Below are 72,089 nucleotides of genomic sequence, written 5' to 3'. Positions count from 1 at the left end.
CTCCCAGTGTCCCTAAATGTCCCAGTGTCCACATGTCTATATCCACAACTGTCCCCATGTCTCCCAGTGTCCCCAAGTGTCTGTCTCCCAGCCAGTGTCCCCTAGTCTCCCATTGTCTGTGTTCCCATGTCTGTGTCCCTAGTGTCTTAGTGTCCCCAAATTTTCAGTGTCCCCATGTCTCAGTGTCTGTGTCCCTAGTGTCTCAGTGTCCCCATTTCTCCCAGTTTCCCTAAATGTCTCAGTGTCCCCATGTCTCCCAGTGTCCCCATGTCTGTGTGTTCCCGGGTTTCTCAGTGTCCCCATGTCTCTCAGTGTCCCCGGGTCTCACTGTGTCCCCAGTATCCTAGTGACATGGGGACACACTGAGACATTGGAACACTGGGAGAAATGGGGACACTGAGACACTGGGAGACTAGGGGACTGGGCGACATGGGGACACTGACACTGTGATACATAGGGACACTGAGACACTGGGTGACTTGCGAGACTGAGACACTGGGAGACAGGGAGACATTGGGAGCAATCCATCTATACAGCAGAATCAAACTGTGAGTAGTTTGTTGGTGATTTTACAGAATTTTCTCTGATGTCACTCCTTGTGATTATACAAATGATTAAGGCTGGTATTTTTTCCCAAGAAAGGTGGCAACCCTAACTACTCTTCACATACTCTTGCTTAAAGGAGCACTACAGGGTCAGGAAAACAATCATGTATTTCTGACCCTATTATGTTAAAACCACCACCCTGGCCCCTTCTTGCATCCCTAAGTATAGTAAAATATAACTTGTATTCAAGTCTGCAGCTGCTGGCTCTGCCTCTGAACTGACTGTCTGCTGACATCATCAGAAGTGGTGGTCTGAGCAAATTACAATACTTGCCCATAGGATTGGCTGAGACTGTTAACTAGGCAGATCAGGGGCAGAGCCAGCACAAGTCCAACATAGCCCTGGCCAATCAGCATCTCCTCATAAAGATAAATTTAATCAATGCATCTCTATGAGGAAAGTTCAGTGTCTGCATGCAGAGGGTGGAGACACTGAATGGCAGTGCTGCACACTAGGCAGTACTGCCCCAGGAAGCACCTCTATCAGCCATCTAAGGAGTGGCCAGTGGAGTTATTTTCTCTGAAAAGACAGTGTTTACTGCAAAAGGCCTGAATGGAACGATTCTACTTACCAGAACAAATACAATAAGCTGTAGTTGTTCTGGTGACTATAGTGTCCCTTTACGTTTGGAAGCTTAAGAGGGATGTATGGGAACAAAACCTGTGTGGACTGGCTGACAATAAAATTAGTTTAGGTAATGCTGTTGGTCTCTCTAACACTGTGGTATGTCCCCTCCTTTCTTCTACACTCACTACATACACCTTTTCTCTGTCTCAGACTGTATACCAGGAACTTCTGCCTGCTAGTAAGAAGATAAGGAGACAAGTGGACCAGCGAGTGCTAGGGGACAGTCCTTAGAAAGCATGGAGTGAGCGCATCATTAGACGCATTTATGTCAAGCTCTGAATGCTGCCTGCATAGTATGCCCTTAGTTGGCCAGCCTGCAGGATTGGCGGGCAGCCTGACATGCATTCATGCCAGGCTGTCCTTCAAATTCTTTGGACATACATGCCCCCTTTTTGGGCATGTTCTCCCTTTTTGGCAGGTCTGGTGACGTGATTCGCACCAGTGGCCCACCCTTTTACCCCGCCCATTGACTTCCTGCTTCACTGGACACTGCTGTTAGGGGGTATGGATTTACTTGAAAGATGAAAGCATAAATTAGAGAGAGATTAGCATAGAGTATGTGTTTTCTTATAGTTGCATCCTATGAGTTTCCCTCCAACACCATCTCCATCAGATACATGACGCTTGGGAGGTATGACCGTTTTAGTGTTTTTGGTCGATAAGATTCTGTAAATAGGCCCATCATAATTGTCAGCACCAGGCCCACTGGGCTCTTAATCCGGCCCTGCTTGTAATTTAAACATTTCTCTTGGCATTCTTTATGGTTAGAATAATTCTTGTGTGTTACACTTGCAAATTCTCTGCAATGCACTTAGGAGAAGTGTGAGGTGCACTGGGATGTCTATTTGCAGAGTATGACACAAAAGAGGCAGCACTCTCATACCTCCCAAGTCTCTCTATTTAGGAGGCACAGTCCCTATTTGGGGCCCAACAACTTCTTTCCTTATTTTCTATCCTATTGTCTCTCTTTTCTAGGAGCTCCATATTGTTGGTGTTTGAGAGATCCACAGTGATAATACTCACAATAATGTGCCTTTAAACTACAATAAATGTGTTTAGAAATCGGTCTGGGTAAATAATATGCATTGTTCTTGTTCTAAATTATATTTTAGTTGCATACATTGCTTTTAAGTCACCTAAAATTTCTGAGAACAGCCCCAACCCTGCCCACCCCACAAACACATGCCTAAAATAAAAGTGTTTCTCTTTGTCCATTTGAAATGTTGGAAGGTATGCTACCAGGCGTGAATTTTGCAGAAGATTTGCTACTCCAGCACTGTGTGGTTTTGTGCTTTAGATGGTGGCCCACACCATCCCATGAACAGATCTGTGTGAATCCTTCCTCATACTACGCAGGTCATGATGATGGAGGTTGCTTGGATAGATTAGCTTAAATTGGATGAAACTTTATTTATCACTGTCCAGTGATAACTTTATTATCACTGTCCAGTGTACATACAAAGACAAAGAAACATAGTTGGACTCTAGTAGCAATTGATAAAATATAGAATAAAATAGAAGTTCTAACACATCTAATACCAAATAAATATAATAATTCAGTCATTAGCAGACCAAGACTCATAAAATAAAAAAATGTAACTTTAAAACTCTCCTCCCGGTCATTTCCTTTTGCCTGGCCGAGCCCCAGTACCTCGGCTGCCCGGCGCAGGAGGAGAGGACCAGTTAGGAAGCTCCGATCCAGATCCGCATTTCCTGTATAGCTCCCTCGCACGACATGTAGAGATCCTGGGAGTCGGAATGTGACGTCATATTCCGACTCCCAGGCACCACTGCAGGGCGCGCAAGGGAGTGGTACAGGAAATGCAGATCTGGATCGGAGCTTCCTCAGAGGAGCATTGCGGCAGCCCACTGGACACCAGGCTGTGGATCCACTCCAGTTCTCCAGAAGGTAGGGAGACTAGGTGGATGGGGCATCTGTCTGTGTCTCTAAGCCACACTCCTCCACAACACTGCCTCTACTCCCCTCACACCATAGCCCCAGTCCCTCATACTGCTGCCCTGCGCCCTCAATACAGTTGCTATCCCCCACCATAACCCTAGTCCCCCACAATACTGCCTCTACCCCCTACCATAGCCCCAGTTCCTCACACTGCTTCCCTGCTCCCTCAATACAGTTGCTATCCCCCCACCATAACCCCAGTCCCCCACAATACTGCCCCTACCCCCACAATACTGTTCCTATGCCCCCATTCACCATAGCCCCTGTCCCCAACAATACTGTCCCTGTGGCGAAACCAACCTCGCCACTGGGCCCTGGAGAAGCCTGTTTGCCCGCCTCTTGCCTTTGGACTATGGACCAGACTTTATGTGAATGTGTTAACCCAGATAGCTATGCCATGGAGCCCATTCGTGTAGTTAAAGACTTCGGCCCCATGGCAAGTGAACTGTGTGAGTAGGATCTGCGCGCTATTCGGTAGTTTTGTGCGCTCAGATCCCAGCTATCTGGGGATAGGTGAAATGTCTGTGTGTTATGTGTAAAAGGTGAATTTATGTATTTTAAAGTGTTTTACTGTCTTTCTGTCCCCATGTGCTCAATGGAGTCTGTCTCTGGGCTGGGAGGTAATTGGATTACTTCTCCAGCACAGAGAAGGCCCTGTAAAACCGGTCTGAGCTGGAAAGCTAGGGGTTTTAAAAGATACTTTACTAACTTTTGAACCCCTGGTCTAATCCATGGCATTTTTTTATATGTTGTCCCCCTGAATGGATTGATTGTGGATATGTAATTTTATGTGAATGTTATGTATGGTTTTGAAGTTATAAATATTGTGTAAAAAGTATATTTTAAACTGTATGAATAATGGGATTATGTGTCACACTAAGGGGAGGGGATGTGTGGGAGGTAACATCTATGTCATTGGTTATGTTATGCCTCCCCCTGGGTGTGGCCTGTATGTGTACTCTTGTAATAAAAGCCAGGCTGGATGTGCCAGTCCAGAGTTCCTGTTTTACCCTCAAAGTGAAGTGTCGTCTCATTATTGGGGGAAGGATTTATTGCATGCTGTTCCAGTTGACTGCTAAGAGTGTAAGCCTATTCGTATGGTTCCTATTCAACGGTCTACAACATTCCTATGCTTGAGAAGATTCATATGCTGCATCGGTTCGGTGATTGTGGTGTCTGCCAGAGTGCTTGGAGTCCTCAGGAAGCGCTAGGAGCATCCATTAACGGAGGTACCCAGTCGGGGTGCCAGGCGATCCGTTACAGTCCCTATCCCACCTCCCATCATAACCCCAGTCCCCCATAATACTGCCCCTACCCCTTACAATACTGTCCCTATCCCCCCTCCCACCATACCCCCTGTTCCCACAATACTGTTCCCTTCCCCCCATAACAGCCCCAGTGGTCCACAATGCTGCCCTGTCCCTCAAAACTGTTCCTGTCCCCCCACCATAGACCCAAACCTTCACAATACTGTTCCTATCCCCTGACTAATGGCCCAGTCCTACACAATACTGCCCCTATCCACACAATACTGCCCTTAAGCCCACCACACTAAAGCCCCATTCCCCACAATACTGTGCCAAACCCAACCACTAACACTCCAATGCCCAATAATACTGCCCCTATCCCCCCCACGCTAAATAATAAATCCCCCACAATATGGCCCCTGTCCCTGTACGCGCAGAATCAATCCGCCACAATACGGACCCTGCCCCCATCACAATAAAGCCCCAATCCCCCACAATAATACTCCTATTCCCCCCTCGCTAAAGTCCCTGTCCCTCCCACAATACTGCCTCTATTCCCCAATACTACCCCTATATCCCCTTGACTAAAGCCCCTGTCCCACACACACACAGTACTGCCACTAACCGGCTACTAAAGCCCTATTGTACAGCGCTACAGAATTTGGTTGCACTATATAAATAATAATTATGATAAAAAGTCTCTATCTCACACACTTCTGCCCCTATCCCCCTCACTAAAGCACAGTGACACAGAAAGAGGAGGGTGGGCAAGTAAGAGACACTAAAAGGGGTGTAACACATTCAAGAGGGGATATGTAACACTAAAGGGGGTAAGAAATTCAAAAGAGGGGTTACGAGGCACACAAGGCCTGTGTAGCCAATAATCCTTGCACCGGCCCTGTATAAACTAGCCATGATTCATGTGCAAATAAAGCGCATCAACTGCAAATACAGTAAGCAAAATCAAGTACAAATAAAGTACATAATTATCAGCAATAAACCTTTATCATGTGTGAATAAACCACATATATAATATATGACACCTTGCAACTTCAGCAGCCTCTGTAGTCAAACCCATATATTACAGAGACTACTGAGCTAGAACAATCCACATAGAGATCTTTTAATTGCTTGCTTCCCAGGCTCAAATTTGCCATAATTATCTGCTCTGTCATTTCTTCTTAAAGTGGCAGTGTCACCACCACCCCTACTCTCCCCACCCCACCCAGCAAAATGAGTATTTAATAAAGAAAAAATCTTTATGAAATACTCATTTTGACTGTGTTGGAATCTCACTGAAATTACAACAAAGTCAAAAGACATACTGAGACAAGTTAGGGACCAGTGGCGACTGCAGGGAATTGGCTTTGTCTACCGCGGGATCTTCCATAGAACTGAATGCTGTCCTCTTGTGCATGCGCGAGAGTACCGCAGTTACGTCGGTATGCCAAGGAACTGAACAGGACCCAGACGGCGTCTGCAAGGAACATACTGAGGTAAGTAAATCTCACCTTTATCTGCCCCCTGACCGCCAGCAGCGATGTCACCATGTGGCAAATATAGCAAAGTCCCCAGACGGTGACAGTGCCTCTTTAAGCTACTTGCTCTTGCTCTGTGCTATGTCTGCTTCTGCCCTTGTGTTCTGTCTCTCTTTCTTCACTATCTAAACTGCATGTCCTTGGCATTCCTCTCTCTCCTGTCTCAATCATCAATGACAACTCTCCTATCCAAAAATGGCGCTCAAGGAATCATATTGGGTCATATATTCTTTCACCGAGAAAAAGAAGGGAAGGGAATCCCATTAGCGTTATATATGTATAGTAATTATATCAGTGTTCATATAATAATATTTGTAAGCTGATAAAATTACAATTAGAAAGTATCAGTGTCATTTACTTTGATGTTTATACACCAAATGTTTCATCAGTTTTATAGTAGTAATATTGAGATACATTTATAAACACTGCAAAACCAAATTCTATTTTACCATACCTTAGTAAATTGATATGTATATTTAAATAAAGGTGCACTGCGTGCCTATATTGTTTTATAAATTGTTATTGTACTGTAGATATATATAGAAGTGCTAAAAACAAAATGAAACTGCAATGACTATGCCCCCTCCGAGTTAGTATTTAAAACTCTTAGTTTGCTTAGGATATAAACCATTAACTTTAAATTGCTAAGACTAGCAATAGTTCTTCATTGATCTCAGTTCTGCATGCTTTGTTACAAAATGTTCCCTGCAGCCTACTGAAATAGCTAAATATAGTATGACTTTGAATTAGGTACATCGTTTTATGCCATGACAGTCTTGGTAAATCATCTATCATGAAGGGGTTAAGTGGATTAAATTTCATTCTGTACACGTTACATAATTAAATTGAGTTACCGTGAATGCATATGTTATGTCTGAATTAATTTAAGATCCCATTGTATTTAAAGGGACTCCAGGCACCCAGACCACTTCTGCCCATTGGAGTGGTCTGGGTGCCAACTCCCACTACTCTTAACCCTGCAAGTGTAATTATTGCAGTTTTTTATAAACTGCAATAATTACCTTGCAGGGTTAACTCCACCTCTAGTGGCTGTCTACTAGACAGCCACTAGAGGGCACTTCCTGGTTCCTAGCACAGGAAACCTATGCTAGAGCGTCGCTGGACGTCCTCAAGCTTTCCTATGGGGAGCGCTAATGAGCATTAGGTCTCCCCGGCTGGTGGGCGGGATCAGTCTTGCCCACCGGAGGACGCAGTCAGAAGGAAGAGTGACGCGGAGGGAGAAGCAGCGACGTGGGTCATCGTCGCTGCCTCAGGTAAGTTACTGAAGGGGTGTTCACCCCTTAAGCAACCAGGGATTTTGGTGTGGGAGGGAGAGGGAACCTGCAGTGCCAGGAAAATGGATTGTTTTCCTGGTACTGGAGTTTCCCTTTAAAGTTGTACAATGACAATACATTTGCCTTACTCCTTAACCCCTTAAGGACCAAACTTCTGGAATAAAATGGAATCATGACATGTCACACATGTCATGTGTCCTTAAGGGGTTAAAGGGATACTATAGTGCTGTCAGGATCGGGACAGGGATCCAACACGCAGAGTACAAACAGTAGCCAGATACGTATACCGGACCTTAGAATGGCCGGACTAACGTAAGTAGTACAGTATAGAATGGTCAAAGACAAGCCGAGGTCGAGGGTAACAGAAGACAGGTAAGCGAGAGACAAGCCGAATCAAGGGTAACAGAGATAAGCAGAGTAAGGTAAACAAGCCGGGTCAAAACCAAAAGGAATAATAGAATACACAAGCGCTGAGTGACTAGAACAAGCTAGAACCACGACAGGGCAATGAGCTAATGAAAGAAGCTCTGTTAAATACCCTGTTCAGAGCAGTAACCACGCCTCCGAGGCTTCCTGATTGGTCCTGCAGCAATTGAGTGACAGGTCGTTCCGGAGGAGTGTCCTGATGACAACTTCCTGCCTAGATGCTGTAAAAGGCAGTCACTCCCTCGCGGCCGGCCTTGCATGACCGGATAGACCGTGGGGAAGGGAGCCATCAGGCCGTCTGGATGGAGGAACAGCTAAGTCTCTACCTCTTTCGGAGGTAGAGACCACAGGTACCCTGACAGTACCCCCCCTCTCAGATACGCCCACCGGGCGGAATACACCAGGGCGAGAAGGGAATCGAGAGTGAAACGCCCTGCGGAGACGGGGAGCATGCACCTCCTCCTGAGGTACCCAACTTCTCTCCTCAGGACCATAACCCTTCCAATCGACCAGATATTGCAGTTTCCCCCGGGAGATTCGAGAATCAACGATGGAATTGACCTCATACTCCTCCTGACCCTCCACCTGAACTGAGCGGGGAGGGGCGATCGTGGAGGAGAACCTGTTACATATTAATGGTTTTAGCAAGGAAACATGAAATGAATTAGGAATGCGTAAGGCATTAGGCAACGCTAAACGATACGCAACTGGGTTAATTTGAGACAGTACCCTGTAAGGTCCAATATATCGAGGAGCAAACTTCATGGACGGCACTTTTAACCGAATGTTTCTAGTACTTAACCATACTCTATCGCCTGGAACAAACACCGGTGCTGCCCTTCTACGTTTGACAGCGTGTTTTTTAACCAGCGTAGAATTGTGCAGAAGGATTTGTCGAGTTTGATCCCACAACTCTCTTAAATTGGCAACATGAACATCCACCGACGGTATCCCTTGAGAAGAAGCCTCCGAAGGAAGGATGGAAGGATGAAAGCCATAATTCAAGAAAAAAGGGCTAGAATGCGTAGAATCACAAATGAGATTGTTATGTGCAAACTCCGCCCAAGGAATCAAACCGACCCAATCGTCCTGGTGTTCTGAAACGAAACAACGTAAATATTGTTCAACTTTTTGGTTAGTGCATTCAGCAGCTCCATTGGACTGAGGATGATAGGCAGAGGAGAAATTCAATTTGATGCCTAGTTGGGAGCAGAATGATCTCCAAAAACGGGAAACAAATTGGGAGCCTCTGTCAGAGACAATCTGGGAAGGTATCCCATGCAAACGGAAAATCTCCCTGGCGAATATCTCCGCTAGTTCGGGCGAAGATGGGAGTTTAGGTAAGGGAATGAAGTGAGCCATTTTAGTAAATCTGTCTACCACAGTGAGGATGACAGTCTGCTTTTTAGAGATAGGCAAATCAACAATGAAGTCCATTGCCAGGCAGGACCAAGGCTTTTCAGGAACTTCTAAAGGGTGTAGAAATCCGCATGGAAGCGAATGGGGTAGCTTGGTCTTGGTACAAACTTCACATGCCCCAATGAATTCTTTAATATCCTTGCGTAAGTCAGGCCACCAAAAATCTTTAGAGACCAGCGCATAAGTCTTGCGGATGCCAGGATGCCCAGCCACCTTACTGTTATGGAGACAGCGTAGCACCTCCAGTTGGAGAGCGTCAGGAACGAAGTGTCGATCCCCAGGGGTCTGTTTGGGTGCCAAATGCTGAAACTTCATGATCTCAGAAAGCAATGGAGAGTGAATCCTGAGATTCGTGTTCGCGATGATATTCCCCTTAGGAACTATGGAGGACAGAATTGGTTCAGTTATAGTGGATGGTTCATATTGACGAGACAATGCATCGGCTTTAGAGTTCTTAGAACCAGGTCTATACGTAAGTACATAATTAAAGTGAGTGAGGAACAAGGCCCAGCGAGCCTGCCTGGCGGACAAGCGCTTCGCCTCCCCAATATAAGACAAGTTCTTATGATCCGTTAGAATAGTAACAGGGTGTAGTGTCCCTTCCAGTAAATGTCTCCACTCCTTTAAAGCCTTAATGACCGCTAACAATTCCCTCTCCCCGATGTCATATCTGCTCTCAGGCCCAGAAATTTTTTTAGAGAAGAAACCACAAGGGTGTAACGGTTTATCCACCCCTAACCTTTGAGACAGAACAGCCCCAACTCCTGTCTCAGAAGCATCGACCTCGAGCAAGAAAGGCAGAGTCGTATCAGGATGAACTAGAATGGGAGCTGAGGCAAAAAGTTCCTTGAGAGTCTTAAAAGCACCAAGAGCTTCCTCAGACCAGAACTTAGTATCAGCCCCTTGTTTGGTCATATTGGTAATAGGCGCAATGATGCCGATATGCTGATATCGCCCATATCTACTCATAACATACAGGGAAGCTATTACTTATAATATATATTGAGCCAGCATATCGCATACCAGATCCTCTGACTCAATCTGTACTATGCGACCATCACCCTTTTATTTCACATTTTAAGCTGTGCTGCAACTGCCTTTTAACTTTCACACTTCCCTCTGGACTCGGCACACTCGCCAGACCCAAGAAAAGAAAAGTTGTTAACATGTTATTTGCTATGCCATATTAACCCTGTTTTACCTACTTAATGCATGATATTTTTTGTACCACACGAGACAGCCAATGCCAGCGAACTACCACACACGCACACAACTCCCATCCCACCACTCGCTTACTCCATAGTTGAGCTGTGCATCATATATACACATAATGAGAGCAACGACACTCACCTACGTTGTCTTTAATGTATATAGATTCCCCTTGCATGTACAGCAGGCTACGTGTTCCAAGCACCTTGCGTTAGTTACGGTTCTTAAGACAACCGGTTCCCAGTGGTTTTATATTATTTTAGTTTTTTATTGTGTTAGCTATATTTTGTCAGTGCAATTATATATAGGTATCTATATATACTCACTCATGTATGGGAGCGATTGGAAGCTGGCTGCAATTAATCATGATTCTAACCACCTAACATAGCAAACCCAGCAACGTTAAGCAATACCTGATCACAATTATTTCATGTATTTTCACTATGATGTTTAAGCTCTCTCACAATAGAGAATGTGCTCTTTACATGCCTTTATTTGTACGCACCCCATGACACTTTGGGATAGCCCAAGGGTTTGCTTGACTGATATCATGGTATTAGCCACCTTGAAAACGACCCGTATAATATATTCTTTATATACCTGCACTATGCTATAATGATTCAACTGTGTCATGCATTTGCCCATACTGCCGAACAGCCATGCAGAAAACCATTTAAAAGCTTGTAACCAGCCTAGTTAACATAAGTTACTAACGTGTAATATTATCTTGTATCATACATATACTAAGGAATCTCATTAGTTACCATAAGCCTGTTCATAACGCTATTGAAAAGCTATCTTATAATCTACAATATGCCTAAATAGCATGATGTAAGCCTGTTTATAATTATAAAAATAGTGCATTGTACTACAATACCCTAATGCTTTCCATGTTACACACCCTCTGTTTTGAATATGCACGCGGATTGCCTTTGGGGTACCACGTGCCTGACTGTTATCACCATATGCACTGCAAAAATAAAGAATTCAAAAAAAAAAAAAAAAAAATAACCAATCATATACATGGTACCACCCCCACATCTCCTCCCCTCAGATAAACATATAACATAATTATAGCATACAGTAAAAATACAGTTTTCATACATACACTGTAACTTTAAAACTATACATTCAATCTCTATACAAATTACTAATTATTTGAACTCAGCACACTTCAAACATAAACACTTCCAAAAATCAGCCATATCCCTCCAGCGGATCAAAAGTTAGCTGGAGGTCCCTTTATGACCGACCGCAAGCACAATTTCCTGCCCAAAACAGTTCCATAGATTTGGGCTGTGCAGTCGGTCAATTTCATGCAGAAACACGACTAAGTCCCATCTCGAACGGGACTTAGTCTCTGGAGCTGAAAAACGAAGTGTAGGAGAAGGTAAGGGTCAGCGGTGTTCGGTAAAATGTGTAGCCGATTTCAGTTCCACAGAATCTTTGGCATACACCGCTGACCGCGTTCGACTGAACAAAGATGGCCGCCGCCACGTGTTCGTTTGCACGAACTGTGGCCACCCAGTGGTCAGCAATTACCCTGCAGTAACCTCACAGCCTGGGAGGTAAATTGCCTGCACACTTTAACTTCTGGGTGGTCCGCCTGTGTGGTACTTGGTTCAGTAAGCCCTATTTACTGAACCAAGTGGGAGAAAGCCAGGGTTATTTTACAGTTATTTTACAGGTCTGGGGACATAGTCTTAAAGGGACATCGTTCACCAAAGTCACAACACGTCCCCAGACGGTTCTTAAAGGGCCATACACACCCAATAAAAGTTCATCAGTTTTCAGGGGCACAATCTTCCAGGGGCCATAGTCATGAGGAAGGACGCTGGCAAATAGGCTTCTCCACAATCCAGGGAAGCAGGGCAATTTTCCATTTAAAGGGCCAGTTACAAATAGCGATTTGTAACAATCCACTTTACAATCCTGTCACATGGACATTTTCTTTGGTTCCCCACGTTGACTACTGAATTGTGATGGGGATGAAGAAAACAGAATATCTCCAACACAAATGTAAAGTGCTTATTGTATCAAATGTCATTAATGGTGGTGCACAATGTTATGTATCTTATTTTCATAAATCTAATAAAATTATCTTAAAGAAAAAAGGTATGATATGGACTGTATCTCCCATCACTCAAAGGATTATGAACTATGATCACTGACCAGGCACATACTCCTGGGAACAGAGCACCTAATTTAAGCCTTCATTAGCCAGCAAACAGCAAAGAGTGGTAAGGGGATTGATTCATTTCACCATTATCAGATTTACATGACTGCTGACCCATAACTCATATAATCACCGTTTCCCCCTAATAATACACCGGACACCTTCTTTAGTGGATAAGAGCAACGGCCACAGCTTTATTAACATATCAATCTTTAACATTATCCAAAACCCCGTCAGCTGTTGAGCGGATGCCCAACCGACAGTTCTTTGACCTTTTTCCAAGAGCCTTGCCATCAGCTCCCGTGCAGGCTGTCATCTCCCCAAAGCCACTTTTCGTCTTATCCTTTGTACCTCTGCGCTGTCCAGGACACTGTCAAGCTGTGACAAAACAGAAACACAAGACACTAAACCACAAACGACCCAAACCAGGGTGGGAAAGTCAGTCTGCTCCTGTTCCTTGACGCTTGAATTTGAATTAGTATTTTTGGACAAATGCAACAAATTACAAATAAAATGTTTCTTTTTTTTTGTTTCCTTACAGTACATTTACACAGAAGCACACCATAGAAATAAAAATAAAATATTCTTTCTTTGCAGCTTCTTCATACTCGTCTATGTCACACAATACTGTCAGTTGTATTGCTTTGAAGCTCTGGGTTTTTCCCATTTACTTTGTTTGAGATTTTTGTTGTGGGCTACAACTATGGGATAAGCCTTGACCTTCTTGTTATTAAAACTCAAAGTAATATGTGGTGTATATTATGCCTAGTTTCCACTGAGCGGAACGGTTCGGGTTTGTACAGTTTGGAATGGTTAGAATGGTCCAGCCTATTCAGGTGAGCGTTTCCACTGCAAGTCGGACCGCCAGCGGCCATGCGGGGTTTAGACCAAATGCCTAGCGTGTCATTTGTAGTGAGCATTGACGTTTTCCTGTCCGCCAATCAATGGATTGTATAGTGTGACGCTAGTAGCTCCGCCCTAACCGTACTGTACCATTTCTTTTGGACCTTCATCTGAAGGGGGACCAGGAATGGTGCGGTTCAGTTGTATGGGCCACTTTCATAAAGGAAACACTCAAAATAGCGTACCCTACTGAACCAACCCAAACCGTTCCGCTCAGTGGAAACGAGGCATAAGTGTATCATAGAGCTCCACAAAACTCACAGTAACAAGTGGTGTTTATCATTTAATCACAGAACTCCACAATTATTAAACTTGCAGTAATTAGCAATAAGTGTATCAAAAAGCTCGTCCACAGTAAAACTCTCAGTAATGTGCCTAATATGGTATCACAGAGCTCCTCACCTATATAACACATAGTGATATGAATTTTGGTGGCCTGATGGGGGGAGGGAGGGGTTAATGAATCCTTTGTGCTCTAGTGGTGAAGTGTATTTTTTTTTTGAACCCCCCTTTTTTCCACTTAACTGCCATTTTCACACATTTGTGTCTCTAGCTCCACTTTTATATTTCCTACTCCCCACTTGCATGTTTCACTCCGCCCATCTGCATGTCTTATTCCCACCGTCTGCATATCTTATTCCTTATCTTTTGGGTCTCTTACTCAACCCCCTCCCACTGCAGAGGACTCACAAGTTTATTAATGGTTTAACCCCTTGAGGTAGGTCACAGGTCGAGACCTCCTCACACCATAAAACTTAATTCATTGAAATTAAGTGGTCTGGGTGCCTATAGTGCTCCCTTAACACAAGTTACAGGTGAATTTCAGTGATTTTGATCAGTGATGTAATTTTTAGAGAAGTGATGGTTTCGCCCTAAGAACCCTGGTGCAGAGGAGATGTAAGAAAAATGTTTATATATTCCTTTTCCTCCAAATTATGATTTTGAAAGCTTTATCTACGGAAAGATATATTCCCCATCCCATACATTTGCTAAATATTTCATGTTATCAGTTGTCCTAGGCAATGTTTATTTATGTTCAATGATGTGACGAAGGAGAATAAACAGCGTGAAGTAATTCCCTTCCCAAAAATGACAAGTAACTTTGTAGTTCAGTTCTGCTTTAGTACATTTTTCATCTAAAATCAGCTCCTGCTGCATATTTGATAGCCTATTCGTGAACTAGTTCAGCATTAAAATATATCAGAATGTAATGTTTTTAGCTGTTAAAGCCAGCACAAATGAAATAACTTGAGTTTAGGACTTGTCTAATAATTAAAGGGTAACTCCAACGGAAACCAACTGTTTCTTAATTCACTCATGTGGAGTGCATGTGGAGTCATTCAAGGTTCATTTATCATTCCCTTATACACTCCATATTATTTAATGGCATTCCATTGAGTGTATTGCTTCAAGTGTACACATGGATGCAGATGACACTATTGTTTATTAATTATGCAGGATGGTATTCTCAGAGATCGGTGTTAAAGGACCACTATAGGCACCCAGACCACATCAGCTTAATGAAGTGGTCTGGGTGCCTGGTCCAGCTAGGGTTAACCCTTTTTTCGATAAACATAGCAGAGAAACTGCTATGTTTATAAATGGGTTAATCCAGCCTCTAGTGGCTGTCTCATTGACAGCCGCTAGAGGGCTTGTGTGCTTCTCACTGTGAAAATCACAGTGAGAAAACGCCAGCAACCATAGGAAAGCATTATGAATGCTTTCCTATGAGACTGGCTGAATGCGCGCGCGGCTCTTGCCATGCATGCGCATTCAGCCAAAGAGGAGGAGAGGAGGAGGAGAGCTCCCTGCCCGGCGCTGGAGAAAGAGGTAAGTTTAACCCCTCCCTCTCCATCCAGCCCGGCGGGAGGGGGTCCCTGGGGGTGGGGTGTCACACATGTCATGTGTCCTTAAGGGGTTAAAGGATGAGCAATGAAAGCAATGCTTTTTTAAAGGACCAAACACCACAACTACTACAGAGGATACCCCAGCACACAATGCAAACCTCTCGGCTTCAAAATGTTGTACTTACAAGGGAAGGCATGGTTTACCCTTTGAGTGTCACAGGTTTTGTAAAAAAAAAATGCAAAAGTTACTTAATAAAGATTATTAAACTCCTGCCTAAGCTGACAAGAGCCACAGTGGTTTCATGAATGGAGCTTCAGATGCAACTGTAGTGCACATCGCTGTGAGACCTGCTCTTGGTCTTTTAGATTACCGTGGCTGAACATCCCTCGGATAAAGAAAGTCCCTACTTGCCTCCTGCTGAAAGTGATCAGTATTGTGCTTACTGCCCAGTGCTGATCCTTGTGTAATCTGCACGGAAAGGATCAGAGAGCACTGCAATCACAAAGCATAAAGCTTACTCTATTGTATAACCAGGGGAAATACTTGTCAGCAGTGACATCAGCTCAAGGAACGCCTCGGTTTTAGGGTGAGAATTGTTGTAGGGTTAGTGACATAGAAAGTGTCACATCACCAAATAGCATCGCTTGGAAGCAAAGAGGAAATACTGTTATTTGACCAATCCGGTATGTCTGTTATTGACCCTATAGGTTCCCCAAAAAGCTGGCAAACATAAACATGTGGTTTATTGCTGTACTCGGAGATGCAGAAAGATACAAATCACGTGTCTTTTATGTTTACCGAAACACAAGACTTCACCATTAAAATTAAACATATATGTGAAAAATAAAATTGAAAATGCCACTAAATTCAGCAAAAATTGGTGATCAAAGGACTGTAGAGTGGTACCTCTGCCGTACTCTATCCGAGATCCCACAAGGAAATCGTGAATTATAGCTCCCATATACCCAAATACCCAAACATTAGTCGAGATTTGATGATGGGTACAACAACTGGTTTTATTAGGCAAATGCACATATATTTATACCCAGACCCCCATCATGGGGTCTCCATTCCGAACATTCTAAGCCCACCCTAGCGTCAGGGAGTTTGTTCCCAGTAAACTAATTATCCCCCGGATACAGAGAGCGCAATACAAAAATACCCCCAAAACACACATTAAACAGTAACTTACCCCCACATATCATACATTTCCCGAAAAATCTGATCCGAGCGCCCATTCTATGAAAATAGTGCATGGATTCATCTGGTATTGTCCGAACGCCATTACCTCAACGTTTTAACCGACCACAGTGAAAAGGTTGGCCTAGAAATTTCCATGCGGTCAGAGCTTTTCTACGGTAAATTACCTTGGGCTATATGCTATCGGGAAAGGGGAGCTCCCTGGTGGATACAGGGAGCAATTGTTAGGCTTAAGGGGTAGTTGCTGCTCTCCAAAATGCACCGTCCCCGGTAGTTGGGAAGGTGGTAAAAGTTGAGCTGAAAAAGGACCAGGACAATGGGCTGAGTGCGGCCGAGCTGGAGTTCCAGGGTGAACATAGGTCACCCCCGCTGATAGAGACACTCCGTCTCTCTGAAAACATCAAGGGGCAGTAGTTGAGAAAAGTACACAGGGGGTAGAGGCGACTAGGGGGGTACTTGGTAGATCATAGTCTTTAGGTGAGTTTTTATAACGACCAAGTGAAAAAAACTAAAAAATATCCCATATTAAATAGCTTAAGTTCTTCTGTTGCAAAAATAGCCCAAGTTGTCTTCTTTTTGCAAATGGTATGCCAAAATGGTGGTAAAGTGTAGTTGGGGCTGTCATTCTGTCAAGAGCCTAGCAAATCAACTCATGAAAATTGGAAACTTATGGGAGGGTTTGCTGTATATTCCACCCAAAAATGAAATGTGTTTAAAAAAAAATAATAGTTGTTATAATTATAGCTAGCAGAGGGGACATGGGGGGGACGGACGGACGACAGTGAAAATCACAGTTGAAGCGTTTTAGTACCTCGCTGGCACTTCATCCGAGACCCTTAATATTGGATTGATCCTGGCTATTTTAAATAGAGCTTCAATATGGAACCTCTATAACTTCATACAAAGCTTGGTACAGGGTATCCACAGAAATAGGAAGAAATGAAATTGTATTTAATAAGCCAGTTCCTAACAACTGTATACCTTCCCGGTGGCAGCTTGTTACAGACACCATTAGGTATGAGTTATTTTATATACAAGGTGGCCCATAAGTAGGTATACAGTTGAATCAATGAAATACATCACTGATGCGGATCAGAATTTTTTTTGTACCGTGTGTCACAGTGTACTGAACATACGCGTTCAACTACCAGACCTACCTGCCGTCTTACCACAAGTGTCACAGCACGAGATGGGAGACCCGGCCACCAGCATGCCGTTCACCCCGAGAGACAGGCCACAACCGAGTCCCCACACTTGACAACAACAGCTGGAGCAAACACAAGGGCCTACACTACTAGGCAGACTTGGCCGGGAACAGGGTACTTCTCAACCCTCCCACACACTGCTCTAACCAGTAACTTGGCCGATGGACTATGGGACTAAACGTTTTATATTTCTTTTCTGCTTTTTATTTCCTTTAATCCTAGGTTTAAAGTTTATATATGTAATTCCAGCCCTGATAAGTACAAGCTGAGACAAGGCTCTGGGCCTGCGAAAGGTACCAACACACTGATGCTCCCCCCCCCCCCCACCCTGCCGCCCCCTTGGTCAGGGGTAATATACCATCAAAACCGCCTCACACAAAATAGGTCCCACTACCCGATTAAAATATAACATCCCGCACGTAACATACCACAACCACTAATCCTCCTTGCACCCACGCTTCTAACATGAGCCTACACTTAGACATGTAGGGAACCTAATATTAACATTCGTACATCTTGTTAAATAGTATGCTTAACCCCGCATGAGACCAACCTCAGCTCACACTCTGTTTTAGATGGAAAAGCACTTGTTTTCTTACTTATGTTGCATATCGGAAAGTTTCAGCCTGTCTATATTTCTGTGACATGCTAATGAATACTGTTTTTATACCAATGCTCCATTAGAATGTCAGCATACACGCTGCTGTCCTACACTTACTGTTGACTTACATTATGATCTTCCACAATTGATATTGACGACCCACCGACATACCTACCATGTTACCCTTCCTTAAACCTGAAAGTGTTAACTTAAGTGTATGCATGTTTAAAATGTAACTCAATTTGCTGTTTCATGTTTGATAAAAAGAAAAATATGTGCTTTAACATACGCGTTCAAGGAATGTTCAAACATTGACGGAAGACATTTCGAGCACTTATAAGATTAAACAGTGCTAAATAAATATAAATTTAAAAAAACAATGTAATAAAATACACAGACACACTTAACTTTTTAGTAATAAAAAGTACATTTTAACATTTGTCTCTTTGGCAAATTAACCGTTTTCTTTTTTATTTTGATTAATCTATCCACAAAAATAATTTCAAGGGATGGCAATGACATAATGGCACACTCATGCCCCTTTTAAATCAAAGGGGGGGGGCATTCAAGGGGGAGGGGGCATTTGCCCCTTTTGCCCTACCCAGGGACCGGCCATGCCTTGGCACCAGGACCTAATCCTAATACTGGGCACTGAATGGTTCACAATGACTGTACAGCAATCACATTATCATGCTGCCATGCTTTCCCTGGGCTCTGGGATAAGGCAGCCTGTCTCTCCATCTCCATCCCTGTATCCTGCCCACCTCCCTCCATCCCTGTATCGTCCCCCCCAACTCCCTCCATCCCTGTATCCCCCACCTCCCTCCATCCCTGTATCCTGCCCACCTCCCTCCATCCCTGTATCCCCCCCACCTCCCTCCATCCCTGTATCCCCCCCACCTCCCTCCATCCCAGTATCCATCCCCCCACCTCCCTCCATCCCTGTATCTCCCTCCCCCTCTCCCTCCATCCCTGTATCCCCCACCTCTTTCCATCCCTGTATCTCCCTCTCCCTCCCTGTATCCCCCACCTCTTTCCATCCCTGTATCTCCCCCCTCTCCCTCCATCCCTGTATCCCCCCCACCTCCCTCCCTGTATCCCCCCCCCACCTCCCTCCCTGTATCCCCCCCACCCCCCTCCATCCCTGTATCTCCCTGTAACGGACCGTTTCAGCAGACAAGGGGTTAAAATCCGTTTAGGCGATATGCCCCTTTCTAAAAGACAGGCACAGCTACTGCAGAACACCAAACTCCAGAACTGGATACAAAATAGCACTTCAAACTGGAACCTCACGAATAGCTGCTAGCAGACGAACAGGAAAAGCAGACATCAGCTTACACTCCTAGCAATCGATCTCCAACAGCATACAGTGAATCCCCCCAAGAACGAGACAAGGCTCCGTGTTGAGGGTCAAGCAGTGGTCTGAGGTGCTGGCACACCCAGCCTGGTTTTTATTACAAGTGAACACATACAGGCCACACCCAGGGGGAGGCATAAAATGACCAATAGTATCACGGGTGCAACCCACACATCCCCTCCCCTTAGTGTGACACATAATCCCATTATACATACAGTTAAAACATACTTTTTACCCAACTTTCATAACTCTAAAACCATACATCACATTCACATAAAAATCCATATCCACAATCAATCAGGGGAACAACATATTAAAAATTCGCATGAATCAGACCAGGGGTTCAAAAGTTAGTAAAGTATCTTTTAAAACCCCTGGCAGCATGGCAAAAAAACATCCCCACAATGCATCCTGGTTTCATCCCTTCTGCCCTGGAGATAATTGGAGAAGTAATCCAATTATCCAGGACTAGAGGCAGACTCCATTAACCACATGGTTGCAAAACAACATAAAACTCTTTAAAATACATAAAGTCACATTTTACACATAACACACAGACATTTCACATATCCCCAGATAGCTCAGGTCTGAGTGCACATTATTAGGTGAATGGCACTCAGACCAACCGAATACAGTTTAATCGCCATAGAGCCAAAGTCTTTAATCACACGAATAGGCTCCATGGCATAACTATCTGGGTTACCACAGCTCACACAGGGCAAGTACCAAATGACCCCACTGTATTTAAAGGGCCAGAATGAGTGACATACACTCTGGTATGGCCGAATACTGTTTTTAAAGGGCCCAATCTCCCAGGGCCATAGTCCAAAGGCAGCAGGCGGGCAGCCAGGCTTCTCCAATGCAATGTGGCGAGATTGCTCTCGTCACACTCCCCCTCTCCCTTCATCCCTGTATCCCCCCCACCTCCCTCCATCCCTGTATCCCACCCGCCTCCCTCCCTGTATCCCCCCACCTCCCTCGATCCCTGTATCCCCTCCACCCCTGTACCCCCTCCCTCCATCCCTGTATCCCCCCACCTCCCTCCATCCCTGTATCCCCCCTCCATCCCTGTATCCCACCCGCCTTCCTCCATCCCTGTATCCCACCGCCTCCCTCCATCCCTGTATCCCCTCTCATCCCTGTACCCCCCGTCCCTGTATCCCCCCGCCTCCCTCCCTGTATCCCCTCCATCTCCCTCCACCCCTGTACCCCCTCCCTCCATCCCCCCACCTCCCTCCATCCCTGTACCCCTCTCCATCCCTGTATCCCCCCTCCATCCCTGTATCCCATCCGCCTTCCTCCATCCCTGTATCCCACCCGCTTTCCTCCATCCCTGTACCCCCGTCCCTGTATCCCCCCCGCCTCCCTCCCTGTATCCCCTCCATCCCTGTACCCCCCTCACTACATCCCTGTATCCCCCACCTCCCTGTATCTTCCCCTTCTCCCTCCATCCCTGTAAGCCCCACCTCCCTCCCTGTATTCCCCCCTCTCCCTCCATCCCTGTATCTCCCCCTCTCCCTTCATCCCTGTATCCCCCCAACCTCTGTATCCCACCCGCCTCCCTCCATCCCTGTACCCCCCTCCATCCCTGTATCCCCCCTCCCTCCATCCCACCCGCCTTCCTCCATCCCTGTATCCCACCCGTCTTCCTCCATCCCTGTATCCCCTCTCATCCCGGTATCCCCCCACCTCCCTCCCTGTATCCCCTCCACCCCTGTATCCCCTATATCCATGTACCCCCCTCCCTCCATCCCTGTATCCCCCACCTCCCTCCCTGTATCTCCCCCCTTCTCCTTCCATCCCTGTAACCCCCCGCCTTCCTCCCTGTATCCCCTCCACCCCTGAATCCCCTCCATCTCCATACCCCCCGCCTCCCTCCATCCCTGTATCCCCCCTCCCTCCATCCCACCCGCCTTCCTCCATCCCTGTATCCCACCCGCCTTCCTCCATCCCTGTATCCCCTCTCATCCCTGTATCCACCCACCTCCCTCCCTGTATCCCCTCCACCCCTGTATCCCCTATATCCCTGTACCCCCTCCCTCCATCCCTGTATCCCCCACCTCCCTCCCTGTATCTCCCCCCTTCTCCTTCCATCCCTGTATCCCCTCTCATCCCTGTATCCCCCCACCTCCCTCCCTGTATCCCCTCCACCCCTGTATCCCCTATATCCCTGTACCCCCGCCTTCCTCCCTGTATCCCCTCCACCCCTGAATCCCCTCCATCTCTGTACCCCCCGCCTCCCTCCACCCCTGTATCCCCCACCTCCCTCCCTGTAACCCCCACCTCCCTCCATCCCTGTATTCCCCCCTCTCACTCCATCCCTGTGTCTCCCCCTCTCCCTTCATCCCTGTATCCTACCCGCCTCCCTCCATCCCTGTATCCCACCGCCTCCCTCCATCCCTGTATCCCACCCGCCTCCCTCCATCCCTGTATCCCCTCCACCTCCCTCCATCCCTGTACCCCCCCGCCTCCCTCCATCCCTGTACCCCCCCTCCCACCATCCCTGTATCCCCCCTCCATCCCTGTATCCCCCCTCACTCCCGCCTCCCTCCATCCCTGTATCCCCCCTCACTCCCGCCTCCCTCCATCCCTGTATCTCCCCCCCACCTCCCTCCATCCCTGTATCTCCCCCCCACCTCCCTCCATCCCTGTATCCCCTCTCATCCCTGTACCCCCCCTCCCTGTATCCCCCGCCTCCCTCCATCCCTGTATCCCCTCCACCTCCCTCCATCCCTGTACCCCCCACCTGTATCCCCCGCCTCCCTCCATCCCTGTATCCCCTCCACCCCTGTACCCCCCACCTGTATCCCCCGCCTCCCTCCATCCTTGTATCCCCTCCACCCATGTACCGCCCCTCCATCCCTGTATCTCCCCCCCTCTCTGTAACCCCCACCTCCCTCCATCCCTGTAACCCCACCTCCCTCCATCCCTGTATTCCCCCTCTCCCTCCATTCCTGTATCCTGCCCACCTCCCTCCATCCCTGTATTCCCCCCTCTCCCTCCATCCCTGTATCCCCCCCACCTCCCTCCATCCCTGTATCCCCCCCCTCCCTCCATCCCTGTATCTCCCCCCCTCCCTCCATCCCTGTATCTCCCCCCCCTCCCTCCATCCCTGTATCTCCCCCCCTGTATCCCCCCACCTCCCTCCATCCCTGTATCCTGCCCACCGCCTGTGACGTCACGGACGCCGGTCGCGGGATGACATCACGGAGGCGGAAGCCTTTCACGCCGCTGACGGCCTGACCGGTGAGAGAGAGAGAGCGAGAGAGAGAGCGGCGCACGGGAGGAGGCAGGCTGGCTGGCGATGGGTCCGGGGAGAGCCGCCGTGACAGACCTGCTGGGTCCGGAGCAATGAAGTGACAGGGGGGGAGGTGAGTGGATGCTCTGGGTGCCATGGCAGCGGGGAGGGAGGGGGGTGCAGGATGCTGCAACAAAATCCTGCTTCCCCTGCATGGAGGATGGAAGGAGCTTCTTCTTCATGGTACATGGGGGGTAGGACTACGCCCTGAGCCGTAACACAGGACCAGAGGGTGCAGAGCATTCAGTGTGTGCTGCAGAGCATTCAGTGTGTGCTGCAGAGCATTCAGTGTGTGCTGCAGAGCATTCAGTGTGTGCTGCAGAGCATTCAGTGTGTGCTGCAGAGCATTCAGTGTGTGCTGCAGAGCATCTAGTTTCTGTGCAGAGCAAGCAGTGTGTGCTGCAGAGCATTCAGTGTGTGCTGCAGAGCATTCAGTGTGTGCTGCAGAGCATTCAGTGTGTGCTGCAGAGCATCTAGTTTCTGTGCAGAGCAATCAGGTTGTGTGTGCAGAGCATTTAGTGTGTGCTGCAGAGCATTTAGTTTCTGTGCAGAGCGTTCAGCATGTGTTGCAGCTTGGATTGGAGAGTGCAGCACATCCTAGAATAAAGCTCTGCAATAGGGGAGGAGCGCAGCACTACAACGCTACCTCGGGTCGTACAAATAGTATAGGATCTGCACAGGGTGGTATTTAATAAAAGCACGAAAATGGAATTGAATTAGAGCAAAAGAAATTGCAGCGGATAAATAGGGACACATCAGCCTAAGGGAAGTGCAGCTCAACGTAATCGGAGAAAGTAAAATGACCTTGGCAAATGCAGCGCGATACAGTGACAACAACCACGACAAACACATCAAAATTTTTATGTAAAAAGAGCACCGGCGAAATGCACGTGATTGTTGCAGCAAAAATAATTCTGGCCAAGTGCAATGCACTCTGCCATCGTAGTGATCCCAGATAATGGAGTCATTTTTGACAGAATAATCTGGGTGAGTGCAATGTTGCATTACCTTATCCAGTGCCTGTATTGTACAAAAATAAATATACGCTTTATTTAGCAGTGCAAGTGTGTGCACAGTATTAATTCAAAATAACCCATGCCGGTGCGTGTGGTAAAATAGCTGTGGTGCGTGCGACATCGTTGAATTAACCTGTGGTGTGTATGTTATTTATTATGGCATTTATAAAGCGCCAACATATTCCGCAGCAACACAAAAAGAACAGACCAATACAACAGGTAGAGAGCAAGTTTGACAAAGTTGGTCTGTTTTTTTTTTTTTTCTTTTCACATTGTGGTTTATGTAATAACTTTCACTCAGTCTTATGATTCACATTATCTATAAAATCTATACATCTATAAAACACATTACACGCAAGTGGAACCCATATCTCTTACAGTATCCACAATCCGTACAACGCCATAATGGCACCCACACTCCTTTTAGCAGTTGACATAAAAAAACAGGGGTTTATGACGCCCATTACAATCCCATACACATGGCATCTATAACACACATTGCTTATATTGCAAATGGAACCCATATCTCATACATTATCTACACTCAGCACCATAATGGCACCCACACTCCTTTTAACTGTTAACATCAGAAAATGCAAAACAGAGGTTTTTATGGTACTGTGGTGCTGGTTTTTACAGCTGTGCCTTTCGTGAAGTAGAATTGTTATTCTCAAACGTGAGGATGAGTGGACATAATTGGAGGTGGTATCACATGCTGCAGTGTTTTGCAGTGCCAATAGAGAAAAGGGGCAGCTTCGGTGGTGGCTGGCACTGGGCTGTTTTGCATAGCCTGCTGGTGTACATGCATACATCACATGATTTGGCATAGGCCTTTCAAATACAAAAAAAAACCAAAAACTGCTGGCTTTTGTAGCCTTGTTCACGTTGCTGTGTAAAGCTGCATTTTTTAAATTGATTTATTTTAACGTCCTATCTGGCCTGTAACTGCGAGAGCCAAGCATGCTATGTTTTTTTACTGCATTAACACACTGTCAGGTCTTACATTAACACAGCCAGGTATAGCCCAGTAGAAACGGCAGTTTCCCACGGCAACGTTGAAGAAACTGCAAAAGAAGCCAAGATGATTTTTTTTCTTATATAGTTTAACCCCAGAAAGGTGTGCTTAGTGTCACCTACGAGAAATTAGGGTGCATAATATGTAGGTAAACTGGTGCTTGTATATGTAGAGCAATATAATGGGTGTTAGTCCGTTCCCCGTTGCATCATTCTTTTGCTACAGCCCTTGGCAGTAGACCGTATGTTAGGAGTGATCTCCCCTGTGAGATGCAGTGTGCCAATTGTTTTGAAGATTGTGAGGATGCCGAATTGATTTTTTTGTTTGTAAATTATTTTTTTTTGTGTGTGAAATTTTAAATTGTATTTTTTATTTAAGACAAACAGCTGTCGTTGACTCTGGGACATTGATGACACTGAGAACTGGTACATGACTTGCCTTGGATAATTGGGATGTGTAACCCATTACATACATCACTTGAGATATGACGTAGTTCCACTGTATAGGCGTAAACTTTTCCTTTCTTAAACACATTATTTTTTATTTTTAACATTTAGCTTTTTGTTTTCTGATAGCTCATATTTTTACAGATACTAATTGTCCTGTATCATGACTAGGTGGATAATAGAGAACTTGAGGACCTGCGGTCTTTTTATAACTGATCGTAAACGCCTTTGAAAAGTTTGATAGTTACATTATGCCTTATCAATGTTGTTCATGCAGCTTTCTAAGTTCTCTTTTGACTTTTCTACAAATCCAAAAATGGAAAAAAAATACAACTTAAAGGACCACTATAGTGCCAGGAAAACAAACTCGTTTTCCTGGCACTATAGGGTCTTTAGGTCCCCCCACCCTCAGGGTCCCACTCCTGCTGGGCTGAAGGGGTTAAAACACTTACCTTTCTCCAGCGCCAGGCTCCCGGCCCTGGGGAACTCTCCTCCTGCCGACATCAGCGCCGCATGTGCGGCAAGAGCCGTGCGCGCATTCAGTCCGCCCATAGGAAAGCATTTCTCAATGCTTTCCTATGGACATCCAGCGACTTCTCACTGTGAGAAGCGCCTCTAGCGGCTGTCAGTGAGACAGCCACTAAAGGCTGGATTAACCCTCAGTGAAACATAGCAGTTTCTGAGAAACTTATATGTTTACAGCTGTAGGGTTAACACTAGAGGGACCTGGCACCCAGACCACTTCATTGAGCTGAAGAGGTCTGGGTGCCTATAGTGGTCCTTTAATACTATACAGAAAATAGAGAGTTGAAACTCTTTTTCTTTTTACCTCCTCAACTACAGTATATAGAACTGCCCATTGTAAAGTTGTATGGTATGTGTTAAAGGGATACTATAGTTTCCAAAACTTTAGCTTAATGATGCAGTTTTTGTATATAGATCATGCCTCTGAAGTTTCACTGTTCGATTCTCTGCCATTTAGGTGTTAAATCACTTTTGTTTCTGTTTATGCAGGTCCTGTCACATCTCCCCTGGCTGTGACTAACACAGCCTGCATGAAAACAAAATGGTTTAATTTTCAATCAGATGTTAACTTACTCTAAATGTCTTTACCTCCTGCTCTGCAATTTGCACTTTTATTTTCATTAGATGCCTCTTAACAGGAAGTGTTTAGGAAGGCTGTTCTAGTCACATGCAGGGAGGTGTGCCTGGGGCTGCATAAACAAAGTGACTTTACTCCTAAATGGCAGATAATTGAGCAGTGAGACTGCATAGGCTACATCTATACACCAAAACTGCTTTATTAAGCTAAGGTTGTTTTGGTCTTTAAATTAAATGATGCCTTATCAAAATAGAGGTTTGAAACGGTTTTACCTTCTTAACTGCAGCATATAGAACTGTATTGTAAAGTGCTTTGGTATATGTTTGTGTTCTGTGCTTATGAACAAACATTTACATATTTTTTAAGAGCAAAACACATGCATTGTAAACGCACAGTATGATTTACTGTGTCTTTGCTTTAATGTTCATACAAAATATCCTGGGGATAAAAGTAATGGTTCCAGAAGAACTACATTTCATTCAGCAGTTTGGGAAGAGGAGAGAGTTGTTTGTTTAAAAACAAATTTCTGCCGGCCTACTGTGCAATTTTCATTGCTGTGTGTATGGTTAACATTCTTTACCAATAGCACTTGCCTGTTTCAGGCACCGAATACAGGTGGACATTTAATCAACACTGTATGGCCCTGATATATTTATTCACCAACATTTACTGCATAGACAACTGCCTCCAACACTGTTCTCATGCGCACGTACTATAAGGACTATGGCTGTAGATTGCGTATATACAACAGATGTTGTTATACTGCTTCATTATGCACAACAAACAATCGTGTTTTGATCTATTAAAACAATTAATAGATTTATTTTAAATAACTGGACTTTGTTACGAAAGCATGCAGAACATGTTTTTGATTGTTGTAGAGTAACCGGTGTTGTAATTATAGTAAAAATGAATGTGCTGGGAATTGGCAATATATTTCTGTTTGCCACAAACCATCTCAGTTTGCTGTTTATATTAGAAAATATATAAATAAAATAGCTGACGTTACGCACGTTAGTGAGCGGTTAATATTAGTAATTATAATACCATTGTAAAAATAGCATGTAGCCATTAATCACACATCTCCCTAGCAACCAGTAGTCAAATTAGCTCTGTGTCCTTATTTAATCCAAGCCAGAGACCTATACCATGCCTCGCTAATGCGTTTTTATGAACATCCTCTGTAAAAAAAAAAAAAAAAAAAAAAAATCATCCCAGAAATTGGCCGGCCCTTTCCATTGTTTTAAGGGTTAATAGTGTATATTTTAAACGTCTTCCCTTTGACACCCTAGTTTCCCTTTTGATGTAAAAATATCGCTGTATTTTTCCGTGTTCAGAGATGAACTGTCCTTCCCCTCCCCCCCTCCTGAATGCACTGTGTGCGCGCTGGATTCATTTACAGATTGAGTCGTCTGTCTACCGTACTCTTCACCTCTGCAGTATTCTATTCTACATAAACACAAGACCATTCCTTCGGCATATGGTGCTGATAGTACATTTAATAAAACAAAATACATCAGAAAGCTGCGTTGATGGGTAAGAATGGTGGTTTAGATCAGACAAGGGTCAGCCCAGGTGAACAGTAAAACAGACTGCATTGCTTCAGCACAAACGGAGAGAGTGCATGTATCATTACAGTAACCCATACACATTGCATCCAAGGGCTCAAATGATGGTTTATTGCTTGTGGCAGTACATGCTTTCAAATACTTGCCCTTTTCCATTATACATGTTTAATATTTAAATGTTGTTGTTTTTTTTTCGTTTCTTTCTTTTTATTAGCCACTTGCTAAGTAAGGATATGCACGAAGGACTTACTATATGGACTGAATAATATAAAATTGCCCAACGTGAAAGGAAAACTATAGTGTTAGGTATATAAAAACTACAGTTACTCACTGATTTAGACTTGGGTGGAGTGAAATGAAGATGACATTTTAAAAAATGAATTAAGGTGGAAATTGAGGGTTTTACAAGACACACTCCTTGCTGGTGCCATCTTCACCTCTGGGATGCCTCCCCATAGGCTTTCTCACCTTTGCCTTCTCGTCCAATCCAGTACTTCTCATAGAGAAGCATTGGTGATACCGGAGAAACTGACGGAAGCCAAGCACAGAGAGATGGACACAGGTTTCTTCAGGAAGGAAGAGATTCTTTATTGGATCACCGATCGGGACTCAGAGGGACTAGCGTCACCAAAATACAGCAAGTTCTGAGCCCCGGACAATAGTGCAGGCTCCTTATATAGGCATATAACTCCTCCCATATTAAGCTCCACCCGCACATTCTCTTAACCAATCAATACAAATAAGAATTAACTTCCTGTTTGACCGCATGGCTTGTCCAGCACAATGGAGGAGGGGGAATACTACATCCTGTATTCTTGCACATGCTCCGTACACTACTGATCGTATCTTGCCTCGTGCAACCAACTGATCGATACGTCAGCATATGCACGTACACATGCCACGTGGTAATCTCGGCCTACTAAATTTATTTTTACCGAGATTCCACCACATTGGGGATATAAAGCGCATGTGCAGCAAGAGCCTTGCTCATCCATCCAAATACCCCTCATGGGGAAGCATTGAATCCACTGATTAACATTTGATGACGTTTGTCTGAGGAAGGAAGACCGCCACTAGAGGTGTGTGTACTGCTGCACCTGGTCACTTTATTGAGATAAAGTGGTCTAGGTGCCTGTTGTGATCATTTACACTATATAGACTAAAGATTTCCTCTGATAAATAGTAAATTGCAGAGCAGGTTGCACTATTTAAGCTAAAATTGCAGCTTTGTAGTTTTAGTTATCATAGCCCTCCATCATTTTCAAAATTGGAAACATTATTGTACCAGTTCTGGCAAATGAATGACTAGGAAATAGGGTAAAAACATACCTTTTTTCCAGCGTTGTGCAGATCTGTCCACACTGGCACGTCCCCCAATCCGTCTCCTTGGCTCATAGGAAAATAGAATTGGATTGGCTGAGATTGTCAATTCTGATTTTCTCAGCCAAGGAGGCGGGGCGGGGGGCAGAGCCAAATGCATTGCTTGCCAATTGCCATCTCCTTAAAGAGATGCATTGAATCAATGATTACATAAAAATGCCTGCAGGGACTGACTATACTCACCAGAACAACTACATTAAGCTGTAGTTATTCTGGTGATTATAGCGTCCTTTTAATATTTAATCTGATTTAAATACAAAAGTTCTTTATAATGACTTTGAAGGGATGCTATTAATGCAAACAATTCAAGCCGTTATATATTGATTGATTGATCCTGTTGCCTTCTTAACCCCTTAAGGACACATGACATGTGTGACAAGTCATGATTCCCTTTTATTCCAGAAGTTTGGTCCTTAAGGGGTTAAAGGGACAATATATTGAAGTGATCTGGGTCTAGTGTGCCTATTGCACTTACTGCTGCAATGTAAAACATCACAGTTCCAGAGAAACTGCAATGTTTACATTGTAGCACTAAGTCTGCCCACAATTGCTGTCTACCTGGCACCCACGAGAGGTGCTTCCAGGATCTTATTGAAATCTTGGTCCAGTAACTAACGCTGCACATCCTCACGCTCCCCTATGGGGAGGCCTAATGTGTGCAAGGCACTGGCTGCACATGTGCACTAGCGTTTGCTCGTTGAGGGACGTCAGAGGATGCTGAGCCGGGACCCTGCGCCGAGGGACATTGGCGCTGGGTCAGGTAAGTAAATAAAGGGCTTTTAGCGTTTATTTACTGTGGGAGGCAGAAGAAGCTATAGTGCCAGGAATACAGCTCTGGGAACAGTTTGACAAAATCCAGGGCACTCCATGCCTCTCTGCTCCCTCCTTAGGGGTTAATGTGGAATTTGCATTGTCAATTTTATCTATCTTAGAGAGCTCCAGGACAGATTACATAATATTGAAGTGCACTGTCTGCTAGAACAATCACACAATCATATGACAATAAAAGTGTGGCAAAGGTTAAAGGGGAACCTGAGGCACCATGACAACTTCATCAGAATGGTGTTGTTATGGTGCCAGAAGATGCTTGGTGCTGGCATATCTTTAGGGGTTTAACTGTTAATGAACAATTTAACCCCAAAGTGTTGAATTCAGTTCCAGTTCTGCCCCTCTCCTTCCGCTTTTCTCCAAGAATTGAATGATGAAGTCTTGGACATGGGAGTCGCTGATGGGCTTAACACTCTGCTGATGCTGCTCTCTTTTCACAAAATAGCTTGAGAAACTTACATATTTTTCTCAATCCATTGGAACTACTGAAGCTAGTCAGTGGCACCGAGGCTTCCTTATTCAGGAATGTTTATATTGCAGGGTTAAGACTGCCATTTGTGGCTGTCTATCAGACAGCCGCTAGAGGCGTGTTGTGCTGTTTCATGGAGTTTGACTCCATGAAACGATTCCGGGGCGTCCTCGTGCTTTGCATGTGGATGCCCAGCGTCCTCAAATCCCCCGTATAGACTAATAGTGTAGCATTAAATCCTGGCATTCGCCGTGCATGTGCACTAGGTTCCCCTTGGGAGTTGAAACTAGCACCGGAGGACCTTGCCGCTGGAATATGGTGAGTGTTTACATTTCTTTTTGCCCTTTATTTGCTGGTGAGGGCAGAGGAACACTTTGGTGTTAGGATTACTGTTTTCTATTCCTAACAGTAAAGTGTTCCTTTATTCCGAAAATATTTTTCTGTCCAGGTTGACACACCAGGGTATTCTAACTGCAAAGATGCTATCATAGACAGAAGCTAAAATTAATGTTTGTTGATAAGGATTTAAAAAATAGATTTTAACGGTTACTCCAAACACCACGATTTGAAGTGGTCGTGGGGCCTGGAGTCTGCATGTGCAGAGTTTCACAGTGAGATGAAGCAGTCACAGTGCCTACTTGTCTATTTAGCTTTCGGACAGGTGTATTTACCAAAGTGAGAATTCAAAGTGAATGTCAAATTCAAGGCAGAAACGGCTAAGCTATAATCCGCTATCCTTTCAGAATGCATACCATGGCCTCAAATTCTTACTTTTGTGATTAATCCTGTAAATTTTGCAAAGAAAGATCATAACCCGATGAAGACAAATTAATCAGAAAGACAAGGTTGTTCAAGCAGCACTGTCACCGTCGGGGGTTGCAAGGTCCCCCCGCATATGACATTGCCGCTGGTGGTCCGGGGGGTGGAGGGTAAGGGAAAACTACTTACCTAAACCTGTTCCTTGCAGGCGCTACCATTTTAATCGCGCTTCAGCGACAGGAGCCAATGTCACTGCTGTATGCGAGAGTACAGCATTGAGGTCTATGGCCGAGACCGTGAGATCCTCCATAGACCCAGCCAATTCCCTGCAGCCATCAACGATGACGGCTGCAGGTCTTGACCCATAGACTCTGCTTTGTGTCAGGTGGAGGAGAAATACAGACAGACAAAGTAGTCCCTACTTTGTCTCTGTATATTTCTTGACTGGGTTGGAATTTCCGTGAAATTTCAACAGTTACAATGAGTATTTCATAAAGATTCCATCTTTTATAAACTACAGATTTTTCAGGTAGGGGATAACAGTGCCACTTTAACATTGCGTAACACGTACAGACCAGAATGGCTGTGCTGAAACGCTGAACATGAAGTATGTAATACCTCCTAAAGCAAATATATCACTTATCCCTATATATATATTTTTATATTGTATGCCATTTTTTGTTTTATCTGTATATATGTGTATATAATATATATATATATATATATATATATATATATATATATATATATATATATATACTATACTGAAATGGCCCCGAACACAAATTGGAAGGTGGGGCCTGAAGTTGTGGGAGGGGCTATGTCCCTTTTAAAAGGGACTCCTCCTCCCACCTAACTTACCTACTGGTCAAGACATACTTTTGGCCCACCCTCCTCTCCCTCTATTCAATACTATTCAAGGTAGGCCCACTTATTTACAGGCCTACCACATACATCGGTTTCGGCACACCTCTACCGACTTTTTTTATTATTGTGATAAGTATACTCACTAGCTATTTCATACTATACTGAAATGGCCCCGAACACAAATATATTTATTATTCTTTTTTTAATTTATTTTTTTAAATTCTTTATTTTTGTTGTGCAGGTGAGTACAAAACATAGTCATGCGCCACAATAGCATAGAATAATATGGAAACATAGTCAGGTTGAGCAGTGGCTCTGAGAACTTGCACATTTTTTTAAAGGTAAAATTAGTTATATAGGTATGTCTGAACGATGACCACTTAGTTAAGATTAAATATGCCTGTAGCATCCTGACAGCAATACTCTAACATAAACATTCATGCCCTCTTGTTTCATGTAAGATACAAGCCAGAGTAATATTGATTAATATAACATAAGATGATAGTCATTGGTTGACAATGGGCATATCGGCATTTGTGATATGAATTTTGATGGGTCAAGTAAGGTTGAATTTTACCAGGGAGACCGTGCAGGTGCTGGGTCACATAAGGTGCTTTCTGGTAACTGCCTGGCTCGCCCACTAGGGCTTGTGCTTAATCTGGTTGTAACGTAACTTAAGGTGAACAACTGAGCAGGGTGAGGAGGTACAAAATATTGTGGGGTGTCCGCGGCTGGGGTATAGATTAATAGTGTAGGCAAAAACATAACCTTATATTTAAACCTTATTTACACATCTCCTACAACAGTGGGGCAGATTTGTGAGTGGTTGGTGGGGCTCGGTCGGCCCGCCAAGGGCACTCAGGTCGGGGCCACTGTCCGTGAACCCCTTGGGGCGAAAGTCTCAGAGTTGGCTGGGTTCCAGATATGTGGTCTGGGGGGATGTTTGGTTGCTGCAGAGCGTCTGGTGGAAGGCCCAAAGTAACGAGTTGTGTCTTTGCCTCCTGCAGGTCCGCTATGAGGCATGAGTTTTCTCCCTGGGACACCTGTAGCCTGTGTGGTGAGCACCAGTGATATTTTATGTTATGGGTGCGGAGTAGGGTGGTGAAAGGTCTCATGGTTGAGCACCAGGCCATAGTTCCTCTGGATAAGTCTGCGTATAATGAGAGGGCCATGTCCTCGAAGGGGTATGGTGTGTTTCCCCTGGTGGCGATCATAACCACTTCTTTGTCCTGCCGCTTTTGGAATTTAACAATGACGTCCCTGGGTGCCGCTGAAGGAGCCGTTGGCGGTTTGGGGATTCTGAATATGCCATCCAGACCTACCCCTTTAGCTTGTTTCGGCTGGAATATTTTGCCTACAAGGCGCCTCAGGAGGTGAGGGAGTTCCGAGTCCAAGACCAACTCCGCTATGCCATGGATCTTTATATTTTGGGCCCTGCATGAGTCTTCCAGTACCGCCATTTTCTGTTCCACTCTCAGGTGCTGCTGTTGCAGTGTTTTCACCTCCTGCTGGAGCGTGGCTACGGTCCTCGAGTGGTTGAGGGAGTCTTGTTCTACGATTCCCATGCGGTTTGTTAGACCTCGTATGTCTTTCCTCATGTCGGCTACATCCGCTTGGATATTCCGGCGGAGCTCCGCCAGCAGCTCTCTCATTTAACGTTTTTTAACCGGGCCGTGTCCAGCTGCGCTCTTGGTTGCACTGCCTCTTGCGTTGCGGGTAAGTGTGTGACTTTGTGCTCTGAGAGTCGCTCATCGGAGTCGTCCAAAGTCGTCGAGGTAGGCGTCCATGGTGGGTTCCAAGGCGCCATGTGCTCGCCGCCATACGTCCCCTATGCCGGTGCCCTGCCGGGGCAGTTCTTGTTTTGGTTTTTCCTGCCCATTGATGTTCAGTCTGCTATAATGGGGCAGTTTTGTTTGCCTTTTGGGGGGTAAAATCGTAGTTTTTTGTGCCTATTTCTCCGTTAATTCTCGGAGCTCTCAGAAGATGCGACTCGTTTCGGCAGTTAGCTCCGCCCTCTATTTTTTTTATTATAATTATTATTATTATTATGTATTTATATCACAGTTATTCCAGTGTTGGCTTAGTTTCCATTCGGCAGAGGCCTTCATCCAAATCACAAATGCCTATTAATCCACATGCGAACGTACAGATTGTGGTTTTGCCTTGCTGACCGGTTGTGAAATTATTTGAAGCATTTTTCAGGATTTCATTAGGAACAAAAATGTCATGAGAAGGAATTGCCATGTTTTTATGAAGACAGATTGCGTCATATAATATCTAAGTTAGAAAACGTATTTGGTAAAAATGTCCTCCAATTTTTATTTATTTACATTAAGCATTATAAAGATACTGGATTGAAAAATAATGCAAAAAATAAATAAAAAATAGAAGTTGCCTCCAAAGTTTCATTGATGCATTGTTTAGTTGGCCTGCTTGCAGCTTCTCATCATCAAGAGACTATCTCGTAATCATCTGCACAGTGGGGGCTTATGAAATAAGTCGTTTTATCTCCTAGTTTTTGGGGGTGTTTCCACATACCTCATTTGCTACCATCCAGTGCCTGATTGCCAGATTTAAATCCATTATAAGATATGGGCTTTGCACATTTATGAAGACTGATTTTCACCGGGATTAACAAATTCAGCAGAAGACCATTTTAGAAATTAAATTCACCCGTTGTTGCAGGATAACCTACAGAAATATGCAATGTTTGCTCACTGGCATACAGACATCAGGCAAATGGTTAATATAGCAAGTTTAATAAAATATTTTTATGATATCTAATAAACAAAATATTTAATAACCTACACAAATGTTTTAATTACGGAGGTATTCAACAATATTGAGTGACCAGAAAATAGATGCAAAAGTCTTAGACTGTATGCTTTCGTCAATATAATGAGCTGGATTCGGCATTCAGATCCGAATTCGGTCGCCTTGTAAGAGCACATGATGCGTGCAGCGTCGCAGAAAATGCCGAAGGAAGAAGGTTGTGGGCCTGCTGGGGGCAGCTTCAGATAAGTATATGTACCTTCTACTGCACCACGGCAAACCCATGTGGAGATGTCTTCTTCAGGGGTCCTTGCAAAAATGCAAGGATCCCTAAAGGTGACAGGCCTGCTTTAATATATATACAATTTACAGAAAATATAAAAAGAACGCCAATAGCATATTACTGCACTATATCAAAGACAATGGAATGTGAATATATTGCACTCACAAACTAGGATTAATAGTAGGCACATCAAAAATGTATGACCGCTATGTCAGGGAAACCTTCTTTCTTCTAGATCATAACATGTGGGGGGAAAAGGAGAGATATCCATATAGTGTAGGAGTAACAAGCAGTATAAACTATTTTATTAAAGTCACACTCACAAAAGGAGCTGGATTAAAAGTACATCACAATCCACTGGGTCTGTTGCCAAAGAACCAAACTGGATACAGGGAAAGCTGATTAAATAAATTATAAACCGTAAAGGTCCAAACACTAGTGAGTCTCACGCCCTATGCGTTTTGTCCGTACGAGGACTTCCTCGGGGGCTCCTCAGAAGGCCTCCAACTAACCATGATTTAAATATCCGTTACTGACAAATATAATAAAATACAATAATACACACATAAAAAATAATAAAAGTAATAGTGAATACATATCGGAGAGAATATCAACACTTTAGAACGATGGTTAAAAGATATATGTGCAAAAAATCTCATTCTTGTATGGAAAGAGAGGAAAAACATCCTACAGCAATGGAATATATAAAAATTGAAAATTAAAAAAATATTAAAAGGGGAAGAGCTAGCCACCGACCGTAGCAGATGCACATGCAAAGAGCTCCTGTGAAAGCATTGATTTACAAAGGCATGTACCTGGTAAAATCGCCTGATATTCCCCCAAAAGACGTCCAGGCATTATGGGGAAAAAAGGCTAACTCAGGAGAAGCGATATAGCCTCCACTTCACAAGATATGAGCACTTTGCTCAGAGGGACTCCACAACCGTGGCCTACTAAAAAAAAAAAAAGTGGCCAAAAGTAGGTAATCTCCAGTGGGCTGATAGGTAAAACAGTGGCAACTGGTGTTGTGAGGAATGTTGCGAGGGAGGACTCAGACATTGCATCGGAGAAGAGCGAGATAGAAGATCTCTCATTCCTTATCATTCAGAGTACACCAAAGGCAAATCCTGAACCTCAGCAATTACCTGTGGGTCGGCGGGCAAGAACGAACTTCAGCCTGGAACAAACGCCTGCAAGCAAGGCTGACATTCAAAATCTGCTGAAGGAGATGAAAGCCCTATTTGCTGCTAACATCGCATTGGTCCGGGAGGACTTGGGGGTCATAACAGCTAGACTGCAGACACTGGAGAACTCTGGTGAAATTGTGCAAGGCAGGCAAGATAATCAGCAGTCCGAGATGGACAAGGTCAAGCAAGCAAACCTCCTCATGGAAGGTAGAATTGCAGCGCTTGAAGACTTCAAGCGACAACCTCAGGATTCGGCGTGTCCCTGAGGACATTAAAGAAACCAAAGTCCTTCATTACATCCGACGCCTGCTGAGCTGCAAGCTGCCATCTAAGGCTAAAGCAATCTCGATGGAGAATTACTTTCGATTCCCAAATCAGCTAAAGCCCCGGAAGGGGTTTCTGGAGACTTGCTGCTCTGCTTCCAAACGCTACGGAGTAAGCAGCTTTTAGAGGCAGCTGTCTGCGAATCACCAACTCACCACTTTGAAGGTGCCGACCTCTTCTTCTTTAACGACCTGACTAGGTCCACCATGGTCTGGCGACAATCTCTCCGCCTGTCACTCAGCACTTGAGGGAACACAAAGTGGCATACCGTTGGGGCCCTGGCCACAAACTAACGGTGCTCCATGATGGGAAGATAATCCAATTACTGCAACAGTCAGACGCTGGGAAGTTCTTCAAAGCACTGGGACTGCCTACGCCATAGACTTTGCTGAAACCTACTCCTGGCACGAACCCCCAACCCTCGGCCAAGGTGTGGGGTGTGTGTAATATATCCTTTTACCCGCAGCAGTGGAGCCGAACTCGGCTGGCACCTGAGAAACACCTATGACATTCCTCACAACACCAGTTGCCACTGTTTTACCTATCAGCCCACTGGAGATGACCTACTTTTGGCCACTCGTACCCCTAGTCTCGCTGATATTGTGTTTGTTGTTTTCTATACGATAGTCTTTTGTTATATGCGTTTTCACCAAATGCTCTTATATAGATGCTCTCACTGGAGACTTATACCCCCCCACTAGAAGCAGAATGTTTCAGCGTTTTATACTACTTATCAAAAAATGTGCATTGCCCAGCTGATAGTTTCTTATTGCTTAACCGTTTTACCAAACTGTAGCCAGTATTTTTTTCTTTTGTCAACTGTTGCTGTTTATAACTTCTGAATGCACTCAAAATGTAGCATGCTATGCCTTTACCAATCTATAGGGTTACCTATATGCTACAATAATATATGAAATAAAATAAATATATTAAACATTTTTTATTAATAAACAAAAGTTAAAATAAAAATATATGATAAATTAAAAATAAAATATAACAATTTAATAATAAAATAAATTACCGTATATACTCGAGTATAAGCCGACCCGAATATAAGCAGAGGCCCCTAATTTTACCCCCCAAAACTGGGGAAACTTATTGACTCGAGTATAAGACTAGGGTGGGAAATGCAGCAGCTACTGGTAAATTTCTAAATAAAATTAGATCCTAAAAAAATTATATTAATTGGATATTTATTTACAGTGTGTGTATATGATGAATGCAGTGTGTGTGTATGAGTGCAGTGTGTGTGTGTATGTGTTGCAGAGCCTTGGTGGGGGGGTGGGCATTTTTATTATTATTTTTTTGAATTATATTTTTTTAATACATTTTTTTGTTAAATTATTATTTTTTATTTTATTATTATTTATATATTTTTTTCGTTCCCCCTCCCTGCTTGATACATGGCAGGGAGGGGGGCTCTCACTCCCTGGTGGTCCAGTGGCATTGGCAGTTCAGTGGAGGGGACTGGCAGAGAGCTTTTAATTACCTCTCCTGCAGCTCCTGTCAGCTCCCTTCTCCTCCGGGCCGGTCCGGTCAGCTCCCTCTGCAAGTCCCAGTGTAAGTCTCGCGGCCGCGCTATGACCCCGTGGCTCTCGCGAGACTTACACTGGGAGCTGACCGGACCGGCACGGAGGAGAAGGGAGCTGCAGGAGAGGTAAGTAAGAGCTTCCTGCCAGCCCCCTCCTACACAGCCCCATGTCTGTATTATGGCAATGTAAATTGCCATAATACAGACATTGACTCGAGTATAAGTCGAGTTAAAGGGTTTTTCAGCACAAAAAATGTGCTGAAAAACTCGACTTATACTCAAGTATATACGGTAATATATTTTATAGTTGACATGCTTTAAAGCAGGAATTTATGGAATTGAAACAAGTGCAGAGGTGGCTGCAAAATTAATAAGGAGAATTGAAGATCATCATGAAGGAAGAGTAGAAAAGTGGACTGTGGTTATTATATAAGAACAGTACAAATTAACTAATTTCCAAGAGGATATAATTATTTTATAGTTTCTAGGTGTTATATCCAGTTTTTAAATTTTACAATAGTAGATTAACAAAATGTTTGTAAATATAGGCATGTAGTTCTAAAGAGGTATTGGGCAAACCAGTACATGGGTCAACTATGCCTGAAGCTTTATAAATTAGAATTGTGTTATGTTGAAACTCGCAGCAGTATGAGACTTATCCACACTCTTTATGGCATGTTCCAGGGGGTGGACCTTGTGGAGTGGGGCAGCATACCAATGACGCACCATTGAGTGCGCCTGTGAGGAGGGTGGTAGTGTCCACAGGAGAGGGTTATAACTTGTGTAATGCCTAAGAGGCTCTCTTCCACTTCATCCGTTGGATGTTTACAGAATATACAACCTAAGCTTGAATAACTAGCCATGCAAGAGGTTATGTTTGATTAGAAGAGCTACTGAAGCATAAATGTTCTAGCCAGTGGACATACAGCTAAAAAGTTGAAATATTCTTATAAATGTTAGCCCTGTATGAACTGGGGTATAGCTGTGATGAAATGTTTGGGAGTGTGTTTTTCTTTGACTGGGGATTGGCTGGAAATCTGCGATGGACTCGCAGGGTAAATCTGAGATGAAACTAACTAAGTCATCATTAATAATTAGGAAGCAATCTAAATTTTGATGACTGCACAATTGTTTTCTTTGCTGACTCGCTGTTAAAGTGACTAATATGTTTTCGTTAAGTTAACTTGGTTTTAAAAAAAAATGTTTTTCTGTGTGTAATTCCATTTAAAGGGACACTATAGGCACCCAGACCACTTCATCTCATTGAAGTGTTTTGGGTGTAGTGTCCCTGTCCCCTTAGCCATGCTATTAGGACTGCCTCTGAAAGTTTCCTGGCCTTTCACAGATTTTAACTCCATGAAACGACCCCATACACGCTCTGTATGAAGATGTCCAGTGTCTTCAAGCACCACCTAAGAAAGCATTGATTCATTGCTTTCCTATGGGGAGGGTCTAATGGGGTCATCGCTGTCCGCACATTCGCATTTGCCCCAACCATCAGTAGAGGTCGGAGGAAGAGTCCAACCCAGTGACGAGGGAAATTGGCACTAAAATCGGGTTAAATAAAGGTTTGTTTTTTTAATCCTTGACGTCCATACTACCGGGGGTGGAGTGGTAGAGGGACTCTTTAGTGTTACTTTTTTATGTTCAGGATAAATTGTTTAGTAAGTTTTGCTCTTGTCGATTATTAGACCTACATTATCAAATAGACTGGTGTAATACATATGTGCAATAACTAATAGCGTAAAACAATTATGCTGTATAGATGTTTTTAAAATGTGGTTTTATTGTGTGTGTTTCTTGTATTTTCCTTTTTCTTGTTGCCTGAGTATCCCTCGTTAAATAATCTTAGTGGTGATAGATGTCAGAGGTGGATAAGTGTGATTGGCTTGGAAAGGTCATGGGCTTTCTTGTCTTTAGACTCCAGTAACTGAATAAGAAAGGTCTGCATAAGCTTACAGAGTAGAGAAGTGGGGATGTAAGTGCTTTGAGTGAGGGAAGGAGGGAGAGCGAGTAGGCTAGTGACATTAGAGATGGTGGGGAGTTAGTGAAATGAGCAATAGTGACGTGAGAAGGAAGGAGTTGGTTAGTGATATAAGAAAGGAGAAGGAGTGGACTGGCTACATGGTGGAATGCGCTACTGAAATGGCCAGTGGAGTACACACAAATATACTCCTGCATTCACACTCGTGATCACTCCACACATTAACCTAGTCACATGCCACTGATGCATCTCTGCAGTCACGCTCTGGCATATCACACATTTACACCTTTACAATCACACATTTTTTTATTCATGTTATATATATATGTCTCAAATTGCCATTCACAGACACAGAAATGGTGACACATAGGTACCTTACTAGAAGATTAGAACCTGAAATTTGAATACGTCATTTACAGAAGACAGGTTTCATGTGCAATCAGAGAGGGACATGACAGTTTAAGTAATACAAATGATAATATGCTGTTTATTTTTTGCTTTTGTCCAGAAATATAAAAAATGCCATTGTTTTTGAAGGGATTAATGTTTAAGTCTTTAAACTTCATAAATTTCACATGCGTTTCTTTCAATCCATTTTTAGGTGACAAGAGAAACTAAATATGGAAAGAGGAAGAGGGCAAAGAGAAGGTGCAGGTATAAACAGGAATATTTATCCTCAACAATATAGTTACCCTTCATCGCAGAACTTAGAGATACAAGAGCTTGCATCCAAAAGAGTTGACATTCAAAAGAAGAGGTTTTACTTGGATGTCAAACAGAGTGCTAGAGGCCGTTTCTTGAAGATTGCTGAAGTCTGGATTGGAAGAGGGAGGCAAGATAATGTCCGGAAAAGTAAGCTTACTTTATCTCTGTCTGTGGCTGCGGAATTAAAGGACTGTTTAGGAGATTTTATTGAGCACTATGCTCACCTAGGTCTACGAAGCAGCCATGCTCAAAGAACAGAACATGGGAGTGAAAAAGAGCATGATGCAAGAAGACGACCTCATCCATCTTCCCCTTCAGGATCTGTGGGATCAGAAGAGCCCACAACTCATAGTGTTCTAAAAACAGAATACATTGAGCGTGACAACAGAAAATATTATCTGGACCTTAAAGAGAATCAGCGAGGACGCTTTTTAAGAATTAGACAAACCATGACACGTGGACCTGGGATGATTGGATATTTTGGGCAGAGCCTAGGCCAGGAACAGACTATAGTTCTGCCGGCCCAAGGTATGATTGAATTCAGAGATGCATTGGTTCAGCTTATTGAAGACTATGGTGAAGGAGACATTGAAGAACGACGAGGTGGGGGAGATGAACCTCCTGAACTTCCAGAAGGGACATCTTTTCGTGTGGATAATAAGAGATTTTACTTTGATGTAGGCTCCAACCGATATGGCATATTCTTGAGAGTTAGCGAGGTCAGACCACCATACCGTAACACTATCACAGTCCCTTACAAAGTGTGGACGAGGTTTGGAGACAATTTTATCAAGTATGAAGAAGAGATGAGAAAAATTTATAACAGCCATAAAGAAAAGAAGATGGATGTGCGTGTGGACAGCAGTGAAGAGCAGGAGTGTCCCGAATAGACATCTGTCATTAAAGAGAAAAAAGCCTCGCAAATTTTTAATTTTTCAAAAAGAATTTGGAGACAAAATCTGTAGTCTTTTCAAGAGTCCTTTTTTTCTTTATTTCTTTTATTTTTCTTTTCTTTTTTTTCCCCCTTGCTTTTGATTTTTAGCAGAGTAACAATAGAAAAACTAAACTTTAAGGGCCTGGTATCCAGTATCTAAACTACAACACAAAATACTCTTAAGTGTACCAGCCTCCTTTAGAGCTGCTTCAATAGATTTCAAGACTATAGAAGTATGTTTTTGATCAGCACAAAGTACAACACTTAAATACCTTAGGTAAGGCTTGAATTGCACTATCAAAGCAAATTCTATATATCTATATTTCTACTTGTATAGATGTATAGATACAGATTCTACACCTAGAAAAAGACATTATCTAAAGAGATTTTTATCTATCCAATTTTAAAAGGAAAAGCTCTGCCAGGCTTGTACACAGGGCTTTCATTACTGTGAATGTATAGGAAATGCATTTACAATTTGCAAGGCTCTAATGGTAAGAGTTATCCGTAGGACAGGTGAATAAAGGTAAAATGATAGTGTGTAATACAACTAACAGTTTAAAGCCAAGGAATTTATATAACATGAAACAAAAAATACTATATTAATGGGTCAACGTAATGATTGCACCAGTAAAACAAATATATCTATATATATATAATTATATACACTCACACACTTTAAAAAAAAAAAAATGGGAGTAATATCTTTATTTTGCTTCTGCAATTGTTCTAATGTGGAAGAAGCTTGGGGGGGGGGGGGGGGGGGGGAATGGTAATTCAAGATTTTGCTTGACGGTACCGATTGCCTTTTTGATGACATTTCTCCCGTCTCCAAAACTATTTTATAAATACTGGTGCATCTCTATAGGGGTCCATTCTACTAGGAAAAACTGTTTATACTGTAAGTCAAGAGTATATATTTTTTTTTGTGTGTGTGTCAGGTAATTAAAATATATTGGTGAATGTTAAGACAGGATTATTTTAATGTTAGACGTAGTTTGCATTGTTATGAAGCATCTCCTTGCAAAAGAGAAAACAATATGTGTGGCCGATTTTAAAAACAAAGCTATTTTAAACCACACGTAAGTTAGAATACAGTACCCCTGTTTGTAACAGAGGACAATTAAACATACCAAATCTACCCATAACTATGTATTGTTTTGCACAAGGGTTGCTGACTTTGTATGTTGGGTGTAGAAGCACTACAAACAAAATTTAAAAAAAGTTTTATTTTTGTTTTTAAGAAAAAAAAAATTATATATAGAAATCTATATAAACTTGTTAGTGTTTAAATGAAATATGTATGTATATCATAACTACGCATGTCAAGAATACATAAAGAGTTGCTTTTAGTAAAGAAAAATGGGGTATAGAGTATGTATCACCAAATGCTGTTGCTGCTAATTACAGTGCCTGTCGTAATTGAGAAAATGCACATAATTAACTGGGTGAATGTAAGATCAAATATTGTGTGAGCCGGGTGCATCTCTGTTCTGCATCTCTGGTCCAGTCTGCATTTGTTTACCAGTGCTGCGTGTCTTTACCATAGGAGTTCTTGTATGTCGTTTCCATGAGTTGGTGGTATGTAACCAACAATTAGTTCTTTGACTACACCTCCACAAACGCACATCATCACTTTCGATTACTTTTAATTATATTCTAAAGCGGCATTCTATACCATCCCACCCCAAACACCAAATAATAAATATTGTAGTTCCTTTGAAATTGTACAAGTTTTCTGATCTTTGTTTAGTACTGCTATAGTCATCCGGTTTGGTGTATAGATTTATATCATTTTATTTGTTTTCCTAATTTGTAGGCAAAAGTGTCATGTTATATATTTATTACATTGAAAGAGCCACTAAGCTTTAGATTTAGGTTTGTAGAAGCAAACACTAAAGGATCACTATAGGGTCAGGAACACAAACATGTATTCCTGTCCCTATAGTGAAAACCCACCATTTAGGTGGCTTGCCTCCCCACAGCCCCCTTATTCTCAGGTCTCCACAGTTGCGCGGGCCCCGCCCCCTTGGTGACATTAAAAAATTGCAGAATTTTTGCCAATCCAATGCTTTCCCATGGGGAAAGCATTGGATTGGCTAAAATCGGCATGGGGAGGGGCCAAACACCGTTTTGGCCAGTCAGCACCTCCTCATAGAGATGCATTGTATCAATGCATCTCTATGAGGAAAATTCAGCGTCCCCATGCAGAGCGTGGAGACGCTGAACGGCAAGGCTGCTTACTGTGCAGCCTCTGAGCAAGGAAGCACCTCCAGTGGCCATCTAAGGAGTGGCCACTTGGAGGTTTTCCTAGGGGCAATGTAAACACTGCCTTTTCTCTGAAAAGGCAATGTTTACATGAAAATGCCTGAAGGGACCTATTATACTCACCAGAACAACTACTTTTAAGCTGTAATTGTTCTGGTGACTATAGTGTCCCTCTAAGATCTGTAAGAACATTTCCAGAATCTCAAAATGAGCAAACTATTATGTTAATATCTCCAATGCGGAGTCTGGTTGAAGAAAACAAAGTTTGGTATTCTCTCTTAGGGGGTTTTAAATTCTGATCCGACAATAACTTTCTGCTCCTTAGTGTAAATGGTAAAAGAAAACAAAATGTAATTTTTGAAAAGTATGCCCAATATATACAATTTTTTTTTTTAAATACTAGGACAGGAAAGAGTCGTTTTTGTTTTTGGATGAAGTAGATATTAATTTTTGTTTGGAGGGGACAGAGGGAAGGCTAGTAACTCTTTAACTGCTTAAACGGTATCTAGTTGTTAGAGACTTTGTACTAACCTTACTATGTCTAATTAGACATACAGCTGTGACTTTACATTGCTTGGAAACTTATTATTGGGATTTCCATTTCAGAAAGAATAACAAAAAAATATATATAGGTGGAAAAAAATTCAAAACTATATATTTAACATGTAGCGACACATACTAGAGTATAGTAACGTTAGACTGTAAATCGGCACATTTACTTTTGTTAGTTGTACTGGAGGAATATGTGGCTAAAAGAATACAGTAATATTGTGACCGAGAAGGTTATTGCAAGCTGCCAAGTATTTTTCATCAAACAGAGAGGATGAATCTATTTAAAAATGGATTATTGCAAGGGATTAAATCCAAGACAAAGAATGCTCTTATTTTTACAGAGGATGGCGGTTTCGAGTTCATAACGATTATTCACAGTTTAAAATACTAAGGACAGATCTTAAAACCCTGTTTAAATGCCCTCCACAGACAGCAGTCACTCTAGATCTAGTAAATTCAAGAGCTTTTAATGTGGACCTGGCATTTATTTATTTTAAAGGGACACTGTAGTCACTAAAACAATTTTTAGCGTAATGAAGCACTTTTGGTGTATAGATCATGCCCTTACAGTCTCGTTGCTCAAGTCTCTGCCATTTAGGAGTTGGTTCACTTTGTTTATATAGCCCTAGTCACGCCTCCCTGCATATGATTTTCACAGAGTTCCTATACACTTCCTGTGTCAACCACAGGCTTTCCCATAAGACAAAGTAGTTCCTACTTTTGAGTTACATTGGAATTTCAATGAATTTCCAGCAAAGTTGTTTTGAATATTTCATACCGATATATCTTTGAGATACTCAGAAGTGACAGAAATGCTTTAACGAACTAGGATATTTCTTTCCTAGATATAAGTCAAGCTTTTGCCTCACTCGAAAGGGGTTTGTTAAACCACTTGTCTTATGTCTCTTTGCTATCTATACCAGCATGCTGTCTTTAACAATCAACCTCAAATGTATATGGCATTAAGTATATTTAATATGGCATACAATGCCACGCAACTCATTTATGACAACAACAAAAAAACTGTTAAGAACTGAGCTATAAGGTATGACTGAGTGTGTAATTATTTCAATGATACGTTGGTAGCTCTGCCTTCAGAAATTCAACACAAAAAAGAAATCGAACAGCCTGTGCAATCGTTACAACTGTTAAGCAGAGTTTTGTAGTTGAATACATTTGAGATCATTTGTGATCATTCTCCAAATTCATGCCATATCCCATATAAATTGTAATGCGGAAAGCTAATCTGCAAAACTGAGGAAAATAAATGTTCTGATTGGCTTCCAGCATCACGTGACTTTTTTTTGTTTAACTTTTTTTTGTATCACTATTCACAAGCATCTATTTGTCTTTAAAGGTTGAAAAATGAATTTCTAAGATGGTCATTTCCACTCTAATAATAATAAAACAAAGATAATTGAATCAAGTGGCCTTGCTAAAAATCAGTTTGTTTGGGAATATGGTTTTCAAACTGTTTTTGTATAGACATTTTCAAGTGACAGAGCAGTTTTGTGAGCATAAACGCTGGTACAAGCCAAGATGCTGATCTGCGTGAATACCATACAAAATGGGAACGTCTGTGTGCTCTTTCAATTGCAACCAAACTGGTTTTAATGCAAACTTCCCGTTCCCTGGTTTAAAAAAAAATATATTTATTACAGTATAATAATTTGGACTAGGTCTCATTTCTTTTTTGGTTGGGAGGCGATTGGTTTATGGAATGCTGCTTTAAGTATTGTAATGGACAATGTGGCATGCATTTTTTTTTACATTTCTTTATTTTTGGATAAGGGCAGATTTATTTATTATTTAAATACGGTTACATGTGGAGGCTTTTTTTTGGTTTGTTTTTACACTGAGAATTTAAAAGATCCCGCTGACCAGGAGAATTTTCCAGCTGTGTTATGGCCTGCGTGTTGCCATTCCTTCTGTCCTCTCATGAAAGCTCACTGTTTAGTGAATGCATTAATGCGTTTAATCCAACAAGCAATCATAAAAGCACTTATATATTGGTTAAGGGAACACACTGGGCACCATAACCTCATCAGAAAAAAGTTGTAATGGTGCAAGGAGGTTCCAGCTTTCCTGAAGGGGTTAACTCACTAACGAATGGTTTAACCCCAAATTCTTAAATCCCTGATTGCCCTGCCCCTTCACTTCACTTCCACATTCGCAAAATGGAGTGAAAAAGGTACATTAACAAACTGTTTAACTCCATCATGTAAACTGGTGCCCATGACCACTCTGCACCTTAAGTTCATTCCAATGTAGTTGTTATGGTGTCCGGAATGGTCGTTTCATGTTGGGATCACATGGCGGCAGGTTAGGTAAGACTTCTTACTAGAGAGCCTTTGTATGGTAAACTATGAAACTGGTTTCCCTGCAGATGGTTTAATGGACCGTAAATGTACAAGCTGTGGACCAAATGATAGACCATTAAATAAGTTTGCAAATGCTGCTTTACTCACAGGAAAAGATTTACATAGTTTTGCACAGTCATCCGGAACATCTCTCTTTTTTACCAAACATCCATAACGTTTATGCAATCAGAGAGATGGTTTGGAATAGACAAATGCTCATAGAACTGTTGGACCCAAATGCTTCCATTTAAAATTTGCTTGAAATAATAGGACTTGGCAGACAGAGAGCGGTTTAATATTAACGCACACTGTTAAATCATTAAACTCCTACATTCTACAGAAACAAATATATTAAACTCTTGAGAAACTCCTTATCTCACCCCTTATGGTGCTTTCAACGATGACAGTGCAATTAAAGCAAACTTTAATTTAAATTGTTATTTATGTGTTGAGAAGTATCTATAATTCCTTTTACTATGTGTGTTTGGCTCTAAGCCTTGCTTAGACATTAGGCCTGGGTGTATTAAAACATAAGTGTAGTCCTAGTATAGTCTTCAGTATTAACAAAAGCTAATAGTGAAATGAAGCAAGTATTGAAAAATCTACTCTAGAGTGATATCTGGACATAAAATATGACCTGCTAGTGGCTTGGATTTTGGGAGTACCGTATATTGATTTCTAGGTAAGAGCCATATCCTGGCTTATAAAATAGTTTGGGCTCATTGTTCCTGTATGTTTTTTGTCCTTCCCTGCACGTGTATATAATTTTGTGCCATTTTTAGATCGATCATAATGCTGCAAGAATAATTTGCGTAATGTGATGTTTACGCCCTAAATATATGGAGGCTGTCCATTTAATTAGAATAGAGGTTGTGTCAAGTTGTCGAGTGAATTTTTACAATTTTGGAGGAAAACTTGTTTTTAATGATAAGCAAAATTAGTTAATGGAGTGTATAATGCTATTATATATAAAAGGGGGCTTCAAAATGGTAAAGTAGTAAACCGTACCTATGATTCTTCAACTTTTTGTTTAAGGCTGGCATTAATATGGTGAGGGACGTAGTTCAAATCTCAAGGGGACTGCATTGCCATCTATATAAATGGCAATAATAAATAAATAAATCTATTCTATGGGAATGTCTAGAAGTCAATTTGATAAGAAAACAGGAAATGTGTGATTTTAACAGTGACTTGAGTACAGTGATGGTTCGTATATTAGAGTATCCATTTGCCTCCGTGTGCTACATTTATATGGCTGGCTCAGACTGGAACATATAGTAAATAGCGATGTATTTTTACTGTCAGATTAGTAGTTTTGTCTTGGAGTTTGTAAAAAAAAAAAAAAAAGTGCATGAGATGACTAAAACTTTCATATTTATATATCTTGTATAAATGTTTTCTTTAGTTTTTGTAAGATCATAGTAAAGGAAAACGTGCATAGTATTTAATTACTAAAAATAAAAGATTGCACGTATCATAGCCTCTGTGTGTATTGGTTTGTAATGCAAACGCCTGAGTAAATTGCTCGTGGTTTACCCTTGCTCAGTGGGGGCAGCCATCTTTAGGTCCTCTGTGGTCAGGAACACGGCTTAGCTGATCAAAAAATGTGCAGTAAATTATCAGCTGGTGTGCATTTGTGTATCCGAATGTCATGTGCAAGAGCTCTGGTACAGTTAAAAACCTTCATATTGGGCATATTCTTAGCAGATGGTGTTTCTGACCAAATAGGGCTAAGGTTGGCAGTCCCCACATAGGTTAAAACTAAAATCCTTTTCTTGACACCCTAGTTTTATCTTTATTATGCCTTATTGGGCACTATTTAACTTGTCCACCCACCTATTTAGTTGTTAAAAAACAAAATTAGATTAACACTTGCCTCGATTCCAGCGCCAGGCAATGTCCTCCTCTCTTCATTTCCACACCCTGTTTGGTGCCACTCTGCATCAACCATAGACCAATCAAATTTCATTTCATTCTCTTTCATAGAGAAGTATTTGATTGGATTGTTTCACTGGCTCAGAGAGCATGTGCATGCTCTGGGCCTGGGTCGGGAGGGAAAAATTTAGTTCTGAAATAAATAAATAAAAATATATACAATTTTAAAACAGGGGGATGTTGGGAGACGGCAGGATCCTCCATAGATAAAGCCAATTCCCTGCAGCCGTCACTGGTGACTGCGGTAGCGCCGCCCGGGGTCTAGAAGTGTCAGGCTCAGGAGAAGTAGTCCCTATGTTTGTCTCAGTATGTCTCCTGACCTGATTGGAATTTCAGTGGAATTCCAAGACGGTCAATATGAATAGTTTATAAAGCTTCTATCTTTATGAAATACTAATTTTTCGGAGGGGCGGAGGTGACAGTGCCACTTTAATATATTTATCTTCCCAATAAGGGTTCCTTTAATGCCCCTTGCATAAATGATTTGTACCATCTAATCTGGGTTCTACCCAAAAAGCAAGAGTCTTGTCTACAGTGCTTTGTTTTCTAAAAACATTATTGTTCCGTGTATGAAATAATTACTGCAATTGGCAGTTGAAGGGTATATGTCGCCACAGATGGACTAGTAGTGCCCATATATTCACAGACTGGCACTCTCTTATATCTTGCTTTATAATAATAAGTATGCACCAAAGTTTGTAACTGATGGGTGTTATGTTTAAACGACAGTAATTATAAATGTACCGTCGACCATATTCTACAACCCTGTGCAATGTGTAAACATTCAAGAAATGTATGTCCAAAGTAGCTGGGCATAGTGGTGATCAGGTGACTTACGACTAAAGGAAGCTAAGATATCATGCTTGAGTATGTAATACTAAATCTGTGTTCATTGTGACTTCCCTGACGGAGTATGTACAGAAATCAACTCAGAAGAGTTTGGACTGCTTGGCAGTTAGCGAAAGCATTCATTAATTCATTGCTTGTTAATTTTCCTGATCTATCCTATTATTGATTAGACACGAATGTAAAACATGGATGAAACCTAGACTAAATAAATCAATACCTTGAATGCTTTTTGATATGCATGCTGTTTTACCCTTTTCAGGGGAGCCTCCATACTTCAATGTGAAATATGCAGGCTTGCTCGTTTTGACAGTCATGCATTCCTACTAAGATTCTCAGACAGTTTTTCTACATGCCAACTACCCACGACTTGTGAAAAGAAAGGGTTACTGTCTGCAGTTGCACTGAGACACTCCGAGGTCTATTCAATCCGAGAATTATGCACAGGATTTGGGGGAACTTGCATAGCAAAATGCAAACCATGCACAGTCACAATATGGCCTTCTGTTTTGTTTCATTTTCCTTGCTCTGACTACCTTCAACTCTCCCAAACTCAGTTGATTTTAATAATGATTTTTACGTTGGCTATTGAACATAAAATACTGAAATTTTGACTCCGTCTGTTTCTCGGAAATGGAGTGGAGACTACAGTAAAGTGCTTTTATAATATCACATGTTGAGTAAGGGAATCCTGAATTAGAATTGTTTCTCAAGGACTCACTTTTGAGAATTTTGTGAAAATATAACACACTCTAATGACACTCCATGTTCAGCTTTTCTTCTGTTCCATCTTGTTCAAAGATAAATTAACAAGTCGAAAATGTGATTAAACTGCAAAAGTAGGTCAAGCACTCAATTTCTGGATGTAACAGTAACGTTGGTAACTGGGTATCTGTTTTCGTTTTTCCCTTACCAGCTCTTCTCAGTGGAAGCTGTTTATTTTTTTTTGTATAAATAAAGAGAACAGATTGTGCCATTTAAATAGTAGGATTTTCTGTAAACATTCTTAATGGTATTGCTCTTTCTCTATGTAAAAATAAAAAAACTAAATATTTATAGACACACATTTTATTTATTTCTTCTCTGTACCTTTATATCCTTTGTTGAAGGCTTTTCTTTTAATTGCTTACTTTTGTTGTAGTAAGTCTGGTATTTACTTACGGATTACTTATTGAATGGTGTAAGATCCATTAGGCTGTCATTGCATATAAGAATATTCTTCTCCACGAGGGGCTTTAATGCAGAGAACAATTACAATTAAAGAATTGGTGTATAGTGCAGTAGAGGTTGAGAATATGTAGTTTGATAAAACAGACAGAACTTATATTGCTATTATGGAGAGAGAGTGGCTAGCCTGTAGGCTCCATAGGGCCTTCAGTTTATGTCACGCTGTTCGGAAATGGCTTGACATATAATTAAGGAATGGGGCTGGTACAGTGGTTATAGTTATTACTGTACTCCTTTAAAACTCATGGCAATTTAACATAACTGGCTTTAAGCAGCATCCTTAAAGTTGTCAAAGTTGGCAGTAAAGGAAGACCAACCCTTGCTGTCCTCCACCATCTCAAGAACTCTTACCTTCTGTAGGATGGAACCTAGTCCTTTTTATCTTTTGCTTATTGCTATGACTTGTATACCTTGTCAAACTTTACAGGATCTGTCAATGCTTATTAATGGTTGGATATGGAATATATTGATTTACATTCTGTTAGTTTAACCCTGCAAAGTGTTTATAAGAAATAATGTTGCTCAACTCCTTTATATGATATCACCGTCATCGTAGACTGACGGACATGCTCCCATGCCTGTGTCCTAATTTGATATTTAGCGATCTGCTTTTTCAGTAGATGTCTCCAAAAATGTGTTTTTTTTGTTTTTTGTTTTTTTTTGTGTGACAAACATTCTTGCATTGCCCCAACAGCAGTGGCAAGACATTTAGTTGAACAGCATATAACATATATAAGGCATTTGATTGTACTGCACATTTTTAAGTGTTATGGGGTACAAGCTAGTCAGAGCATGTCTAGATGAGAGTTTAAGATAGAGCTTCTATTCTATGCATGTGAGGTCGTAGACATGTATATAGGGATAAGAACGTAGGTTGTGGGACATGCTTATGGTTCTGCGTTAAGATAGTAAAACGGCAAGGTTATGCCAAGCTACAAATAAAACCTGACATGGGCTGTAAATTATCAGATAGTATTGGTTCACTGGCCTTCTGCCAAATTCAACATTATCACAATATTTTTCAGGTATGGCATTAAGGTAGCGACCCAGTTTAAGGTATAGGCAATTTAAACAAGTTTATTTCGCTATGTCAGGGGGTTATCAACATGCAACATGAACATTAACAGGCTATACTAGCTGACATTTTATTGTGAAGCAATCATTTGGTTAAAGACTATTTGCACAGGCAGCAGAATGTATACGGACTCAAGTAAAATAAAATATGACCAAGAGGCATCTCATACAAGATAAGTGGATAGCAGGCATAATGAAAATAAAAAAGGGAGAAAAAAGAAAAAACACAAATATTCAGCAGGTTCTAGAGTTACTTGTGGTATACCAGCACTATGCCAGAGGTACAGTCCCGATCACCATTCAGCCGATGCCCTGCAGAGGTAAAGCAGAGACCCTGCTTGGGAGATTTTTCAGCAGGCTGTGAGGCACTTGAGCGTAGAAGTTGTCATGGCTCCAGCCCAGCAGGATCCGCACAGACCATCTCCCTGCAGTTCGGCCTGTGGGAGGCCGGTATTGTGGTAAGCCAGCTTGTGTAACGGTGGGCTGCGGAATCCGTGACAGCCGCTCTCCGACGCTTGCTTGTCATGACTGGCAGGTCACTGGTGCTTCGCTCGGGTCTGGTCAGGACAGGGGTAGGAGGTGTGTAGTGGATGGGACCTTGTTCTCGCCATCTTGCGGAGGAGCGTTCCCCTCTGTCTTCTGCGGACCCACTTTGGGGCTGTTATCTTCAGCGGTTGTTTTTTGAACTTGGGGGTGGCACCCTTGGAGGCTCCCGACCCAAGAGGGTTAGTGACCAGATAAGTAAGCTGTTGCGTTCTTGCCTTGCGTTGAGGGTTCCCACCTTTCTCCATTGTAATGGTGTCCTGCCTGTTTGCCTGGGGCTGAGCCGCTTGGGATCTCTGCCGTTCTTGTAGTTTTTGCCCATGTATCCATGGATTTTCGAGTAAGTGGGTGGGATGGGCCTAGGCCCTGCAAGGCTGGGCCAGGTGTATCCGCCATCTTGAGGGAGCAGTGAGGCCGAGGTTGCCGCTGGAGTTAGGTGCAGCAGGTTTAACGCAGTCAGCTTCTGTGGGGACCGGGATAACCCCCACCGGCCCAGAGGGGGGGGAACGGGATTCAGCCGCAGCTGCGTCGGCGAAGTCCCTCTGAGGAGTCCGGCCACAGCTCCCGGATGGGCCCACACCAGGCCACACTTCAAGCGAGTTGGATCCGAGTCTTGCCAGCAGCTATGTGCACAGGTAGTGTTCCCGGTAGCACCTTTGCACCGCTAGGTATGCATCTGTGGCTATACTTCGAGCGACGGTGTTGGATTATGGTGGTTAAATCAAATTAAGCGAGGAGCTCGCTCTCCGTGCGGCCGCTCAGCATGGTGGCCAAGCCCCACCCCCCCGTATTTTATTTTTATGTATATATGCAAGTGTTCAATAGTCCTAAAGGCTATTATTTACGTTGGTGAGTAGTTTACCTTTTTTGACCGGCTACATTATTCACTCGGTGATATTTTTCCAGCAGTGAACATATAATTGAAGATGTCTGTTGTTGTAGGACTAATTGCACGGTGAGGCACTGTTGTTTGTGTCAGAATGACACTGGAACAAAATTGCACTTAGTCATGGTCTTGCAGCATAAGGCTGAGGGATGAATTCCAAATGCATTAATTATGCAAAAAAGAAGAGGCATGGGATTATCGTAGTAAAGACTTGAAAATTCTCAAATAGCAAAGCGTGCAGTAGGATTGTAGGCTCTCCGTTTAACCATGTCAACCCCACTGTCGCTGCAACGCTTAAAAAATACTAATTTTAGTATTTAAGACCTCTTATTTCTTTTTCTTCTTCACATGGCTTGTAAAGGATGCAATTTATAAAATAAACTGGCAGCAGTTTAATATAAAATGACGAATATTTAAATACATATATGTGTATAATCTATGAATATCATAATTTTGTTTTTATCTATCCATTTTCTGAAATTTGCCTTTTTATTTTTGGTTTGTTTGTTTGATTTTTCTTTTAACATTTTACTGCTGCAGGAAGCCCTGCATTGCAGTGAAATGTTGCCAGGAGAGACAAAATAAATGGATTTGTTTGGTGCTATTCAGAAAATAAAAAGACAATTAAAATCACGGCCAATGACCAGAATACGCACATATAAGCATAAACTAATGGCAACTCTCCTTTACAAAGCAGACTAACTCAGATTTTTGAACATCTCCAAATGTTCCCTTTAATATTTAACCCCTTAAGGACCAAACTTCTGGAATAAAAGGGAATCATGACGTGTCACACACGTCATGTGTCCTTAAGGGGTTAAAGCATTCAGTTAAAGGAATACTTTTTCAACCTATTTAATTTATTCAGCTACACTGGGGGACGTTTTCAAAGTGTTCTGAAAACTGATGGTTAAGTTCCATCCTTAATTTGATTGTATTTATGAAAGTGTTCTGAGATATTTTCTTTAAGATAAATTCTGCCATTTTTCAAAGGAATTTCCATTTCAGATGACTAGCAAATTGGTGGCAGAAAGAAAAGTTAATTGAAACAGTTGATTTTCCTCTCGCAAAACATCACAGATTGATTTAAAAACAAGTGGCGTATATTTGGACCGGACAGATTTAGAAAGGTTATTCCCAGTGCAATGACAATATTACCAGCCAGCAAGAGAGTTCTAGGCTATCTAATGTAAATTCTATGCACAGTGCTGGTGCTCTCAGGCAATGAATGAATGGAGGAATTGGCATCTGGTCTCTGCTGAAGCCGGATGCCATTCAGCCAGCATGCTAATATACGTGGCGTCTGGCAAGGTCCAGGTGGCAAACCATTGCAAAATAATTTGCCCCTTTCATGGGGAATGGTAGCAGGGTAGTCTTGGCATTATAACCCTTATGGCTGGCTTAATGTATTACACTGATAATCTCCTGCTTATTAGATATAAAAGCGTTGGCGACACTTTTTAATAAATCTCTCCCAGTATTACTTAGACCATGCCTCAAATCATCAAAGGTCCAGAACTTAAAAATGTACCCATCTCTTTTCTCTTATGTTTAAAATTTAAACCTGGACTCATGGTTGTCATTGTGAACTGGCTTTAGAACCCTCTGTTCCAAGGGCTAATGTGGTAAGATTTTTCGTGGGTAATAGACAAATGTAGCATGAGACAGATGAGAAAATTGCTTCCTTATAACCACTTTATTGAAGGGTCACTCCAAGCATGCTAAGCAGTACAACATGCTGTAATGGTGAGGAGACTAAAAACACCCTGGCCCAGTTCCCTAGTAGCAGGGAAAGCCATTTAGCAACGGTTTTCCCCCCTGCCTGTAGTTCCGGGGCTCCCTCGTGGTCTAGTGACGCACTTCTGCAGAGCTGCGGCCATAGTCATTCATTGGCTTAAAGTGTCAGCTGACTGCTCTTAGCCGATGACTCACATTCTATACAATAAACGTTGCACAGAATTGACATTAGCCAGCCCGGACTCTAGTTCCTGACTTGCTGATGACACTGCTATGACTCTGCTGAAGGTGGAGTTAAACCTATGGCAGGAGAGAGGTTAAACAGAGCATCTATCCCCTGCTTCTGTGCTCTTAAGCATTCTGCTGTTTGAAAGCCAAGAGTAGAGTTCTATTTTAGTGCAAAAAAAAAAAAAAAATAGGCATATCTAATTGTAACTTAATACAGCCATTGTGGTGACAATATTCTACAAGTGGAATGATCAAAAACATATATTTGTTTCCATAGTGATTTTTCCTGTTTTACACCTTTGCCCCAGAATTGTTCTTTATAAACTATCCCCATTGACGTTTATGCTTATTAGGAAATGGGTAAAGCCGACTTTAAGCATACATAAATGTACATTCCTTATATAAAATACAGACTTGTAGAGACACTTGCAATGTTTCGCATTGTATGTTTTCAGAGTCTATTATTTAATTTCAGTGCTAAAATCCCTTCTTTTCCCATTTGACTTTTCCCAATGACAATGTTATGTTTTTTTTTTTAATAAACAAAAAAAGTTGCATGGTTCACAAAGTACAATTATCTCAAACTTTAATTAGATGCATTACAGTATAAGGTAGATATATGTTTGGGGTATTCTAATAAAAAAAAAAAAAAAACCTTTTATCCATAGCAAGAAAGCAGTTTCCTGATATTACAACCAGGTTTGCTTTAGATATATGCAGTTAATAGATGAATTAACATATTGTGTGAGTCTTGGTAGTCTGGCGTGTGCAATTACAAATTAAAAAATAGTGCAGGTAAAGCATAGTGATGTTTTGTAAACGGTTAAGCAATAATATGTACAAACGGCGTAGTAAGTGGTTATGATTCCAACCGTGTGAATTTGCAATGCCGATAGGTGTTCATATTATTTCAACAGTATGGCTTTTTTTGTTTTTAATTCAGTGTTAGTATTTATCCATAAACACCTTACACGTGAATAATAGCATTTTGTTTATATATATCTTTTCTTAACTAGCATTCAGTGCAAATAATAGGAAAATAAGTACACCACCCGTTATTGTTCATTTTCTTTCATAGCTTATTAAACACTGCTGGGAAAACGCTTGCATAATCTATTACGTTATGAAAATTAGTCTGACTTAATATAAAGACTATTTTGACACTTCTGTGAGTATTTTCATAAATAATGCACTTAGCAAGATGAATGAAAATGAGACACAAAAACAATCACCCACAGCTGATGCAACAGTGGCTATGTGCATATAGGACTGTATCCCTCCCTATACAATTGAAGTTCATCACTGCAGTATGCCGCTCTGTTGCTATGGAAATAAAAGGATTGGAATAACCAATCAGCACTTTGTATTTTCTGGCCAGCTGCCCTGCTCACCTGATAACGCTAATGTTCAGCTCAGTATGTCAACTTAAAGATCTGTACCATTCTATAGAACAGACTTAAATGCCATCTCTTGTTAAAACCGCAAAATTAACCTTGTGTACATGATTGCTTGGATCTATAACTTCTGCATGTTAACCAAACATTGCGGTTCAACGGAAGAGGTTCTTGTGTGTGTGTGGATGGATGTACGCTTGATTACGCTTGTGATTTATGTATACATTTCTATACATTGAGAAATGAGAGGTCTAATGTAGATTCTTCTTTAACAATGTTTTAAAGCATTGCTATCACAAAATGAAAAGGTCATTTGTTTTCAGCAAACCTTCTTACACCAAAAAGAGCATGGCCCAGTTCAAGCCAATTGTAAATAGTGAACAACTTTGTGTTCATAAAGCGCTATTTACTGTCTACTATTGCTGTAGAATACAAAAACTAGCAGTATGTATGTAATGAAATAATAGTAATCTTGCATCATTCACCCTTTTTAGTATTACAGTGTATGTTGTTGGTTAATAGACATGATTACAGACTTTCAGGGAAGTCTTGATATAGAAAAATGTTTTGCGCTGTAGTGGTTATGGTGCTAGAAGTGCACTGGCGTCCCTAATATAAGTAGTCAAACCGTTTTTTCTAATGGTTTGACTTCTTATTAGGGTTCTGCTGGGGCAACACTCCACCCTAGCTCCAGAAATGAGAGCTAGAAGCTTCTGCTCAGAGATCCTGTTAACTCTCGTTAGTTAAGCCGTCAGTGCCATCTCATTGGCTTAGAGCATCTGCGGATTGCTTTCAATTAATCATCTAAGCACTGCTAAGCTTGGCTAAGAGCTGAGAGCGTCTGGTTGAGATGGGGACATTTTTGGTAATGGCGGACCCCAGGTAAAAAGTTAATCCAAGACTTTTTACATGGTGGGTGCGGCCTCAGGACTCTCCTGGCACCATAACCACCTCAGTGTGCGCGCATTGTAATGGTATGAATAAAAAACACACAAGAGATCAAAGTTAGTAATTATTATCCTACCTGCAAATGCAATAAAAAAATCACTAGTCCAGCTCATGTTTGCTTTTTTCTCTAAATTGAAACATATGCACATATTCCAGAGCTGCAGTTTGATGGTCTGAGAGCTTCTCGTGCAAAATGAGACCTATTTCTATTTTTCATTCCACATCTGAATCGTGGAAATACTTAAGAACCTCAGATACAATTTTGCTTCTGCATCTGAGAGCAATGGTTATTTCGAAAAAGCCAGTTCCTTGTAATATTAAGCATGTTATTTGAGAAGTTTGGTGCATGATAAAAAAAATATAAATTGATATTTGGTGTGTGCAGTATGGTTGCTGACAGCTTTGTGCTTAAACTGTACCTGGCATTACAGATTCACTTTAGGTGCTATTATTTTATTGATTAATAAATGTATAGTGTATAATAAAGCTAAACGATATATTTTATTTCTTAGGAGATATTAAATACTTGGCTTCTCCAGCACTTTTGCCATCATGGCAAGTTTGTGGGTGTTATACCAATGCAGCATCCGTTCCCTCTTTCATGCTACCTCCTGCCTTCCTCCTACGTGATTGAAACTGCTTGAGAACCCTTCCCACAGCAGGGTGTACCTACCTTTATAGTGCTAACACTATATTAAATAGCAGCACATATGTTTGTCACTCTATTCCTGTGTTTTGCTTGCAAAGTGAGAACAGTGAAGAAGAGCCAGTGGAACCATCAATGATTCTCCTGCTCTTACTTGTCAATCATTTTCTAATTTTTTTCATGTTGTGTTGCAGTTTGAGAGAGACCATTTACTTTGAATTCTACACACAATCTATAGATGAAGTTTTAAGCTCTCTCAGTTGAGCAGGAGTTGATATACCCATCACAGAAAAACTTAAGGTTTAGATATTGAGCATGAAACCAAGTATGTGTTTGAACAAAGCAAAGAATGTTTGTTGTGCTTTTGTATTACATTTCAGCAGACATAATTGTAAAATGCTAGATCTTCGATGACTAAAATATCCAGTTTGTGAGATAGCTCTAGCTCTGTAGGTGGTTTTTTAAAGGTCAGGTCGAGTATCATTCCTTAATTTAGAGTTTAGAATTGATGTTCGTACAAGTCTGCAGAATTGTGTAGCTAAATTTAGGAAGGTATGGCTAATTTGTAATTCCGTTCCAGTTTGTAAGTAAAGCTACCCTCTTTGTTAAATAAAAATTCAGCACTATGGTTAATGCAAATTACTATTACAGCGGCATTGCTGGAATACTTGTTCAGATTTTAAGTTGCAGTATACTATTCATATATACTTGTAATGTTTTTGGTTGTTTTTAATATCATGTATATATCCAAAATAAGAAGAGTATTGCGGTATGAAATTCTTTAAAAATAATAATAATATATATTTTTTTTATTTTACTTTAATTTTATGTTTTTTATTGGACTAACATGATCTTATAAATAATCAGGCTTTAGTAAGCATGGTTTAATAGTAAGTGACAAGTACTTAAGACACTGATTTTTGTCTAACTGTATATTCCATGTCTCTTAGGCTTTGCATTAAAGAAGCTGAATTAAATTACAAGTTGTTTGTACACTCTGATTTAAATCCATTACTAATGTAGCAACCTTTATTAGTGTATAAAAACCATGCATATACCTACGTTTCCTTGTGTTCCAGCAGCATGATATAGTGAGTTCTACAAGTAACATAAAGTGCCCAATATCGATGGCATAGCAACTTCTAACATATGTAGACAAGTGTCTAAATGTGACTTCATAAGTAAAAGGCAAACATGATTTTTGGTTTCTTTTTTGTAATCTATATAGCGGCGATCTGAGAATCACTATTTTTGACAGCATGCAGTTTGCTTATCCTTTACTGCAGTCAATATAAGAGGTTTTACTTTTCTTCAATACTTTGCTTTTTTTAAAATAGAAAATCCGTTTTGCAACTTATGTTGCCAATTGAATGTCAGTAATTTCTTCTGTAGCAATTGGTGAGTGATAATGTCTAAATAAACAAATTAAACCTGGTTATCTTTCTCTATAGTCCCGTAGTCTCTCAGCATATTATTTGATGGGAGAATATTATCCCATATTGAGTAAAAATCCTGAAATACGATTGATCTATAGGAATCTTATGTAAAATCTAGATCATGTGTTATTTAAATAATCTGCAACATTTTTTCCCACCTAAGAATGTGGGACATTTATATTCAAATTTCTCTTTTCCAGTTATTTACTAAACCAAAATAACCTTTAGTTGCGCAATGAAACTATAAAGCCTATAAATGGTAACTTGCTACTTAGTACAACAAAACATGTCTTTTGATCAACCCACACACATCGTGAGGTTGTGATGGCAAACATTAGACATGAATTTTCGCGCTCACTGTTCAATTTTTAAAATAGGCTGCATACAGATCTGCAGCATTGTTGTGGATCAGTCAGCAGAAATGTCTCTGGGTTCCACACTTGTTGCCTCCACTATTAGACCTTGATCCATTTTTATATATTTATCCCATTGTCTCATTCCAAAAAAATTTAGTTGATTGAGTAATGGTTATTCTAGATAAAAATGCATTTACTTGACAGAATATGATTACTACTCTTAATGGAATGTTTTGGGTTTTTTCTTAGAACTCTGAACTGAAATTTAAATATTTGTGTGCTTTTGCTTCCATTGTTACACGTCTTATAATAAAGAGTTAGAGTGAGATATATAATGTTTTTTAAAATTGTTTATTTCTAAATCTCCTTAGGTATAAGAGATTTTATTGTACTGGCAGTATATAAAAACAGTTTGAAGTGTGTGCGTGTTACGATTATAAACACAGCTATAAAGTGACGATATTAAATGCTGACAAAAAGACAGGTAAAATTAGCATGGTGGATTATATGTGATACTCAAATATCACTTAAAGCTCTGAACTTTGTACTTGGCTGTATGTTTTAGACTTCAATGTATGAGTTGTGAGACCCCTTTCTATGGTAAGATATATCTACCCCTTTACATCCCCGGTTTGTAATCCATTACCTTTTGCATCAAACCACCTTAAAAAATCTTGGTGTGGAAAATGACTTAAGTATGTTTAAAGCCGCTTATGAAACATAAACGCTGCTGCAACTAATCGCAATAAATAATTTGTAACTCGATGTATGAGGGTAAGTCGTTATCTGGGTAAACACTGTATCTGCATAAATTCTAGAATAATTTTTGTGGCTATAGTTTGTACTTGATGTACGTGTACATTTATTTTTTTGTTTTTTTTTATATAAAAAAAAACTAGTTTTGTGTATAGTTTTACAGACACCGCTTACAACCTAAAGCTATGGGACAGAAATTAAAAGCCGGGCTGTGATGAAACGTGTAGGTATATTTTGTGTCCAACACCCTTCAACTGCATTTTAATCATGGATTTCCAGATTATAATGCCAAGATAGGGTGCGCATGGTGATAATTCCCTTTTGTACTGTACTTTTAATGTGTTCTCTTTTAAATGTATTGTACTGTAATAATATAACTATCGATTGCCTTGTATAGGACCTTAACATATACCATCGCCAATTCCAAGTTTTTCGATGCACGTTGACAGTTAGCGTCTAAAACAAATAACTTTTGATCCGTGGTGCTATCTTCTCTTCTGGTGCTTTTATAGATGCTAACTGCACACCTGCTAAGCAAAGCTTGAATAGAAAAAAAACATGTTCCGTATTGCAGCGTTGTCCGTTTGTAATGACATAAGAACAATATTTTGATAAACTTGAATTTCCTGTCAAAGATTCATTGACAATCCAAGTAAAACTTTTATATTTAGGGTGTTTCATTTCTTTATTTTTCATTGTTTTCCCTTTTTTTTCTTTTCTTTTTTTTTCTTTATGTATTTTTTTATTTTTTTTTAAGATAGCAGCTCTGTTCTGAAACCATGCTTCATATCCAGAAACCACAACATGTCTGTTCTTGCCAAGGAGTTACCGGACACTTTCTTACTAACCCTTCCCATGCCATGGAAGGGGTTACGACCTCACACAATCCTGATATGGCCAAGAATCTTAATGCTAGCTCTGACAGTAGTTCATGATTACATCACACCTGCACACAAAATATTCCAAATTAAATACAGTACTTTACGAATATTAAACACAAATACAGTGACACTTGTTTATCAAGTTCATTTCTTTTGCATGGTACTTTTTTTGTTTGTCATGTAGTTTGCATTGGAAAATAAAAAAAAATCATAAAGCAAGTGAGGAAAATTATATATGGGGAAAAAAAAAAGAAAACGGGCAGTGACTGTTTTATTGACTCGCAAAAAAATAAAATAAAAAATTGCCACCACAAGAGTATTTTGCTGTAGCAGTTTGGTGGTCATAGAACAAGTTGCTGTTGGGGGTGAAGATCAGGTATCTAACCAAACATGCAAATACATTATTTTATGTCTGGTAGATTGTTGAGATTGCTTAACCCCTTAAGGACCAAACCTCTGGAATAAAAGGGAATCATGACATGTCACACATGTCATGTGTCCTTAAGGGGTTAATAACCACAATTCATACTGAGCTCCACAAATTCCACTCTATCAAGCTTTAAGGTGCTGTCTTTCAAGGGCTCCGATGTGGCCGCTTATATTATGGACATGCAATCGATGAAATTCTGAAACACAACAAACACAAATCTCGAAGGACAGACCTGAGCTGGAACGTTAAACTCGGTTATGGTTATGCTTGTAAATAGGAGTATGTGTTTGCTTGGAGGTATATAGGAGTGGCTTTGATTTCCCCATGACCCTTTCCCCCTCCCCAAAGTGTCTTATTCCGTCCAGCAGTCTTTAGTATACAGGGATTGTGTATGATTATGCTTTTGAATATGGATATATATGTATGTAACACAAGCTTGTATAACAATCCATAGATTACTTGTCTTTAAGTGGTGCTAATTTTAAGGCATTATGAAAAATGCCAATAAAAAAATAAAATCTTACTTTCTCCAACCTTCTTCACTATACATGGTAGATATGATGCTCCACTGCTGGTGCTTGTAAGGGACTTGGCGGTGCATGACGTTATTTCAGTGCAATTTTCCTCATTACAGAAAAGGCTTATTCTATCCAACGTCGCTGAATTGATGAAAGCTTTACTTTACAGTCTCTTTTTGCTAAAGTTTCTTGGCCCTATGGATTAAAACCGAAATAGTCTTGTTGGATAAAATGAAACAAACACACAATACATGAGCTGCTGTTATAAACAAAACAAAAATAATGTAAAAAAAAAAAAAAACCCTAAGTATATTTTGTATCTACTTGAACTCAAGTCAGTAATGTTTACCCCAGTTACTGAGTGATATTGCCTATTGATGTTTTGCCACTATATTTGTTCTGTCTTAGAAATAAATTTGCTTCTGTGTGTAACTCATAGTGTCTGAGTTTTTATTTATTTTATTTTATTTTTTTTCCGTCTCAAAACTTGCTTTTTAAAATATATATTTTTTTTACATTATTTTACCATTATAATAACCCGTGGTTTACAATCTACATGGAAATTAAAGAAATGGTTCTAATAATCCTAACAATCGTTTAATTTTTGGACCTGATTTAATACAGTGTAGCTGTGCTGTCTAAAGTAAGAATCTACAAAAACACTAATGGTGTGTACAATGATTGTCATTTTTAATTGTTTATATAAGTGTATTGATCACATGGCATGTGAAATAGGGTATAAAGTTTACTTAAACTATCCTAAACAAAAATCACTACAAAGCTCTGTGGATGATATATAAGTGGTGATTTTCATAAGATACAATTTGTTGAAAATTACCTTGATTCTAATGAATTATAATGTGCAGGAAAAAAGTAAATAAAAATAAAAATGCCATAAAACTTTGTGAAGTTCCTACACTTGCAAAAGACATCGTACATCAGCAGACTGGCCCTAACAGACATGCAAGACCTGCAACCAGGAACCTTTTTATTATGATCTATGTTTTGTTTTCCTAACCCATAATTCTTTTTTTTTTTTTAATTCTTTATTTCGTCAGTGTTTAATATTAACATGCAGGTTAGCACTGCTACAACGGCAGGTGTAAACCACGTTTCAAGCATAGCTTAACATCTTTGTAAACAAGTGAGGCAATGCACATTATATAAGAACAAGGTGAGAGCAGTTAAAATATTGGTGACATGCCTTCCGTGCTGTGCATGGTTAGATTCCACTTTGCAGTGCTTGCCTTTAACACTATTTTCATTATATAGTCAGGTTTGTTCTACAGGTTTATTAGACCCACAGGTCAGCCTTGGTATCAGGGGCTTAGAGTGCCGTTGAAGCCAACGGGCATATGGTCTTAAGTCAGTGGCTCTGTGGTGTGTGGAGGTCGTGAGTCAATGAGGGTGCATCACCACGATTGAAGTGGCGCTACCTGTCATTGACCTGAACGGACGTGTTGAGTCAGGCTTGATTACATCGTTCACCCGCATCTTGGTTTGGGTCTTGGTGGGTGCACCATGCAGGTCTATAGGTGAGTGTTGGTCTGGGTTGTGGGGTGACTTAGCGTGTGCTGATGCGGGTGGGTGCGTGGACCATAACCTAGGGGGGCCATGGGGGGGAGGGTGGAATGATGCCATATGATGTGTAGGATCCGACTGACATCCTAGTAGGGGTGGCTGTTCGGTTGTCGTGTATTGGGTTTTGTGTGCGGGAGCCTCGTCTGTTACCCCCCTTTCAGGCAGTGAGGATAGAGGTTACCTTGCATGGTACAGTCGGGGGGGGGAGGTCAGGCTGTACTTTTTAGACATATATATACAGGTAAAAATGTCATAAAAACACCAACAACAAAAAAAAAGTCCGGTTCGAACCAGTCCAGGGTTTTGTTATCTAAAGTCCCATCTGTGTTGTCGATGGCCACTGCTGTCCATAAGTATAGCCAGTGCTCAGCTTGGTGTCCTATGGATCAGGTGGTGGTGTTTCTATAAAGCGCAAGACGAAGGGTATAACTGTGGCCGGGTCCCAGGATCTTGTAGGTCGCTCCGGTGTTGCTGGTACGGTGGGTATGGCCAGTTTTTGAAGAAATGGGACGGCTTCGTCCATGGTATGTAGGGCGTGCGTGGTACTGGCTTGTGTGACTGATGGAGTTGTCCGCCCCCCACCTGTATGGCAGGCCTGCCGATCGTAGGTGGGTGGTGACGGGTCCGCAGGATTTCCTCCACAGTAGGGTATCCCTTGACAGGTCCTGGAAAAAATAGCAAGGTGGATTCCTAAAAGGTAAGCGGTGTTTTGCCCTTTATAGCTTGCATGATCTGTATCTTGTCCTGGACTGTGTGGTATCTCAGGATAACGTCTCGGTTCAGGTTGGGTTTCGTGTGAGTAGTCGAGGGGAGGCGGTATATACTGTCGGCAGTCATTTTACAGGCCACAGCTGGGGGCAGTATAGTTGCCAGAAGGCGCCTCACATAGTGGGGTAGTTCCTTGGCTGATACCGCGGCCGGAATCCCCCTGATCTTTATATGGGAACGGCGGTGTCGGTCCTCCATGACTGCAAGCTTTCCCATCAGGCTTCTTTGGTTTTGTTGAAGTTGGAGGACTGTGTCCTGTATCACAGTGATCTTGGTGTGTGCATCTTTTACGTTGTCTTCAACAGCTCCACTTTCTCTCTAACCTCTCGTAGCTCCGTTTTGAGCTTTGCCAAGTCCGCCTCTAATAGTTTGTGGATGCTGGCAAGGAGTATTTTTAGGTCCTCCTTTGTGGTCGGAGCAGAGTCATCTGCGGCGTCTATGGGTAGGGACGCTGTTCTCACAGGGGCTGGTGCTACCTCCGGCTCCCGCCTCTCCGGTTCGGTTTCGGCCTCACTCTGGGATTCCTCCGGTGGTGGAGGGGGTTTGAGTTGTGCTGGCCGTTGGAGCATGGTCCCGATGTCTCTGTTATCAGACCCTGTGGCCGGCTTCTGCGATCTGCGGCCCATAGCTGGTTCGTGTGTCGGCGACTCTGCTCCTGGCTGGTCTGCAAAGTTTCTCCACAGGAGTGTCTCGAGGTCCGTGGCTGTCAGCGGGCGGTAGGCCTCAACTCGGCGACGCCGCTTAGGTTGCTTTTGAGGCTGGGAAAAAGGCATCAGCCGACTCAGCTCAACTTGCTGGTTAAGGTCTTATGGGTTTTCAGGGTGGATTGGTAGTTTTTTGTCTGTATCAGACGGATTGAGGGTAACTCAAGAGGAGCTCAGGAATATGGCGTCTGATCAGGTCTGCATGCAGGCTCCGCCCCAAACCCATAATTCTTTACCCACTAGGCACCTATGGGATAAGTAATAGCAGTCATTGTTACACTTTCATCATATTGGGTGAGTATTTCTGATTTAGACTTATTCTTCACCCAAATGGATTTTGTGATTCAAGCTGCCAACTCTTGCACACGTGCAGACATGGCTTAAGTTAGGCTCATTTGAGAGCAAAAGAAAGGATAGGAGAAATGTACTCTGCGTGTAAACACTGTGCTCAAAAGTTGGGTGGATCGTGTGAGCCGAAGCAGGAAGTAAAATACGGTACCTCTTTACATTTGTACAAATATTTATAAGCCACAGTGTGCACCGTAACCTTAGACAAACACTTTAATACCAAGGTAGCCAGCCCTGTTTGTTTGTGAAACCATTTGCACCATTAATTACAGAGGCTAGCTTAAAGTAAATTTAAAAACGATAAAAAATGTAGTAAGGAAACATTTAAGTGACTCGGGAATAAACTGACCCTAAAGAAGTATTGTTTTGTGGACAGGCTCTGAATTTGTGCAGCCTCCAGTCTGCCATGAAAAAAATATGCTATATCGTATTACATTATTAATTTTGGAGTGTCCCTTTGGGACATATGCAGAGACCAATTAGTGGAAGACATTGGGGACACATCTAAATACAAAAAAAAACGAGAAACCATTTCTAAACATGACTCAGTTTCTTATAGTGTTTAGTAAGTAAATCACAAAAAATCTGATGGTAATAATCACATAGGTTAAACACAGAAAAGATAAACAGGAATGTGGATATTACTTTAAGGGACTTTTTAGGCATGATAACTTCCGTTTCTTATATTAATTTTTGCGCCAAAAAAATGCACTAGGGCTTATTTTGGGGGATGTCTTAATTTTTGAGGGGAAAATGGTAGCAAGCATGGAAAGCAGGACTACATGCGGGGGAATTCCCCTGAACATAGACCAGTTAACTAGGGCATGGAATCCTGCGAATCTATGTTCTTGGAAACTTGCCCAAACATAGATTAGCGAACTAGCGACGATTTCAACTAGGGCTTATTTTCGGGTAAGGGCTTATATTAGATCGGACTTATTTTCGGGGGATGTCTTATTTGCAGGGAAAAGCAGTATTACAGCCTAAAGCACAATTTAAGTCATCAAGACACTTCATCTTAATGAAGTGGTCTTGGTGCGGTGGTCCTGTACGTTTAACCCTTGAATATAAAGCATTGCCGTCTTCACATTGCCATTCATTGGCTGAAAATCCAGCTGTCCTCTCTCTCTGCCAACTGCTAGCATTCTGTGCAGTAAAGGTTGCACAGAATTGACCTTAGCAAGCCCGGAACTCCAGTTCTGGGCTGGCTGATGTCACCCAGATGTTGCTGCCGGAGTTAAACGCTGCACGTATATATACTCCAGGCACCATCATCACTTGAAATCACTGAAGTGGTCATGTTGCTTGGAGTTTAAAGTCATAACCTCTTTAAAGAATAACTCTAAGATTAAATAGTTTAGTAGCTTTAAATTAATTTGACCATTTTATTATTTATAGCTGAGAGCTCATTTCCAGTCAAGAAGTCTTATGATATATTTTAAGCCTCCTGTACCAGATTAAATATTTATGGGGTCCTGTCTTTAAAGTGAAAAATAAACTATTCCAGAATGAAATATTCACATTAACTGCTCTGCTTCGGGACTAATCTCGAATAAAATCTAAATGCGTTTTTGGACTCCATATGTATACTGTGTTTACATTTTCATGTATTTGAACTGTTAATAATGGTGTACAAGAAGTATACTTTCACTTGCAGCTTCATTTCGGAGTTCTGCTGCTTATTTAATAAGAGCGTCACACTAAACTGTAAATTGATATGAATTTAATGTGAATTCAAATTTAAGCAAAAGTAGCCAAATTGGTAAAATTGTCTTAATCGGCTATATTTTCAGTTAGGCTATTCGGCCTAAATGTAAAATTCACATTGCATTCAGGATAATTACACAGTGAATTACAATGACTGTGTAGTGTCGGTGTGACTTACTTCAGTCTAAAAATGTTTAGTGCTCATAAACGTTGTATAGCTCTCACTGTCCCTTTAAGTAACATTTATCCATCAACGTGTTTGCCAAGCACTTTGATACCTGCTGTTTTTCAGTGCTAATCGTTGCATCCAAAATCCACTTCCAGATATTATAAAATGGACATAGGTCTTGCAATACTAAGATAAACAAATCAAAAGGTCCTGTCTTTAAAGGGAAAAATATCCTCAATTAAATATTCACATTTAAAGGGATACTCTGGATTGGTTAACCGGGTCATTTAGGAATCTATTTGTATCCCTTAAGGAATGGTGTGATACTTTGACCAACGTTCCTATTTTTACTTTGCTTGAGTCCTTACCTGGGGATTCCTGGGTGTCATTCCCTGCCTCCACAGCGTTGTAGTGGTTATGGTGCTTGGACTGTTCCTTTAACAATATTAAGAACACAGATTTACAACACAGAAAGGTATGTGTACATTAGGATACAAACTTTCAAATAACATCAACAATGAACATACCTTTCCTTATCTTTTCACACACCCCAGTCCAGTGGTCAGAGGGGAAAGTGAGAGCATAATACTCCTTAATTTTATTTAACATTTTCCAAGAATAGCTTTGGGTTATTCTCTAGAGAATGGATTGTTCGCATTAGTATATATTTTGTTAATTTATTGTTTGCAATATTTACAGGAACACTGTTAATACAAAATGTGCTAATTCTTAATTTATGAAAATAAAAAAAATATTTTGTCGGATCACTAGTCCTATTTTATCTATGAAATACTTCAAGATCATTGAGCAAAAAGCAATCAATTTGATTTGTCCGCTATATTCCCAAAGGTGACATATAAAGCATATACTGCAGGGGTTTTTTTTGTTTGTTTTTTTAAATACAAGAAAATACTACAACTATATCCAATATTAATGGTGGCTCATTTGATTTCAAGGTCTTCTAAATCTCACTCAGGCTGCCCAGCTGATGCAGTCAGTGCTTCATGGATAAACAGGTGGCCATGGCAACGCATCAGTTTTGCAAAGGAATATTGTACATTCATAGATTTTATGGTATGTTAATTAAAGTAAGAGGTTCTATGTTTGTGTGTCCCATCCTTCAGTAGAATGTGTCAGGATAACAAACTCTCAGCCCTGTGTGTCTTACTTTTGTATCTTCCACTCCCCATATTTGAGTGTTCACTCTACCATCCTTAGCACTCTTGTGTGTCTCTCAGACCCTTTTTATTTCCCAGTCTAATGCTATTTCTGTCTTATTATGTCTCCTAAAAAGCCATATTTCATCCTTCCTTAGCCATGTGTCCAGACACACATATGTTTTTTTTTGGAGCACGCCAAACATCTATAGGACTTCAGCTTCAAGAGAAATCGCAACATTTATAAAGCTCCTAAACTGCATATTCCTGGCTGTCTTCAGTACAGCCATCTAGGCGCTCTTTTAAATGGCTTTATGCCATAACACATAACTGATCAGATTTTCCAGCAGATTATCATTAGTGACATTCTGGAGTCGGAGCAGAGCTGTAGCGAGGAGACCCTCACACTGTTGGATTAGAGGTAAATTAGTTAACTCTTTATTTTACAGGCACTGGAGAGGCAACAGTCATCCAGTACACGCAATAACATTCCAGTGTTATTAATCACAATGATTAACCATAAGGCTACCCTGGGGAGCCGCCAAGGGCCAGGTGTTAGATGGAGGTTCCAAACTCGGGAATTTGCCAGGCTCCATTAACCATCCCTATGTGAAGAGTGAAGGGGGGCCCAATCATGCCTAAGGCCCAGTGGAATCTAAATCCTTCTCTGTGCTGGAATTTTCCTTTAAATAACTTGTGAACAGCAAAAAATCAGATCCCTTTATGGAACGCCAAATAATGTAAGTCAGTCTGTGTGTAAGTATTTAATCCAATTGATTTATTTCAAACTTCAAAGAGGAGGAGTTTGCAAGGTTGATATGGATATCCTGAAATCCTAGGATGATATGGATACCCTGAAATCCTAGGATGATATGGATATCCTGAAATCCTAGGATGATATGGATACCCTGAAATCCTAGGATGATATGGATACCCTGAAATCCTAGGTTAATCCTGAAATCCTAGGTTGATATGGATATCCTGAAATCCTAGGTTAGTCCTGAAATCCTAGGATGATATGGATACCCTGAAATCCTAGGTTAGTCCTGAAATCCTAGGATGATATGGATACCCTGAAATCCTAGGTTAGTCCTGAAATTCTAGGTTGATATGGATATCCTGAAATTCTAGGTTGATATGGATATCCTGAAATCCAAGGATGATATGGATACCCTGAAATCCAAGGATGATATGGATACCCTGAAATCCTAGGATGATATGGATACCCTGAAATTCTAGGATGATATGGATATCCTGAAATTCTAGGTTGATATGGATATCCGGAAATTCTAGGTTAATATGGATACCCTGAAATTCTAGGTTGATATGGATACCCTGAAATCCTAGGATGATATGAATACCCTGAAATTCTAGGTTGATATGGATATCCGGAAATTCTAGGATGATATGGATACCCTGAAATCCTAGGATGATATGGATATCCTGAAATCCTAGGATGATATGAATACCCTGAAATTCTAGGTTGATATGGATACCCTGAAATCCTAGGATGATATGAATACCCTGAAATTCTAGGTTGATATGGATACCCTGAAATTCTAGGTTGATATGGATATCCGGAAATTCTAGGTTAATATGGATACCCTGAAATTCTAGGTTGATATGGATACCCTGAAATTCTAGGTTGATATGGATACCCTGAAATCCTAGGATGATATGAATACCCTGAAATTCTAGGTTGATATGGATACCCTGAAATCCTAGGATGATATGGGTACCCTGAAATCCTAGGATGATATGGATACCCTGAAATTCTAGGTTGATATGGATACCCTGAAATTCTAGGTTGATATGGATACCCTGAAATCCTATGTTGATATGGATATCTGGAAATTCTAGGTTGATATGGATACCCTGAAATTCTAGGTTGATATGGATACCCTGAAATCCTAGGATGATATGAATACCCTGAAATTCTAGGTTGATATGGATATCTAGAAATTCTAGGTTGATATGGATATCCGGAAACTCTAGGTTGATATGGATACCCTGAAATCCTAGGTTGATATGGATACCCTGAAATTCTAGGTTGATATGGATATCCGGAAATTCTAGGTTGATATGGATATCCGGAAATTCTAGGTTGATATGGATATCCGGAAATTCTAGGTTGATATGGATACCCTGAAATCCTAGGATGATATGGATACCCTGAAATTCCCAGGTAGATATGGATACCCTGAAATTCCCAGGTAGATATGGATATCCTAAAATTCCCAGGTAGATATGGATGTGCGCGTGCCTGAGTGAAGGAAAAAATTGTAGATTTGAAAACTGATCGTTAAGTCCCTTTCTTACCCCTGTAGCTACACAAAAACGCTGAAACCTAATCATGAGCATCCATACAGTATTTGGGAAGTGAGCACTGATTTTTTTATTTTATTTTTAGTGACGAGGCATGTCAGAATTTAAGTGAACTAGTCCTCATTTTTATTTTTTACTCAAATCCTTTTTATTTCCCTGTCTGAAATCTGAATAAAGTATTAATTCACCCACCATCTGCTCATGTGTTGTGAGTTTTCTTGATA

At 41.5% G+C, this 72,089-nt stretch overlaps 1 protein-coding gene across 1 annotated transcript; it reads left to right on the top strand.

The window, feature by feature from the left end:
- The first annotated feature begins 22,872 nt into the window (after nt 1-22,872).
- On the top strand, nt 22,873-63,538 carry PURG (purine rich element binding protein G). Its single transcript, XM_063455833.1, has 3 exons — nt 22,873-22,988; nt 41,048-42,362; nt 62,035-63,538. Exon 2 carries the CDS (start codon nt 41,067-41,069, stop codon nt 42,039-42,041), a length of 975 nt encoding a protein of 324 aa, XP_063311903.1. The 5' UTR covers nt 22,873-22,988; nt 41,048-41,066; the 3' UTR covers nt 42,042-42,362; nt 62,035-63,538.
- Nucleotides 63,539-72,089: the final 8,551 nt, after the last annotated feature.

The sequence above is a fragment of the Pelobates fuscus genome, chromosome 5, assembly GCF_036172605.1.
Source record: "Pelobates fuscus isolate aPelFus1 chromosome 5, aPelFus1.pri, whole genome shotgun sequence".
Classification (NCBI taxonomy): domain Eukaryota; kingdom Metazoa; phylum Chordata; class Amphibia; order Anura; family Pelobatidae; genus Pelobates; species Pelobates fuscus.
Note: the sequence above shows the minus strand (reverse complement) of the source record. Positions and strands in the feature narration are given on the sequence as shown.

Excerpts from the sequence above, each read along its gene's own strand:
- PURG (XM_063455833.1), top strand. The coding sequence starts at position 41,067 with ATGGAAAGAGGAAGAGGGCAAAGAGAAGGTGCAGGTATAAACAGGAAT.